Raw genomic sequence first — 72,089 nt, forward strand, 5'->3', positions numbered from 1 at the left:
GCAATTTTTCAGCCACATCTGGGGATTCTAACCAGGGTATCCTGTCCCAGTTGGGAACAGTATTGCACCATGTTGGGTCTCCATTGGTATGTATGATGCTTAAAATTTCTGTGACCCAGGTAGTACCTAGAAATCCATTTTGTATAATTAGTATATGATTATACATACATTTAAAATAATGTAAATGTGTGAAAGACTGTCATCCTTCATTAATATATCTTTCAAACCTACTAACTGAACACTCAAGATACTTTAAAATGGCCACTGAAATGCCTTTGACAGTAATTTCGATAAAATATTAACTGCACTGCCTGTCTTGGTAAAAGTAGACAGAACCAGAGGAATATATCATGATTTCCACATGTAAAATTGTAATAATCAAGTTTAGTTACCTGATTTAGGATAAGTAACATTGAATATATCGTCATCCCGAATCTGGAATTCATTTTCCAGAAAGTTGAGGTCCTTCAGGGTAGTGGAGAGTTGTGGGAAAAGTGTTCCTTTGTACTTGATGTATTCAGACATCTCAACGAAAAAAGATTAAAAAGAAAAAATATACATCTATATATCAAAAAAACATTCTGTTATCTTAAAATAACTATGTAATAATATAGTTAGGTGTTATATATATATATATATATATATATATAGGATTGTGCTCTCTTGCAGCAACTCAGCAGCCATATTTGTGGTTTGTAAGCTCTAAGAGTTCTCTCTGTGCCATTAATTAGAGTGATAAACATACCTGGGAACTTGTGGGCTCCGGCTACCTGGATACAAAAACAAAAACTGTCTGCACTTCTCGCCCTAATAAAGTTGGCAACAAATATATAAACATAATATAAATCAGAGGTTTTGGTTATATGAATTGGCCAAAGCATAATTAAGCTCACCTGCCACGTCAAGGCACACACTCAATAGGGTGAGACCCTACCCTCACCTCCTACATAGTGGGCACACAAAGCAGTTTATACTGCTACCAAAACCTTATTAATGTGTTGGGGGAGGTTTTCATGTTTAAAATTGGTAACGCTCCAGCTTGTTCCGTGTAATGTCCAGAAAACCAAATAAACCTATGCATGTGAGGAATTTCTGTAATCTGAAGATGTGGCTGAACACGTTTGGTTGGATTTTTCTGCCATAACATACCTTGTGCAAAATACCCTAAGCAACAGAGAGAGCAGAAAATTATTTATATGGCCAACCTTGGCAGTGATTGGTGGCCAAGGAGCTGCATAAAAATTGCCCAAATGCGCATGATGAGATATTAATGGTTCTTTACAGGAATATATACTTTTGTGGGTATTCTTTGTTCAAAATTAAAGTTGCAATCTCATCATACCAAATGTAAAAATCCAACGGTTTTTAAGCCATAATGTACAACATATGCCTTATAACTGCTGAAAAAGTATAGGAATTCTATATAAATGAGGTATTTTTGAAGTCAAGACACCTGAATTGATACATTTTGAGGGTATTTTCTATCAGTTTAACTAATTTTGGAGGCTTCAGAAGGTAAAATATATGAAACATTTTTTTTTCTCTTTTTATATAGTTTTTGGTAAATTTCTTCTTTTTTTCTAATCATGTAACAATGGTATTAAAATAAAGCTCTGTCTCTTCCTTCACATGAAAGGAGAATAAGGGCTTGATTCTACAATATCATAGTATACAGTTGAAGAATGCAATTAAGGCAGATTTTGGTAAAAAAAGCTAATTCTCACATATAGCCACAAGATGGCAGCAGTACATATAGAGCAAGGGTGTCCAACTTGCGGCCCTCCAGCTGCAGGACTACATATCCCATAATGGTCTTTCAGCTAAGGGGCTGGCAGAAAAGTATGGGAGATGTAGTCCTGCAGCAGCTGGAGGGCCGCTTAATACAATACATTCATTCAAGGGGTATGACAAGACAAGAATTGACAGACTAAGACAAACCGATACATTAGGTGGAGAGGGCCCTGCTTGCAAGCTTACAATCTTGAGGGAATGGGGTGACAAACATAAGGCATAGAGAAAGGGTGAGAGGTAGTGTGGTGGTTGTATCGATGACAAGGAAGTTCTAGCAGCTAAGATGGTATGCTTCTCTGAAGAAGTGGGTTTTTAGATGTTTCTTAAATGTCGTGAGGGAGGGTGAATGCTGAAGGTTCCTTGGGAGTAGATTCCAGAGATATGGGGCAGCCCGAGTGAAATCTTGTAGACGGGAAAAGGAAGAGGTGATGAGTGAGGAGGAGAGCCTTAGCCCATGGGAAGAACGTAGGGATCGAGTAGGAGAGTATTTGCTAATGATGTCAGAAATGTACGGAGGAGCAGTATTATGGATAGCCTTATATGTCAGTACCAGGATCTTAAATTTAATTCTAAAGGTAATTGGGAGCCAGTGGAGGGTTTCCCAGAGGGGGGAAGCAGAAGAGGAGCGACATGCAAGGAAGATGAGCCTAGCGGCGGCATTTAGGATAGACTGTAGAGGAGAGAGTCGAGACAGTGGAGTGCAAACCAGAAGAGTGTTGCAGTAGTCAAGACGGGAAATGATAAGTGAATGAACCAGAGTTTTTGTGGATTCTTGGATGAGGAATGTGCGGATACGAGAGATGTTTTTTAGGTGCAAGCAGCAGGATCTGGCGAGGGACTGAATGTGAGGGATGAAGGAGAGGTTTGAGTCAAGGATGACCCCAAGGCATCAGGCCTGGTTACTAGGAGAGATAGTCTTGTTGTTAATGGTGATAGAGAATTCAGGTAGTGGAGTGGAGATGGAGGGAGGGAAGATAATGAGTTCAGTTTTAGAAAGATTAAGTTTCAGGTAGCGTTGTGACATCCATGAAGAAATAGCAGACAAGCAATTGGTAATACGGGACATGAGAGATGGAGAGAGATCAGGAGAAGACAGGTAGATTTGGGTATCATCTGCATATAGATGATACTGGAGGCCAAATGAGTTGATTAGTTTGCCAAGAGAGGAAGTATAAAGAGAGAACAGCAGAGGGCCAAGGAACCTTGGGGACACCAACCGAAAGTGGAAGGGGCGATGATGTCTTGCCAGAGAAGTTGACAGAGAAGGAACGGTTAGACAGATAACAAAAGTTTGCAACATCTGCCATGCTACAGAGACAACTCTGTGTCAGAATTTTAGGAAATCTTTTAAAGCTCTCTCCCTTAGTCATTCTGTTCTCCACCACCTAGTCACTATTAGTTGAACAAATAGTGAAAATTGTGTTTACTGGTGTTTGAATTGTTCGGAAGCCGTCACTTTTTGTCTGCTGACATGATGGCGTACCCAACACATTGCATGTGTTGTGATGTCACAAGAGGTTATATGGCATATATCCTCAGGCTTTAGACATATATGACATGGGAACAAGGTTATCCCAGGGTAGAACTACTTTTTTAACACTCATTTCCTTGCAGCCATTCCAGTCTATCTGAATGGGAGTGCCAAATGTGTCCTGGAAATCCTGCTCGAGCCAGTGGTAGAGCTGGTTGGAGGTCATTGCCTTGTGCCATTAATCAGGTAAATAATAGTTGGCTAGCTCAGAGAGGTAAAAGCAACAAATTACCCTAATCCCCTCTGAATGATCCTTTATTCTTCCTACTGGTTGTGCTAGCCCAGCACAACATTTTTGGGTTTCATAGCAGTCCCCTACTTCCATCTTCTCACTTATCTCAGGATCCCATAAAGCATAAACTGAAGGCAGGAGATTTGAAGGAGACAAGCCGGGTCAGAACCAAAGGACAATATCATGGCCGAATTAGAATCCAGAAACCAGGTCAGAACAAGCCAGGTCAACAGTGACAGAAATTGAGCCAAAGAAGCGTTGTCAAAGGGCAAGCTGGGTCACAACTGGGTTAATCAGCATCAAGCAGGAGCAATAACATGGACTACACCAACCAAGGTACTGAAAGAATGAAAGTCCTGAGATAATATAGGCAGCCTGGAGTGAAAACGAGGTAACTGGGGTCATCATAAGTCATCTATGCATGTCATATATGTGCGTCATTCATGCAGACGCAAGTAGTAGGGATCACTTCCCTGGTGCATCTGAAAGGCTGCAGGGTAGCGGGTTTGGAGCTGGCGCACTCTACCTCAGCGGGCAGAGGAGGTTTCTGGAGCAGGTCCCGCTGCAGTTATCATCGGAGGGGGGCCGGACTGGCGTGGGATGGGTATGCCAGTAAGTCCTTTTGCTCATCTGATGATCTTCACCTGTCCTCTGCTCTGATTTCTAGCTCTCAACCACACATACAAAGTTTTTTTATATTTACTCCTGTACATATGCCCAGTATTTGATATTAAATATTTTTTTTCTTACATTGGACTTTACCATAAAGATATGTTGATGCTACAAACATTAAAGCTAAAATGGCATACTTAGGTGGAGTAAGGCTCAACGGGGTCCACAGCTGCTTTCCCTCGTTAAATTAGGACGCCAATCTAAAAGAAGAAAAATGGCAAGGTTTTGTGGTATAAATTTGTAACATTACGAATTGCATAGTCAAAGTGTGTGTGTGTAAAGAAACCATACAGAGTACAACCAAAACATCATGTATACTATTAAGTTGTACAGAAGTAATGAGGTTTTGATTGATACATCATACTTAAATTATAATGTAATAACTTTAGAAATACCCCTACAATCTCAGATGCCATAGTTTTCAACAAATGTTGCAAGAAAATCTGAGATATAGGCGGTTATTTGGAACAGCTTAAATTCTCACCCATTGTAGAAGTGCATTAAAATAGAGATTTTTCATTTCAAATAACTACGGTATTTGTACCTTTAGCAGACCTGAATGGTACTGGCTACCGAGAAGATTTTTCCCATTTTCCACAATACCCTTTCTTTGCAAAAAGTTGCTTCATTTTAGAAATGGTTAAAAAAAAATGTCTCCAGCTCCTGGTTTCCCAATGGTCATAACCTTTTCCCTTGCATGTACTGTGACGTAAGGGCCAGCCATGTGATTGTATGTCACAGTACTCATGTTAAAGATTTGTAACGTGTTTTATAAAATATATATATATATATATATATATATATATTAGACTTGGGCACCAGGGGGCTCTTCGTGTTCGTCTTCGTGCTCGTCTTCGGGGGGGAAAAAACCTTCGTATTCCGCGAATATTCGCCCGTTCCTGTCTTCTCTTCGGGCGAATATTCGCGGACATTCTTCGTGCTCGTTTAATCTTCGTTTCCTTCCCGGTTGCCTTGCAGGGGTTAATACGGGGTTAACAACACATCGGAGCAGCAGCAGCTGCCGTGAAGGAACGTGTGTGCAACTCTATTGGTCGTTTCGGCAGGGGGCTGGTCTGGCATCAACTAGTGAATTGCAGAACGCACTTCATTCGTTGATGGCAGGCCAGCCCCCTGCCGAAACGACCAATAGAGTTGCACACACGTACTGAGGTGTACTGTACACAAAATGACCTAGAGACAAATGCTCCAAGGAACTTGGCCTCCGTTTATCATACACAATCACACATCCATAGATGTTTAATAAAAGAATAGGGATTATTTTACATTTTTAAATTGATTTTGGACCACTTGTAATACATGCCTAACATTTGCTACCTATTTACAATGGCATACTTTGCAACAACCCAACTTTTACTGGACAGGACTGGAAAAAAGCAGGACTGTCCACCAAAATCTTGGGTGTGTTGGCAGGTATGCGGATGGAAAAATGTTGGACAAGAACTAAAAAATAGCTTAGGGTTAATGTACGGTTATGTTTAAGATTAGTAGCAGTGCACTGCTTTGGTTAAAGATGTATTATGTCTAAATAATAATTTAATTTTAATGGGTTTTAAAAAAAAATTAGGGGTTTATTTAAATGTATTTTAAGATTATTAGATTTATTATTTAGTACTTTATTATATTTATTTAATGTTTATACTAGTGCTACCTACCGAGCTATAACTACCAACGTGTATTTGCATACCTAGTTTAGCTAAATTAGATGGGACAGGACTGGAAAAAAGCAGGACTGTCCCTGAAAAAGTTGGGTCTGTTGGCAGGTATGTGGATGGAAAAATGTTATAGTATGAAGTGTGAGTTATAGCGTTAATGCTAGTGAGTGTAGAAATGAAGGCCAGGACAAATAACAAGAGGAAAGGTCCTTGTGATTTTTGCATTGTACGTGTATGTGTTATGTGTGTTATGTGTGTTGTCACTTGTCACTGTGTTATGTGTGTTATGTGTTATGTCACTGTTATTTGTGTTATTGTGTGTGTTATGTTTGGTTGGTTGTGTATCAGAAGGAAAATAATGAAATGGAAAAGGAAATGGGAAAGGCGAATGAGTGGGCAATTGGCGACCCACTCACCTGTTTCACCCCAGAGCAAAGCATCCAAACACTGTCAGTCCTAGACGTTTGGCAGCGGACTTCCAGAGCTCAGACACAAGGCCCTAGCGTAAGCTGGCCACTCCGGCGGAGGTAGCAGGCGTTGCCACACCGCAAACAGACGCAGCCAGGGGGGAGAAACTGCCCTTACCATTAGGGACATTTGAGGCATGACACTAGCCAGGAAGTGAACTGGCATCGAAGAGACGCTGGCACCACCACCACCAGCAGCAGCAGCAGCAGAATTGGGAAAGGCGAATGAGTGGGCAATTGGCGACCCACTCACCTGTTTCACCCCAGGGCAAAGCACCCAAACACTGTCAGTCCTAGACGTTTGGCAGCGGACTTCCAGAGCTCAGACACAAGGCCCTAGCGTAAGCTGGCCACTCCGGCGGAGGTAGCAGGCGTTGCCACACCGCAAACAGACGCAGCCAGAGGGGAGAAACTGCCCTTACCACTAGGGACATTTTGGGCATGACTCTAGCCAGGAAGCGAACTGGCAGAGAAGAGATGCTGGCACCACCACCACCAGCAGCAGCATTGAAAAATGGGAAAGGCGAATGAGTGGGCAATTGGCGACCCACTCACCTGTTTCACCCCAGGGCAAAGCACCCAAACACTGTCAGTCCTAGACGTTTGGCAGCGGACTTCCAGAGCTCAGACACAAGGCCCTAGCGTAAGCTGGCCACTCCGGCGGAGGTAGCAGGCGTTGCCACACCGCAAACAGACGCAGCCAGAGGGGAGAAACTGCCCTTACCATTAGGGACATTTGAGGCATGACACTAGCCAGGAAGCGAACTGGCATCGAAGAGACGCTGGCACCACCACCAGCAGCAGCAGCAGCAGCAGAATTGGGAAAGGCGAATGAGTGGGCAATTGGCGACCCACTCACCTGTTTCACCCCAGGGCAAAGCACCCAAACACTGTCAGTCCTAGACGTTTGGCAGCGGACTTCCAGAGCTCAGACACAAGGCCCTAGCGTAAGCTGGCCACTACGGCGGAGGTAGCAGGCGTTGCCACACCGCAAACAGACGCAGCCAGAGGGGAGAAACTGCCCTTACCACTAGGGACATTTTGGGCATGACTCTAGCCAGGAAGCGAACTGGCAGAGAAGAGATGCTGGCACCACCACCACCAGCAGCAGCATTGAAAAATGGGAAAGGCGAATGAGTGGGCAATTGGCGACCCACTCACCTGTTTCACCCCAGGGCAAAGCACCCAAACACTGTCAGTCCTAGACGTTTGGCAGCGGACTTCCAGAGCTCAGACACAAGGCCCTAGCGTAAGCTGGCCACTCCGGCGGAGGTAGCAGGCGTTGCCACACCGCAAACAGACGCAGCCAGGGGGGAGAAACTGCCCTTACCATTAGGGACATTTAAGGCATGACACTAGCCAGGAAGCGAACTGGCAGAGAAGAGACGCTGGCACCACCACCAGCAGCAGCAGCAGAATTGGGTAAGGCGAATGAGTGGGCAATTGGCGACCCGCTCACCTGTTCCACCCCAGAGCAAAGCATCCAAACACTGTCAGTCCTAGACGTTTGGCAGCAGACTTCCAGAGCTCAGACACTAGGCCCTAGCGTAAGCTGGCTACATTGGCGGAGGTAGCAGGCGTTGCCACACCGCAGCAAGTGCAACCAGGGGGGGAGAAACTACCCTCTCCATTAGGGACATTTAAGGCATGACACTAGCCAGGAAGCGAACTGGCAGAGAAGAGACGCTGGCACCACCACCAGCAGCAGCAGCAGCAGCAGCATTGGAAAAGGCGAATGAGTGGGCAATTGACGACCCGCTCACCTGTTTCACCCCAGGGCAAAGCATCCAAAGACTGTCAGTCCTTGGCGTTTGGGAGCAGACTTCCAGAACTCAGACACTAGGCCCTAGCGTAAATTGGCTACACCGGCGGAGGTAGCAGGCATTGCCACACCGCAGCAAGTGCAACCAGGGGGAGAAACTACCCTCTCCATTAGGGACATTTGAGGCATGATTTCAGCCAGGAAGCGAACTGGCAAAAGATGCTGGCACCACCACCAGCAGCACCGTTGGAAAAGGAAAAAGGTGAATGAGTGGGCAATTGACGACCCGCTCACCTGTTTCACCCCAGGGCAAAGCATGAAAGTCTGTCAGTCCATGGCGTTTGGGAGCGGACTTCCAGAACTCAGACACTAGGCCCTAGCGTAAATTGGCTACACCGGCGGAGGTAGCAGGCGTTGCCACACCGCAAACAGACGCAGCCAGAGGGGAGAAACTGCCCTTACCATTAGGGACATTTGAGGCATGACACTAGCCAGGAAGCGAACTGGCATCGAAGAGACGCTGGCACCACCACCAGCAGCAGCAGCAGAATTGGGAAAGGCAAATGAGTGGGCAATTGGCGACCCACTCACCTGTTTCACCCCAGGGCAAAGCACCCAAACACTGTCAGTCCTAGACGTTTGGCAGCGGACTTCCAGAGCTCAGACACAAGGCCCTAGCGTAAGCTGGCCACTCCGGCGGAGGTAGCAGGCGTTGCCACACCGCAAACAGACGCAGCCAGAGGGGAGAAACTGCCCTTACCACTAGGGACATTTTGGGCATGACTCTAGCCAGGAAGCGAACTGGCAGAGAAGAGATGCTGGCACCACCACCACCAGCAGCAGCATTGAAAAATGGGAAAGGCGAATGAGTGGGCAATTGGCGACCCACTCACCTGTTTCACCCCAGGGCAAAGCACCCAAACACTGTCAGTCCTAGACGTTTGGCAGCGGACTTCCAGAGCTCAGACACAAGGCCCTAGCGTAAGCTGGCCACTCCGGCGGAGGTAGCAGGCGTTGCCACACCGCAAACAGACGCAGCCAGGGGGGAGAAACTGCCCTTACCATTAGGGACATTTAAGGCATGACACTAGCCAGGAAGCGAACTGGCAGAGAAGAGACGCTGGCACCACCACCAGCAGCAGCAGCAGAATTGGGTAAGGCGAATGAGTGGGCAATTGGCGACCCGCTCACCTGTTCCACCCCAGAGCAAAGCATCCAAACACTGTCAGTCCTAGACGTTTGGCAGCAGACTTCCAGAGCTCAGACACTAGGCCCTAGCGTAAGCTGGCTACATTGGCGGAGGTAGCAGGCGTTGCCACACCGCAGCAAGTGCAACCAGGGGGGGAGAAACTACCCTCTCCATTAGGGACATTTAAGGCATGACACTAGCCAGGAAGCGAACTGGCAGAGAAGAGACGCTGGCACCACCACCAGCAGCAGCAGCAGCATTGGAAAAGGCGAATGAGTGGGCAATTGACGACCCGCTCACCTGTTTCACCCCAGGGCAAAGCATCCAAAGACTGTCAGTCCTTGGCGTTTGGGAGCAGACTTCCAGAACTCAGACACTAGGCCCTAGCGTAAATTGGCTACACCGGCGGAGGTAGCAGGCATTGCCACACCGCAGCAAGTGCAACCAGGGGGAGAAACTACCCTCTCCATTAGGGACATTTGAGGCATGATTTCAGCCAGGAAGCGAACTGGCAAAAGATGCTGGCACCACCACCAGCAGCACCGTTGGAAAAGGAAAAAGGTGAATGAGTGGGCAATTGACGACCCGCTCACCTGTTTCACCCCAGGGCAAAGCATGAAAGTCTGTCAGTCCATGGCGTTTGGGAGCGGACTTCCAGAACTCAGACACTAGGCCCTAGCGTAAATTGGCTACACCGGCGGAGGTAGCAGACGTTGCCACACCGCAAACACGTGCAACCAGGGGGAGAAACTACCTTAAACATTACAGATAAAAAAAATTAACTTTCCAAGCTAAGAGCTGGGTAACCCAACTTGGGCAGATTGAATTTAAGGAAGGCAATCTGCTCCATCAGATGAGGTGCCATGCGTGAGCGCTGTGGACTCAGTATGTTTCCAGTCATAGAAAACACGCGCTCACTTTGAACAGTGGTTGGCGGACATGATAGTAGCTGCTGCGCAACCCATGAGAGTGCAGGCCACACACTCTTCTTTTCATCCCAGTAGCTAAGAGGATCAACATTAGGCGCAGAAGGAACTTCACAGAGGTAAAGTTTGACCATTTCAGCAGCACTACTCTCCTTTCTGCTGCTAGCTCTGTCAGATGGTCCAACTATACTCCCAAGTGCCTCTTCCCAAAACGCAGCTGCTCCACTCAGCTGTGTTGTGCTGCTTGTGGCACTGCTGCTGATGCTGCTGCTAGGAGTAGCAGACCACATCATCTCTTCCTCCTCCTGCACCTCTCCCTCCTCGGACAGCATTCCCATTTTACGCTGCCAGTCACGCACCTTGTTGACCAATTGCTCCCGGTAGCTACTGAGAACATTAAATTTCAAAGCTAGCTTTCCCTTAATTCTTGGATCGCAAAGGCACGCTAGCATCATTTCGGGACTCTCTTCCATTCGTTTGCGAAGGTGTACTTTTAGCAGATCCTTCAGCTTCCTGACTATGGCTGCTATGTCAGGATGTAGAGTGCCACCTTGAACAGCCTCACGGTTTCCAAGGAACACATCCATCTTGCTGCCTAGATGGGAGAACACTGGGATTACCTGGGCCAGACTGGCAGTGTTTGAGCTTAAATTTTCTGTGGCATCCCTGAATGGTTTAAGGACTGCCACTAGCTGGGCGATCACTGTCCAATCCTCCCTATTCAATGGAGAGGTAATCCCAATATTGTGCTCTGAGGCAAGATTATGGATTGCCCTCTGCTGCTCCAAAATCCTCTCGAGCATGTCTAACGTGGAGTTCCACCGTGTACTGACATCCTGACGTAGGCAGTGTACGGGAAGACCTGACCTCTCTTGCTCTTCCCTCAAAAGTTGGCTAGCCTTAACACTATGGTGAAAGTGCCCAGCGATCTTTCTGCAGCGGGACAGAACTACTGCTGCCACATTAGTTCCTTCTGACATTGCTGCCTTCACTACAAGATGGATGATGTGGGCTGCACAGCGCACACCAACAATATGACCATCTCGCAGCGCTTTCACCATATTGGCACCTCCGTCAGTTACCACAAAACCAACTTCAACATTGGTGCCCGCCTCTGCTCCCACCCAAAGGCTAAACATTTTCCTCATCGCATGCAGAATGTTTTGGGAAGTGTGCTTTTCATCCATCACTTCTGCATGGAGAAGGAAAGATCGGTAGCCTGCTGCAGCAGCTTCCTTAGACACACCGGGCTGCCACCAGTGTGCTGTCAAAGAAAGAAAGGCATGCTGGCCGCTAGGTGCACTCCACAAATCTGTAGTGAAATGAACAGACTGACCAGCAGCCTTGGAAAGCTCCTCTTTCACTGCTGCAACACAGGACCGATACAATGAGGGGACAATGTTCCTGCTGAAAGTGGAACGTGATGGAACTGTATATTGTGGAGCCACAGCCGCCATCAATTGTTTGAAAGGCTCCCCTTCGATCATAGAGAAGGATGCCCCTCCAACAGCAATGAACTGACCAATCAGTCGCGTTACTTTATTGGCCTGCTGTTTGGGCATTGACCTTTTGGATTGGAATGCCACAAATTGTTCCAGGGTGGGCTGGACATGCAGTGCTCCAACCTGCCTTGGTCTCTGGCTGCCAGCACTAGTTGCTGCTGCTGCTGCTGCTGCTGCCGCTGCTATTGGCTCAGAAGAAGAAGCTGTTGGGGTTTTTCCACGGCCACCAGCTATGCTGCCTGCACTAAGTTTTCCCTCTGCATCTTTCCCCAATAGCACAGCGTTGTGTTGAGTGCTGAGGTGATGCTTCATGCTAGCACTGGTAAAATGGCCAGACACTTTCCCTCTGCTTATTAGCTTCCCACAATGTTTGCACTTTCCATAGCGCCCTTCTTCAACATTTTCAAAGTGCTCCCAAATTGGGGCGCGCATAGCCTTGGAGTGTGCCTTGGGTGCTGCTCCTACTGCTCGGGGTGGATGAACAGAGGCAGAACTAGTGGTGGTGGGACTGGTGGTAACAGTACTGGCCATAGTGGGACTGCTAATTGCTTTAGATTTGCTAGGTTTTGCTGCTGCTGCTGGTGGTGGTGGTGGTGATGATCGTAGCGGAGAAGGTGGAGGCTCAGGGGAAAATTGTGCACTAGTCATTTGGACACTGCTCCCTGAGGAATCTGATTCCTGACCACTCATCTCCTCTACTTCCTCTGGCTCATAGTCTAGCTCTTCATTAGCCAGATCGAATGGAATTCCTGCTAGGCTGGAGCTAAGACTGATATCGTCGTGAGACTCGTGACTAGTAGTAGTGCGAGCAGGAAGAATAGACTCTGCACTTGGCCTCTCAGTCTCAGGCTCCTCTGCTACCTCGCTAGGTGGAGTTCCACTATGTGTAGCCCTCTCTCTAACTGTCTTTACAAAAATTTTGTAAGGACTTGGTGGCTTGCTAGAGGTACTAGGAGGACATGGCGTGGCGGTACCAGTGGGAACAGTAGGCGCAGCACTAGTGGTAGAGGCGGTAGAGGTGGGGGTGGTGGTGGTGGTGGTGGTTTTCCCTACAAAGGAATGAGATCACTTTGGTTTGGGACCCCTCTGAGTCTTGCTGCTAATTTGGCTCTGCTTGGTACCTTGCATGCTGCTGGTGGATGGGGAAGATGCTGCTTGGGGCAAAAGGCACTTCTTTTTAGTCACTGGGCTGGTACTACTTGTGCTACCCTTTAACTTTGAACGTGCTTCTGGTGCTTTAGGCTTTCCGTAAAAAACCATAGAGCTTGTGGGCCTAGCCGCACTACTACTGCCTGCTTTTGGTGCCTTTCCTTTACTTGATGATCCTTCAAGCAATGCTTCCCCAAATGATAAGCGAGAGCTTGGCCTACTTGGCCGACTAGACTGACGCAAAGGCTGCATCTTAGAACTGGTGGTGGTGCTGGTGGTGGCGGTGGTAGATGGAGCTTGTCCCTCCTTAGTCCCAAAAGGAGGATCCATTTCAAATTTTGTGTTGTGTGTGTAGTGTAGTGTAGTGTTTAAAAAACTATAAAAAAAATAAAAAAAAATAAAAATAAAAAAAAAGGAAAAACGAATTAAAGACAAAAAATTAGAGGAAGTTCTCTTCAGTGCTACTGCTTAAAAAGTAAAACTATGCACTACTGCACTGTGCTGTGTGCAATCTGCCAAAGTGCTAAAGTTATTTAAATTATTAACTCAAGATTAACTATTTAATAACTAGCAGTATTTTATTTTTAATTTAAATTTACACGGGCCTAAGAGCTTAGCCTACTACTATGCTAGCCTAAAGCTATATTTCCTTACTATAAGTCTACCTCTAGGCAGACGCTCTCAAACCCACTAAGCTAAAGTGAGGTTAAATCAGATTCAGTATATGATTTATTAATTAATATTAAGTTATATAATATTAATAGATTAGAAATAATTTACTTATATATTATGTATTATAGATAGAAGAATATAGATTATGAATTAGAATTTAGAATTAGAATTACTTATATTATAGATTATGAATTAGAATTTATATTGTTATATATTATTTATAATATATTATAGATTAAGATTAAAGAAGATTAGAATTATTTTAGTACTACAGCTAGTAGCTTGAAGCTTTGCTTAGTACAGCTCGTCACAGTCAATTTTTCTTGAAAAGAATTAGAAATAAAATAAAATGTCACAGCAAAACAGTTAGCTTCACTGCTGGCTGCACTCACTAGCCCAACAAGTTCACTTCACTGATGGACTGAGGTGAGCAAAACACTAAGGGTACTTTTAATAAAATTGAAATAAAATGTAAAATAAATGAGAAAATCTTTGCAAAACAGTTAACGTCAATGCTTGCTGATCAAAAAAAAACACAGCACTTATGCGGCTGCACTCACTAGCCCAACAAGTTCACTTCACTGATGGACTGAGGTGAGCAAAACAAATGAAATAAAATGAAAGATTAATTAAGAAAAATTGACTTGGTCTCTTGCTGTTGCTAAAACAAAGCACAAACTATAGAGCTGCAGCACCAGTACTAATAAGATTAGCTGAACTATACGCTAGTAGTAATTATTTAATATTATTACTTTTATTTATAGCTAATTTAATTAACTATTAAGACAAGAAAGAATTATAGAATTATTGATATTACTGATTTTAGATTAGACACTAGTAGATGTCTTGAATGTCTACAGTACACTCTACACTAGTATACTATTACTAACTATAACTGACAAATATATATATATAATTTTATAATGAATTCAATTATTAATTATATTAATTAATATTACTGATTTTAAATTAGACACTAGTAGATGAATGTCTACAGTACACTCTACACTAGTATACTATAGAATATATATATATATATATATATATGACTGACAAATATATATATATATATAATAATGAACTATTAAATTATAGATTCTATTAAATTATTATTTATAAATTCTATTTAATTTATTTAAGCAGGACAGGCAATAGGCACTAGTGCCAGCCCAGGGCAAGGGCACCCCAGTGCACTGTCAACTCAACAGCGCTTACACTACAGTTGATGACAAATTAAATAAAAAAAATTAATCAAATTATTATTATTAATTATATTAAGTAGCACTGAAGTGAGGATGAAGTACACTGTGAGAAATGGCAGGCTAAGGCTTACCAGTCTCACACAGAACAGAACAATCTCTCTCTGTAACGCTCGGATGCAGCACAGCAGTGTTGCCAAAGCAGTCACAGCGAAAAATGAATAGATCTCTCAGGCAAGCTCTGGTCTTATAAAGGCGCCTTCAGAATTCAAAAAACAGCAGCACAGGCATTGGACGAGACCCTTAGCGTGACGTCACAAGAGTGAGCTGATTGGACAGACGAGATCAGCTCACTCCTGTTTGAAATTTTGGTGGCTGCGCGGCAAAAACGAAGACGATCACGAAGAATCTTCGATTCTTCGTGGTTGTGAGTCTTCGTCTTCTCCTACGTTTTGCCGGCACTGTATTCTCTTCGGCGTGTCTTCGGAACGAACAAAAAAACGGCCTCTTCGTGCTCGTTTTCATGTTCACCCGAAGACGAATGCGCAAGTCTAATATATATATATATATATATATATATATATATATATATATATATATAGAGTTTAGAAAGTTTGTTAAGATAAAGCCCTGAATGCTCTAAACATAGTACATATCACAAAAAAATGTTTAAATACTCCTTTACTGTTTTATAAATTTAATATTAAGATATAGACACATTTTGCTCTACTAATAAATATGTCAAGAGTATTCCTTTAAGGAGACCTAATTCAGTCATTCATAGGAATCGTTTGTGTAGTATATGTTGGTGGTGTGGGTTATATTTAATGTTTCTTTTTGTTTATTGGTTCATTGTTATATTTAGTAATCAGCCAATTGTCAGGGTCCACTTTTTCGCTGTCTGAACCATGGCTTTTTTATACATGTGGTATATCAATCTGCTACCACTAGTGGCCACCCTCCGCCCTCTAGAGCACTCAGAACTCAATTACCAGGATCGGATGTACCTTATTACTTGAGTTGAGCCCTAATCATTACATCCAGCTCCCTGCCAAAAGACTTATTACCGGTATTTCTTTATCCTGCCACACCTCCGGTTTCTTGCTAACAGACTGTATAACCCTTATTTGCTTGTCCTGTCATAATACAATACATTGCATTACCTAGATTTCTGCTTGTGGTGTCTTTGTTTGCATAATCATGCATCGTGGGTTACAGACCGAACCCCAAGTATCCCCTGCACATGGGCTCCTACCCGACCTGATCACCCGAGTCCTGACACCAATGTTATTTTTTTTCTAAATTGAATAGGAGAATCTAAATAGCCATTCATTTTCATATGTTTTTCTCAAGTGATAAGAGGAAGCAATTCTCAGGAATAACAAGAACAGTTAGAAAAAGGTTTGAAAAATGTGCAAAAATGGGACTGGTTACGTGAAAAGGGGTATTAAGAGGCAAAGCAACTACAGAGATATTTAGCACACATACATTCAAACATGTATAGTGTTATAGTTGGCATACATAAAGATCTGGATAAGTGGGAATAAGATAATTTCCGTGGAAATGAAAACAAATGGGAAGACAAACATGGAGAAACATAGAATGGAGGGATAGCTTCTTAAAAAAAGTACTTGGTGACAAAGAGAAAAGAACTGGAGGAAGAGCAGGATACTTAACAACAGTAAGATATAAGGAATATGTTTTTAGTAAAACATGCTTTAGGAAAACTTATACACACTTTTACTGTATACATTTTATGATGATATAAAATCATATAATGAAACAACATGATAGGTGTCATAGTTCATATAAAATAAGAAGCCATTAACAAAACATTCTATAATTGCAGCACAAACAATGTAGTGGTTACTAGTTCTAGGCAATCTCTTTTCTATAGCCTTACAGAATTCACATTCACAAAATGCTTCCGTAAATACTCTATGAGCTGACAAGCAGCACTGCTATACCTGAAAGTTGATGAATAACTTGTGGTTTTATGAGTTACAAAATGATTTACATTTCTTTAGCACGTACCAGTTTTATAGATGTCCTTAAATGCCTTTATGTGATCTTTGCTTCCAACTCCCTGCCTGGATCTTGCTTGAATGCCCAGGGAAAGGGAAGTACAGTGGTTTTGTTGTATTGCATGTTAAGCCACCGCGTAGTAAACAAGAATCTCGGTTAACATTTCAAGCTTTCATTAACTTTTGTGTTTTCCCAAGCTTCCAAAATAGCAGACTGCAAGCATGTGTGGAAAATAATATTTTCTGCCTCGCCCAACCAGTGGTTACATACACATATTTTAAAGCTTTTGACCTAGTGTACAAAAGAGCCAGAATTTTTTTTTAAGCAAATCAATAAGTTGTGGTGACATGCAATAGTCACTTTATTAGGTACACCTGTTAAATTACTTGTTAACACAAATAGCTAACATGGCAGCAACTCAATGCATTTAGGGATGTAGACGTGGTCAAGACAACTTGCTGAAGTTCATACCGAGCATCAGAATGGTGAAGAGATGGGGATTTAAGGGACTTTGAACGTAGCATGGTTGTTGGTGCCAGACGAGCTCGTCTGAGTATTTCAGAAAGTGCTGATCTACTGGGATTTTCACGCACAACCATCTATAGGGTTTACAGAGAATGCCTGTATGAAAATGCCTTGTTGATGTAAGAAGTCAGAGGAGAATGGGCAAACTGATTCTAGATGACAGAAAGGCAACAGTAACTCAAATAACCACTAGGTATGCAGAATACCATCTCTGAACGGCGTCATTCAGATGGCAGAGTCAGACTTTGGTGTTAACAACATGAAAGCATGGATCCATCCTGCCTCGCATCAATGGTTCAGGACTGGTGATGGTGGTGAAATGGTCAGTTGGTGTATATTAACCCATGTGAGATTTTATTGTGAGAAAAGTTAAGATTATTAATAATGTTTGGTTATATACACTAAAACAGATATGTACAGTTTACAATGACAATAAATATATATGTATAATAAACACACTTCCAGGGAACAATTGTATTAACTTTGTCTTCTCCGGATGTACAATGGCTTTAGTGAAGCAGCTTGATGCGTTTTCAGCCCCTACACTCCTTCCCTGTTGGAGGAAAAATATTACAATTCACCCGAGAGGATATGGGGAAATTGTAATCCGCATGTAAGCTGTGAGGGTTCTTTCCACACGGTAACTGTCTGTATACATGAAAAGAAAGGTAATATGGGAGTAGGAGAGCCTTAGCCAACGGGAAGAGCATAACGATCGAGTAAGAAAGTATTTGGTTATGAGGGCAGAAACGTAAGATGGTGCAGCATCACAAATGACCTTTTATGTTAGCATGACAATTTTGTTACTCAAAACGGTTCTCATATCCGCCCTTTCCTCACCAAAGAAAATGTTTTTCCTGCGTATAGTGGCAGTACGTATGGGTTGTTCTTTCCCCTTAGGACAAGCTTCTGAAAGACCAATCAAAAAGTAAACTCCTCCCCTCTTACCCATAAAAACAAGCAAACCGGAAGAGTCCTCAGTTCTTTCTTGTCCCTCATAGGGTGAACAGCTTCGTGGATTCTTCTGATGGTGCGGCACACGGGTTGTTGCCGGGGGGGGGGGGGGGTGAGTGTTTGGCTGCGGTTTAAACTTCCCGGGTGGAAGTTCCGTGCTGCGCGCCTCATAACTGGTTTATAGAGGCAGCGTTCACTCTATCCTTTTTGGTTACGGAGGAGAAGCATGTGCAGCTGTGTGGAACGCACGCCCGGGTGGCTATTCGTTCCACTGTGATCCTGTAGCGCGATTTGAGCATGCGCAGGTCGGATCGTTTTTATGGCACCAATTCTGATGATTTGGCAGCCTATTTAAAGCTGTGCAAACCTGACTGACCACAAGAGTGTGTGTCAGGTCAGGTTCCCGTGTCACCAAGCCCCCACACGGTTGTCTTGCATTGGATTTAAAAAGTGGTTGCAGTTTAAACTTCCCGGGTGGAAGTTCCGTGCTGCGCGCCTCGTAACTGGCTTACAGAGGCAGCGTTCACTCTATCCTTTTTGGTTACGGAGGAGAAGCATGTGCAGCTGTGTGGAACGCACGCCCGGGTGGCTATTCGTTCCACTGTGATCCTGTAGCGCGATATGATCATGCGCGGGACGGTTTATTTTTATGATGCTTTGGCAGCCTATTTTAAGCTGTGCAAACCTGACTGACCACAAGAGTCCACACGGTGGTCTTGCATTGGTTTTATTTTGGGTTTTATCTAAATGCTAAATAGCTGCTTCTAAAGCTTGATATCTAGCCCGTGCAGAGTGTAATATGCCGCTCCTGGACGGCTACAGAAAAAAGACTTGCCAACAGTGTGCTGCGGACATCTTGGCAAAAGAAAAGCAAAAAGACATGCAGTCATTCTTCTGCTGGTTCCAAGATAATTTATCCCAGACCTTTCAGCATTTAAAGATGCGGCTAAAGATGCGGCTAAATCTCCTGCACATGAGTCACCTGCAAAAGGCATTAAAGGCGGCATCGTTTGACCGTTCTTCGGGGGAATGCTCTCGCTCATCTTATGATTCAGAGGGCGGATTTGGCTTTCCACTTTAAGAAATTGACAAGTTTATTAAAGAAGTTAACTGCGTTCTTCAACCGTTTTTTTTCAACCGAGAGCAACTAAGAAGGGTCTCCCCTATTCCTCCCATATTAGTGGAATTAATGCAGAGGGAGTGAAATAACCCCGGCAATCAAGCTTTTATTTCTAAGCGTTTTAAGCAATTCAAGTTTCAAGAAGATATTAAATGGCAAGAGCTTCCAAAGGTAGAGGTGCAAGTTGCACAGCTATCTAAGTAAACCGTGCTTCCTATAGGTGAGATAGCGGGACTCAGAGACGCTATGGATGAGAGAGCCGAAACAGCCGTTAGGAGAATGTTTCAGGCAGCTGCGTTTTAGAGTAAAGCAGCTTCAGCGGGAGCAGCTGTTATCAAGCCCTGTTGATATAGAAAATGGAAGATTACTTTCTGGCCAGACGGGCAGTATGGTTAAGATCTTGGAAGGAGGATACAGCTTCTAAAGCAGACTTATGCGACCTGCTGTTTGAACAAGGAAGACTTTTTTGGTTCGTCTTTGGAAGGCAAGAGAGCAGGGGTCGCCTGCAACACTTTCAGAAAGCATGGTTTTAGTCTACAGAAAACACACGAATAACGGAGTGGTCTAGACAAATAGTTTTTGTAGGCTACAAGATCAGGGTTTTTCACTCTTCCTCGCGACCACTTCCTGTGTTCCTCTTATCTTACAAAAAGTAAGAACAAAATTTTGTCGGCAGCAGTGTTTAAGTTGTTAGTGAAAGAGGTCATCGAACAAGTGCCCTCGGAACATCAATGGAGAGGAGTGTATTCTCTAATTTTTTTCGATTTAAAGACCATCTGTCATCGTTGTATCGCTTATCAACATTTCAGAATGGAAGCCATTATATCCGTTTCCCACATCATCCGAGAAGAAGATTTCATGGTCACTATAGACCTAAAAGATGCGTATCTACACGTCCCTATGGCAGTAAGTTCCAGGAAGTTCCTGAGATTTGCTATAAGAACAAAGAATGGCCTGAAGCATTTTCATCTCAAATATATTCTTTTCGGTTTGGCTACCGCTCCACTAGTCTTCACAAAGCTTCTCTGTCCCCTGGTGGCGCAGTTGAGACAAACCGTCTCAACTGCGCCACCAGGGGACAGAGAAACCAGCCGTCATCCCGTATGTCAACAACTGGCTTCTCAAGGCATCCTGTCTAAGTCAACTAAATCACCAACTGAAGACTTCAATAGCCTTTTTAGAACAACACGGATGGATCATAAACATAGTAAAATCTTATCTTACTCCATCCAGGAGAATCAATTTTACAGGTTGCATTGTGGACTCTGTATCCCACTTTTTGCACCTTTCTTCTCAGAAGATCACGTGGATCAAACCATCTGCAACGATATCCGATTTGTATAATCAGGAAAGCAATGAGTCTCCTGGGTTTTTAACCTCTAACATCCCAGCAGTAAGATGGGCCCGGTCAAGAATGAGGCCACTTCAGTGGCAGATCCTTTCCAGCTGGTCCAGGTCTCAAGAGGAGTTATATTCTAAGATCCAGGTGTCAAGAGTGGTTCTCCTTCAGCTCAATTGATGGCTTTGTTTTCAACCAGCAGACTGGTCCATTGTCACAACAGAAGCGCCAGAGACAGGTTGGGGTGCTCACCTTTGGTTCCACAGAGCCCAAAGAAGATTGTCTCCAGAAGAGGCAAGCCAGTCATACAACTAAAGGGAACTGAATGCAGTTTTTCTAGCCCTAAAGGTGTTCAAATCGTGGATTATGTTCCCCCACGTAAGCTTCAGTCAGACAATGCGACTGTAGTAGCTTACCTCAACAGACATGGAGGCACAAGGGCTTGGAAGCTTCAATACACTGGCAGACGACCTGAGCAGGGGAAGATATTCTCAGACAGAGTGGTCTCTGAGCCCAGTAATTTTTCGACAGGTTGGTCGTCAAGTTTGGGCGTACAGAAGTAGATCTCGTGGCTACAAGACAAAACAGAAAACCCCTCTTTTTGCATTTTTCTAAAAATAGACTATTCTCATTTTCTAGACGGACTAACAGCGATATGGAAAATCAACCTAGCCTATGTGTTTCCGCGGTAGCTCTGATCGCGCGTATCCAGAAGATCAAGAAGGACAAAGCCAGGGTGCTTGCAATCCTTCCCTTCTGGCCAAACTGGGGCTGGTTCTCGGACCTGCTCCAGATGACGATTTGTTCTTGGGAACTTCCAGTATCTCCAGATCTACTGGAAAACCGCAATGTCCATATACACACTTCGTGTGATGCTTCGTTTAACGGCATGGATGCTGCAAGGCTAATTCTACAGAAGAAAGAATTCACGGTGCTATGGCCGGTCGGTTGTTAAATTCGGTTAAAAGGTCTACATCAGAAATTTACCTCAGAACTTGGAGCAAAGTTTTGGAATGGTGCCAGGATCAAGAGTTCCATAGCTATCCTCCCTCTATTCCAGTCATCTTGCAGTTTCTCGAGAGGGGGTTCAATGCAGGTCTCCAGGTGGCTACCCTGAAGGGACAAGTGTCCACCCTCAGTCACTTCTTGCTTTGGTCTTGGCCTCGGATCCCTTTTATTAGGCGTTTTTTGCAAGGCATTACTCTACTTAGGCCTCTTTCCAGATCGTCCGTTCCTCCTTGGGGTTTAACTCTAGTTTTTCAAGCTTTGTGTTCTGCGTTATTTGACCCTCTACAGGAGATATTTTTAAAAACTCCTCTCCCTAAAAACTGCATAGAAGAGCGGGTAAATTCTGGCTCTCTCGTCATCCAGTGAGTTCATTGTCTTTCATCAGGATGAAGTAGCTCTGCATCTCCGACCGTTTTTCCTCCCTAAAGTCTTGTCGCGGACTAACATTAACCAGCCTTTAGTGTTACCCACCTTTTTTTCCTAATCCTTCTTCTCCAGAAGAGATCATGTGGCATTATTTTTATGTTTAAAGAGCTCTTCATGTCTATTTACAACGTACTGCAACAGTTCGTGCGTCAGACCACCTGTTTCTTCAGTTTCATGGGAAATCTGCGGGCCAGGAGGTGTCCAAATCTACTCTGGCTAGATGGCTTGATGATGCTATTCGTTTAGCCTATGTATCCTGTAACGTGGATAGCATTGTTTGTCGTGTTAAGTACCCTGAGCCCTTAAAAGGGTCAAAACATTTTGCAATGTGTGTCAGACATGAGCAACACAAGCATTCCCAAAACATCAATTTATTGTGTATCATAGTAAATCGCGTATCCCAATGCTCAGCGACACCCAAATGATCATTGTGTAGTAGTGTATATGATTGGTGTATTTTTTACAGTGTATGACAATCTGTATACTGTAAGTGGATGTATCAACTCATATTAATGCGCACTATACTAGAGCTATGTCCGTTTCCTGGGCAGCTAAGGCCTTAGCTTCCCCAGAAGAAATTTGCAAAGCGGCAACCTGGTCTTCATGGAATACTTATGTTAGCCATTATAGGCTAGACCTTTCTGCAGCTTCGGAAGCTGCCTTTGGCCTTCATGTTCTTCAAGCGGTCAATGCCTCTATCCCACCCATGTAAGGGATCTTTCTATATCCCATACGTACTGCCACTATACGCAGGAAAAAATTTCTTACCGTAAATTTTCTTTTTCCTAGTATAGTGGCAGTACGTATTTACTTTTTGATTGGTTTTTCAGAAGCTTGTCCTAAGGGGAAAGAACAACCCATACGTACTGCCACTATACTAGGAAAAAGAAAATTTACGGTAAGAAATTATTGTTTTTTTTAGGTTCAAGCGGGAGGATCTTGCGGGAAATTGGATGTAAGTAATGAAAGAGAGAGATGTGTCACAGATGTGCTCAAGTCAACAAGCCTAGTTAGTAGAGGAGACAAGGAATCACACAAGAGCCAAACTTTGAAAGAGAGAGCACAATAAAGGAACCAGAATGTCACCTCCAAAGCCGGCTGAGAAGTGCAAATGCCAGCAGAAACTCCAACCTCAACAAACAAGTAAATCAATGAAACGAGGCAACACAATTTCAGTGAGCAGTAGATTTATTGATGTACCATGGCTTTAGTGAAGCAGCTTGATGCATTTTCAGCCTTAATGCTTAATAATAAGTAAAGATGCATGGCAATATTCTGCATATTTCTGAAATGCTTGAGAATGGGTTTATCATGGTAGGAAAATGTAGGTTTATCTCGGTCCTCTGGATCAGCCTGGGATTGAGTCAAAGCCATGCAGTCAACTTCAGAGAATGAAGCTCAGGGTTACCAGTTATAAAGGAACTGGTAGGACACAAAGGCATCTGGTGACTCTTACTACCACTGTGTGTCCAGTTTGCTGGGTGTGATCAACCTGAGTTGCACTATGGTGAGTATGGCCTGGTGATACTTAAACCCTTGGCAGGCTGCCCATTCACCATTACAGTCTGGACATAGTGTCCTCTGTTATCTGTAGTCATAACTTGAAATAGGCTCCACGGCTGGCCCCTACACTCCTTCCCTGTCGGAGGAAAAATATTACAATTCACCCGAGAGGATATGGGGAAATTGTAATCCACATGTAAGCTGTGAGGGTCCTTTGCTGCATCTCCTACTGGGCAGATTAGATGGAATAAGGCTGGGCTGGTAGCTAGGACGGGCCAGAGAGGGGCTTTTCTTTTTGACACATACTTGTCAGCCAAGTTGGCATCTGGGTTATTGAGTAAGAGGAAGAAAGAAGAGTAGCACTTTCTTCATTTGTAGGGGAAAGCATTTAGTGTGAGGTAAGTGAGGAGAGTGGTGGTGGGTGGTGTAGATGGATGTTAGAGAAGTGAAGTACCTTGTGTTGAGGGTGTGGTGAGACAGAATGGTGCTGAAGGTGGAAATAATTGTGATTTAGAAGAAGAGGATATGACAGTGGAGGAGTTGTAGGAGCGTTTATTTGTAGTGAATAAAGTTTTGGATTTTCTAAAGTTGCATTCACCAGTCTGGTAGCACTTCTGAAAGAAGCACCTGTTTTTAGTATGCCATGCTGAGGTTTAAGTTGACAGAACTCTATACTCACCTGATCCACTGTTAAAGCAGGCAGTGTGCATCAAGAGCATACCTGGGAACTTTCTGGCTCCTGCTACCTGGAGCCCCCCTTGTAGGATGTGGGTAGGGGGTCCCCCCTGATGTTGGTGGACACACAACATTGTTGGGGGACAAGGGGGCGGGGAGTGGTGTGTGCTGCAACACCACTTTCACGACCCAGAGTTTCCCCGTAGTGACCCGGAAAAGAGAGTATGGTCAATAACAACCACCGACATTCTTTTGCTTTTCATTATGAAAACAATTACGATAATAGACAGCCGCATGTTTATTTTGGGTATGTGTTCTAGCTTTTTATCCTAGTCAAAACAATAAGAAAACACTGACTCCATTTCACATTGCCTTGTGGTAAACAGTAGAATGTTTTAGTCTTAACTGAGAGGGGGCGAGGACTTTAATGTTTTCATATCTTCTTCCAACAGTTGTTTTCTTCTTTCTCATTTGGAGCACCCACTCAAACTATATATTGGGTTTTTTTTGCTCTTCAAGATTATTAAAGCTTTCTTTTAACCACTTAAATATTTTGAAAATAAATGAAAAGTTAATATAGGCTATTTCGCTAAGGTCTATCTAGTACTTTTTATACAGCCTTTTCCCTGCTAGCCTAAGCATGTGGCAAAAATAAAACTGCATTTTTCACATTTTTCCGTCACTGATCACATGACCTGTTTTTCTTATTATTTTATACTGATAGGCATACATTAAGCATGGGGTCTGCTTTAAACAGTAGTTTTTAGATGGCCCCTTTAAATGTAAGCCCAAAGTATTTCCTGCTGTGATAACCCCCCACCCAACGCATTCATTGCAAATCCGTTTTTTTGCAAAATGGAACACATACCAACACGCCTTAGGCTGTATAATCCAATTTAAAGAATCAGGATTTTATTTTGTTAACACTGTGATGCTGTACAGACCCAGGGAGGTGTTGTGTTTTTATGCAAATTAAATTTTTGGGGCCATGAGATGGAGCATTTGTGGAGCAGGGTGGGGTGAATGTCCAACTCCAGTATTGTAGCAGATGTAGTATTGTAGGATCCAGTCCAGGATACAGCCTGGAGCCCGACAATCAGAAAGACTGTGGAAGGGAGAATAATTTCCACTGTGTGCAGAGGGCAATGAAAAAGATCCCCTAACCAAGTGTGGCAAACCTGCTGTGTACTGGGAGAGGTTTCCAGAGCCTGGTTTAGCTGGTTCTGGTGGGAAGTCAATGAGTAGCTGGGTTGGCCATAGAAGGCAGTTTGAGCTAGGCTTTATTTTTATGATTTTGTTTTGGTGATGTTTTGTGGTTGGTGCACCAGCAAATAAATCACAGTTTGCTACAAATTGGTGTTCTTGAGCTTCGTTGGCCTAGAGGACTGTGCTTTAAGTCCCTAAAACTGACATTTATGGCCGTCATACTCCAGGGCTTGTCGCAATACACAACCTTTACACCTCCCCTACCAATATCATGTTACTTATGGAGAAATTTTAAATCCATACGATTCATGGAATTAAGGAAAACCGTTTAATTGTGTGTTCCTAATTGTCAGGTAGTATGGACAGTTACTTTGTGTGGTTATGCTACTACTGATGACCCTAATGTAGCATATTTGCTTGACCATGGTTACTGAGGTTTGGCTCAGAGACATTATTTCCGAGAAGCAGTAATATTTAATGACATGTTTATTCTGTCTGTGTGTTTTTGCCTATTACGCACATTTTTTAAACAAAGCTAAATATATAACATAATGCTGTACTTTTGTTATTCTGCAATGGGCATTTTATATATCTAACTGAATACTAGTGGTGTGTGCTTTTTGAGGTTGTGTTAGCTTTTAAGATATAGGTTTTCATTTGCCAAGGAAGATTCATAAACAAATCAGTGGCCTTTTAACCCATTCCTGGCAACACCTCATTTTTAGCTTGCTAGTAGCATCCTGTGGAAAATAAATAGCAGCAGAAAGTATATATTTTTATTTTAACAGATCTGACTCTCCCAGTATGGCACACATAACATTACTAAAGTTTGGACAAAGAATATGCAATATTTTAAGACTAAAGAAACAGGTGTGCGTATTGGATTTCCAAACATTATGCTCAATGATTGCCAAAAAATATACTGCTTTAACTGGGAAAGAATACTGGTTTTGGGTGGGCTGTCAACAAAAAAACACAACCAAAGTTATCTGGAAACACGCAAACATTTACCTTGAATCTTGGTGTTTTCTATAAATCACAAGGTTATAGAGGAATGTGTACTGATCAGGAAACAGCAGGAGCCTCTAATTCTGCAATCCCGATTACAGTGAGCGTGATAAGCATGCCTGGTAACGCTCAGGGTTAATGGGCAGATTCTCAGGGTCAAGCTGTCTAGAGCTTTCTCCTCCCTATTCTACACTGCTGTGATTCTCAATTAGTACTTTTGATAGGTGTATATTATGTGTGCTTTAAAGCAGGTGACCCAATTAAGTGTATCTTTAAATAATGTTACAGCCGTTTGGTTAGTAGTAGTAAAGGGTTAATATTTCAAGTGCCTCATGGTCAGCTCATTTAGAAAGTTTCCAAGTATTGACCAAGTTAGGTAATAAGATTGTTTGGATCAGCTCACAGCTGAAATCTCCCCATTCATACAGAACAAGTGAGGGTGTAATATTTCATCCCTTGGTCATAACAATACGTCCTTGGTCCTAAATGGGTTAAATGCAGTGAATAATAATGGCATTCATACAATGCCAGACTGGGTAATTTGGAGCTCTAATCTTCCAGCTGAATTTAGAAGCTGGGAAGGGGTGTTGCCACATGGGGGAGGAATAGTTTGCTTTTCATGTAGTTGTAGCTTTTAGATTTTAAAACAGGCAGGAAGTATGCCAAATACCCCCCCAAAACAAAAACATACACTCACACACTCGAACAAAGCTAAACCTATAGTGTTTCACTTGCCTATCTCTCACTTTGTTGGTTGGGTTAAAAATATATTTTTGATAGCGTTACGCTCGCTCCACAAATGTTTAGTATATGTTTTCACCTATTTACCCTTACTCCAGTGGGAAGGGGGGCATAGATCTCCCTAATGGTTTTTATTCTACCCCCCCCAGCATTGGGTCTGAGGCTTTTTTAAATTTTTGAAATTATATTAACTATAACCTTCTCACATCTCTGAGCAAAGGGTGAGAATGAGAGAGCATTCCATGCTTATTTAATTACCCTCCCCCTTCTCCAGCATACTATAAATGGGGTTAGGGAATAGGGAGGCAATGTTTTAATACTTTTATTCAGTATTAGTGAATATGCAAGTTGTTTTGTATAAAGCAAACAGGATGCTATATTGCAAGAGGCATTAGTACCCGGAAGAGGGAGGCGGAGCTGGTTCTGAAACTCTACAGATCTCTGGCATGACCTCACCTAGAATATTGTGTGCAATTCTTGAGATTTTAATCTCGAGAAGGATGTTGTCGTTTTGGAGAGAATTCAAGGGACGGCTACTAAACTGGTTTATGGTTTGCTGGATGAAAATTATCAGGAAAAAGCAGTTTATTTAAAAGCAGGAGAAATGGTAGAACAGGTGGCTTAGCAGTAAGGACGTTTTAGTTTACTGAAAAGGTGGTACAATGGAATAGTCTTCCAGCAGAAGTGTTAGAGGTTAATACATGCATGGTGTAATCATAAGGCTATCCTGAATCTAAGATAAAGCCAATGACTGATGAAGATCTTAGACTCTAGATCGTGAACCAATGGTCAGATTAGATGGGCTGACCAGGTTTTATCAGCTGTCAAATTCTATGTTGCTACACGTTTGGTTTATTGAGTTAACCCTTTAGTCGACTGACCACTTGACTTTTTAGTGAATAGTCCCCAATATCTTTCAGTTGCAACCTTTCCAAGTCTGTCCTACAATAAAACAGGTTGCTAACTTGACATTAGTTGAAAATTAGCACTGGTAACAGGAGCATTGTAGAGTACATGTTCACCTTCTTTAATTCTTAGTGTAGTACTATTCCCCTTTGTGTCTCGTTTTTACCCATGTAACACAAATACCTTTAAAAAGAATACATTGAAACTACCAAGAATAGAAGAGCTATTACATTTCGTATCACTGAGCTTAGAGCATAATGTGGTCAGATAGACAAAAAGATTCTTCTGTTAATGGAACTTGCATTTCCAGCAACCTTGCAGATCTTAGTTGAAGAAGTTACATAAAATGTATGTGATCTTAAAAAAAAAAAAAAAAAAAAAAAAAAAAGGGGGGTTGTTACAATGCTTTTAACTTTGGGCATGAGTAGGGGATTAGTGTTAACCACATTAAATTACCACTTTGGAGGACATCAGTTAGGACTGTTGGGAGGTATCCTTTTTTTTGATGGTTAAGTTAATCCAACCTGGTAAAACACTTAGTAAAGAAAAGGGAAATGTTAAACAAATGTGAGTGAGGAGGGTGGAGGCTGGAGAAGAAGCAACAGGAGCTTTACAGGTCGAGGCTTCTTGGGATAAAGAGGGAGGTTAAAGCTGCTGAGGTTACAAGATGCAAGAACTGGAAAGAAGTAGAGAGGCTCCTGGGAATAGGGAGAAGGAAAGAAACTGTGGCAGACAAAGTAGGAAGACAATTGTTAATACCTTTTTTTCCTGAAAAAATAGTTTTACTAGGTAAAAAGTAAACTGTTTATTAATCTGTCACTTAAAGCACAAAAAATGTCCTGAACCCCCAGGGGGGAAATGTGCACCAAACCCTGGTCTGTCTTAACTGCCTTGCATAACACACAGCATTAGGTACTTTTAAGAGATGCTATTGTTTATGCTAAAAAATGTACAACTGTTTTTTCTGCATTATTGCAGTTTTCCCCATTTTTTATTTCAAATTGTAATTTACATTAATACTTACAATAGTATAAAAAAAAAAAAAATTAAGGAACATATTGCACGCTTTTAATGACAACTCCAAATAATGGAACTTGTATGTTTTTATTTACAAACAATTGCTTTTCCTAAGGTAGATAACATTTCAAATCAAATGAAAGAAAGTTAAACATTTCAATTTTCTTCCCAAAAATATTTAAAATTTAAATCTTTCATTTTCTCTTGATAAACACTATCAAAATATTCACTTAGTGCTACAGTAACATGATTCTTCCAGTCTCCAGAGACTCCTGCAAACAGAAAAAGAAGCAAAGGGTTATCTATGCTAACACTATAAAACAATGCATAGATCAAATGAGAGCTCTCCTGCTCTTGCCTGAAACTCACAAAATTTTGCAAAAACACACACGGAATAATTAAAGGTGTTAAAAATAACATTAGTTTTTAATTAGTGATAAACATGTGCATTGCATCCTCCGCTGACTTTACGTAACCACTTGGGTTCCTGAGGGATTTAAAAGTGGAGATAGGGCAGTAAAAAGAAATATGTATGTATATATATATTTTTTTTTTTTACAGGAAGCGTGCGAAAAGAAACCTCTGTTGGAGCAGAAAGGCAAACACAACGGGGCATACCCTGACCCGACAATCTGCGGGACCCAGAGATCTGAAGTAATTGCCTGGCAGGCTAGAAGGAAAGAGAGCAGACTCCCTCCCACAGGGCATTTTGCATCATTATGTGGAAAGTTTAGACCTCTCAATCTTGGGATTCGGACGGAATCTTTTGATGGAGCAGAAGTAAGGCACATTGAGTCTGTCTCTTTCTTAAAGGAATTGTTACAAAATCTCAGGAAGCCAACACTTCTTCTACTAGGAAGCCAACACCTGCCTCCAATAGTCTGTTCAAGGAAAACCTCAACTCTTTCCCAAATAGCTGCTTCCCTGTAAAGAGAATGCTGGACAGGTTGCTCTTAGAAACTGTGTCCACCGACCAGCCCTTTAGCCACAGCCCCCTCCTAGCCACCACCGATAAGGCTATAGCTCTGGCAGACACAGATACTGATTCAATGGCTGCATCACAAATAGAATCAACTGCAGCACGGATATTACCTACATTTCTAGTCACCTTCTCCAGCTGGAACTTAGAACCTAAACCAGACCTTGACAGCATGAATCACAGAGGCTGCTGCTATGAACAGTCTAAAGATAGCATCTTTACAGTCTATGGGATCAGAGCCATACATCCTCAAGAAGGAGAGCTGTCCTTCTAATAGCTTTGGCCACAGCTAGGTCAACCTCTCCTGCCTCCGGAAAGGTCTTACACAAGGCATAGGCAGCTTGTTTCTGCCTTTCTGGCCCCATAAAAAAGAGAAGAGTGTGCAAGGCCACAACCTAAAGGCCGTCTCCTACCAGACCGCCGAAAAGCTCCAGCCTCAGAGGACCGAAAATACCTGATGGCCCAGCGAGAGACGACCCAGCTGCACTGTACAACAACCCCTCCTATGGGCTCTGTAGCATGTCAGTCCTCAAAAGGACCTAGAGAGAGCGTCCCAGAACCACTGTTCCCTCTAAGGTGTGCGCTTGTGCGCGCGCACATAAGTTTTGATGAGAGCGCACACGAAGAAAAATTGTGCGCACAACGCTTTTTACCCTGAAAAATAAATAAAAAAATAAATCCTTTACCGTGATTCGTACAGGCAGGCAGTCATCCATCCAACCGCAATCAGTGAGACAGACATGCGACGTCGTGACGTCACACGTCTGTCTTTTTAAAAGCTCGGGGGCAGTCCGTTGCAGAGGTGTGGAGAGAGCTGAAGGACGCAGACGCCGAGTGTTGCAGAGGGGAAGGCGATCCTGCGCTTTCCTCGTGCACCTGGTGAATTTCTGTTTTGCAGGTAAATTCTTGGTGAGTATTCTCTCTCTATTGTGCTCCTCTGGTCTCCTATGCGTGTGATTCCTCTCCCGCGCTCTGCATCACACTTTTATTTATTATATTATTTCTTAAAAAAAATAAATCCTACCTTTCACTATGTTGAAGCAAATACCCATATATGTTCTGGAGCAAATTGTGCTTTCTTTATTATTTACCTCCGATTTCCCGATTTTTATTTATAATTTTTTTTGTTTGGGGGTTTTTTTTTTTTACTTTTTAATTTGTGTATCACATTAGGACAATATTTCACAAAACCAAAGATTGTCTCCTGTTATTTTTGCCTGTAGAATCTATGTAAAAATCAGCAGAAATTTAGTTTTTTATTTTTTATTTTTTACTTGCTGACTGCCCCCCCCAAGTGCGTATGCTGACTGCCCCCCCCAAGTGCGTATGCTGACTGCCCCCCCAAGTGTGTATGCTGACCGTTTGGCGGGAATTCAGGGTGTTCTAGCTCAGGCCTCATTTATTAACACCTAGCAGGTTTTGGCGTCTTAATGATTATTTTTATAGGCAAATGGACGCCTATAAAAATAATCATTAAGACGCCACAATTGTCATTACGTTTGTAGTCGCTGTTCCAGACTTCCAGCCACAGAACAGAAGCCCTAGCCAGCCAGTGCCAGCATCTAAAGGAAATGTGTTTTCATGGGTGAGTCTAGTACTACTATTGGATAATTATATTTGTCTGCAGTGCTGAATCTTACTGTTTGTGCCTCCTGTGTAAAATAAATAAATACAAATAAAAAATAATAATAAATCCCATTAGTAAGCTTTATTTTTAATGTTTGGAAACACTGCTTTTTTATATATCACATTATTGGGTAAATCATTTGCTTTTGCCTCCATTGGACATCATAATTTTTTTAATGTTTAAGAAACATTAATATATAAAAAATACTGTCCTGCAGATTGCCGTTTGATGTTTAATGAAATAGCCCTCAATTGCCTGACCAAGAGACCAACCTGAACATTCAAGCCACACTGTGCAATGCTTCATTTGGCTGGCTGCCTGATCTACTGCAACTCTGCACGGTAAGTAGTAAAGTCACCCAAGACCCTGTACACTTTTTTTCCCCCTTTTTTTTTCTTTATTTTCCTCCTATAGAAATCTTTTTTTTTTTTTTTTTTAATATATAAAAATACTGTCCTGCAGCCTGCCATGTGATGGGAAATGAAATAGCCCTCAATTGCCTGACCAAGAGACCAACCTGAACATTCAAGCCACACTGTCCAATCCTTCATTTGGCTGTCTGCCTGATCTACTGCAACTCTGCACGGTAAGTAGTAAAGTCACCCAAGACCCTGTACACTTTTTTTCCCCCTTTTTTTTTCTTTATTTTCCTCCTATAGAAATCTTTTTTTTTTTTTTTTTTAATATATAAAAATACTGTCCTGCAGCCAGCCAAATGTGCAATGCTTCATTTGGCTGGCTGCCTGATCTACTGCAACTCTGCACGGTAAGTAGTAAAGTCACCCAAGACCCTGTACACTTTTTTTCCCCCTTTTTTTTTCTTTATTTTCCTCCTATAGAAATCTTTTTTTTTTTTTTTTTTAATATATAAAAATACTGTCCTGCAGCCTGCCATGTGATGGGAAATGAAATAGCCCTCAATTGCCTGACCAAGAGACCAACCTGAACATTCAAGCCACACTGTCCAATCCTTCATTTGGCTGTCTGCCTGATCTACTGCAACTCTGCACGGTAAGTAGTAAAGTCACCCAAGACCCTGTACACTTTTTTTCCCCCTTTTTTTTTCTTTATTTTCCTCCTATAGAAATCTTTTTTTTTTTTTTTTTAATATATAAAAATACTGTCCTGCAGCCTGCCATGTGATGGGAAATGAAATAGCCCTCAATTGCCTGACCAAGAGACCAACCTGAACATTCAAGCCACCCTGTCTAGTGCATCATGTGGCTGGCTGCCTGATCTACTGCAACTCTGCACGGTAAGTAGTAAACTCACCCAAGACCCTGTACACTTTTCCCCCTTTTTTTCTTCCTTATTTTCCTCCTATAGAAATCATTATTTTCTTTAATATATAAAAATACTGTTCTCCAGATTCCTGCAGCCTGCCATGTGATGGGAAATGAAATAGCCCTCAATTGCCTGACCAAGAGACCAACCTGAACATTCAAGCCACCCTGTCTAGTGCATCATTTGCCTGTCTGCCTGATCTACTGCAACTTGGACATCTACAGGTTTTTCAGTATCTCCTAAATTGTCATAGGCTGGGTTTTGATATTAGCCTTGCATTGTTCATTCACTATTTCAGTTTACTTTGTCTAGTTCAAAATCTTTTTTTTCATACATTAAAGTGACTCAGTCATGGCAAAGCGCAAAAGAACAGCAAGTTCTTTTAAAGTAGAATGGCTAAATGAAATTGTAGAAACAGCTACCCCAAAAGCCCATGAGGCTATGAACATACCGCTGCGTGAAGTTTTTTTGTATGATTTAGAAAATGGACTTCGATGTCTGTATTGTCATGATGCAAAAGTTTCTGGTGATTTTGCTACTGGTAAGAAATGGGATGATAGTTGGAAGCTTGACTTTTTGAAACGTCATTTAGCAAGTAAATCACATATGGAGGGTGTATTGAAGCTTCGACAACAAAACCAGTCACTACCCGCTACAGGCGTGCTACGCATGCTACGTGAAAGTGCGGAAGACAAAGAGCGAAAACGAACAAACCCAGATAAAATCAAAGTTCTTATAGACAACGTGTTGTTGGCTGTTAAAATGAATAGCTCGTTAAATTCAGTTCAACACATTAATGAACATATGGTAAAGTATGTGCAAATGACAGATAGCTGGCGAAGTAAAAACTATGCGTTTGAATTTCTTGAATCTATCAACTAGGGCTGCAACTAACGATTATTTTCATAATCGATTAGTTGGCCGATTATTTTTTCGATTAATCGATTAATCGGGTAAAAAAAAAATATGCAAATTTTTCGTTTATTTTAAATAAAAACGTATAATTTACAATGGCACTTCACGATTCGCCTTCTTATTTTACTGACATAATAATTAAAGCTATATTTTAACAAGAACTCAAAAAATACCAAAAAAAGCTTTACTAGTAAATATTCATGTAAACTATTTTTGCCCAGTTATGCACATCTCACCCCCAGCTTGCCTCTCTGTCCCAGAAATGCATATCAGGAGGGGTATAAGGCATATCAGGGGACAGAGTGGCATATAGGAGGTATAAGGGGATACCTCCTATATGCCACTCTGTCCCCTGATATGCATTATACCCCTCCTGATATGCCTTATAGCCCCCTATATGCCACTGATATGCCACTTTGTCCCCTAATATGCCACTGTGCCCCCTGATATGCCTTATAGCCCCATATATGCCACAGTGCCCCGATATGCCACTGTGCCCTCCTGATATGCCTTATAGCCCCCTATATACCTTTACCCTTGATATGCCACCATGCCCCGATATGCCTTTTACCCCTATATGCCACTGAGATGCCACTGTGCCCCCTGATATGCCTTATAGTGCCTTCATGCCACTGTCCCCCCTGATACACCTTATAGCGCCTTCATGCCACTGTCCCCCCTGATACACCTTATAGCCCCTTTATGCCACTGTCCCCCCTGATATGCCTTATAGCCCCTTTATGCCACTGTGCCCCCTGATATGTCTTATGCCCCCCCCGATATAAGAAAAACTGACATCACTAAAATTGTTTTTTATATTTATATTTATTAAATATAGACAAAAAAAATACACAATACAATATAAATATATGGACAATAAATCAAATATTATAGACATAAAAAAAAAACACAAATGCACATAATTAATAGATCCCGCAAAAATTCTACCTGCCCCACCAGGGGTTAATATATCAACAGAAGAAACACAGGGCAAATGAGCATAAAAATAAAGATAATACTTACCCAGTGCTGCTTACTTGTCCTGTTTTTCTTCTGTTGATATATTAACCCCTGGTGGGGCTGGTGGAAGTGGCAGCGAGATGAAGTACCGGAGGTTGCGCACATCGCCCACTTAAATCCAAATCCCCTGCAGGCGCTGCAGCGGGACCTGGATCCTCTCCGGCAGCCGGTAGGGGTCTGTGTGATGCGCGCAGACAGCCGCTTCTCCCCTCCACTTCCGTTGGGGCTTCCATGATGGAAGCCGCACCGGAAGGTCACATGACGCCGGGTTCAGTAATAGAAGCCCCGGCGGAAGTGGAGGGGAGAAGCGGAAGGGGAGAAGCGGAGGATGTCTGTGTGTTTTGCACAGACCCTCACCGGGTGGCAGAGAGGATCCAGGTCTCCTGCAGCTTTGCGGGGGGTCTGGATTCTACAGTTATAATCCGATCTCTGTTTGAGATCGGATTATAGAAGGACGGGAGTTTTTCAGAGCGTTTGCTCTGAAAAACATAATTTTATAAATCGATAAAAATCGATTCAACTAATCGATTATGAAAATCGTTGACACCGATTTTCATAATCGATTATTATCGATTTTATCGATTCGTTGTTGCAGCCCTACTATCAACTATGTTGTTCAGAAAGACATGTTAGAAGAAGTAGCATCAGCAGCTTTTCACACGTTAACAGTTGATGAAACCACTGACATATCTGTCACCAAATGTCTTATTCTTTATTTCAAATTCCGATCTAAACATTGTAATGTGTATAAAACTGTATTTGGTGGAATTATTCATTTGCATGCATGCGATGCTCCTTCTATTGTTTTGGCAATTAAGAAGTTTTATAAAGAAAAGAAACTTGACCTTCATAAAATGGTGATGTTTACATCCGATGGTGCCTCAGTAATGTTGGGAAAAGTTAATGGTGTAGCGGCGCGACTAAAAGAGAGCATTCCACACTTAGTTCAGCAACACTGTGTTGCTCATCGTGAAGATCTGGGCATTTGTGATGCATGGAAACAAGTACAATTAATAAGAGATGTTGATACTTTAATGAGAACGATTTATACAGTGTTTTCAAGATCATCTGTTAAAAGATGCAAATTTAAGGAAATCGCAGACGCCACTGAAAATACTGCTGTTGCTTTCAAACCACTCAATGAAGTCAGATGGTTATCTAGACACTTTGCATTGCTGGCAATAATAAAAAATTATGATGGACTTATCAAATACTTTTCAGAAGATAAGTCAAATGACCCGGTCACAAAATACTGTTACAAGAAACTGACAAACATGACATATAAAATAGCTTTACATGTTTTAAGTGATGTCTTTGAAGAACTGGCTGCCCTGTGTAAAATTCTGCAAAAGACCAACCTGACACCAATTGATGCCCTTCATTTTGCACGCGGCAAAATAAACAAGATCAGAAAGCAGTATTTGGGAGATAATGTTTTATGGAGTGAAAAAGTTCAGTTTTTGTTAAGCCAAGTAGAAGAAAAAGTAGATACACGTCCCCTGACAAATTTTATAAATTCTCTTTGTGTTCATTTGGAAGAAAGGTTTCCTGGAGATGAGGTGCAAGAATGGTCAGTTTTTGAGACATCCTTAATTGCAAATTGTGACTTCATGTTTGGGAATGCAGAAGTTAGTGTCCTATGTAAAAAATACCATTCTTTTCTAACAGCTGACAATAAGGTAATAGTTCAACAGTTCACTGATTTCAAGTTTTCCTTGCAAGAGAAAATAAAATCCAAACAGATAACAAATTTCATTCAGATGGTGGACTTTTCACTAAAAAATGACCAGTTTTGTGACCTTGCAATATTGATGGACATTGGGGGAACCTTTCTTGCATCTAGTGCAGACTGTGAGAGAGGTTTTAGTTTAATGAATCGACTTAAAAATAAGATAAGAAATCGTTTAGGTGAATGCCATTTGGATATGCTAATGAGAATCAAAACCTACCAGTTGGATGGAAATTCTATCAGTCTAGATAGAGTGTACAAAGAATGGGTCAATGCCAAAGACAGGAGAGTGAAAAAATTATTCTGTGATTTATACAAGTAGCATTTTAATTTTTATTTTATTTTTTACTTTTACTCATCAACATATAAGTAAAGGATTCTGTCAGACTAGCTTCCTAGTCAAAGACTGGGACTTAACTGCTTCACTTTGACTTCCTTTACTGGGACTGTGCCCTCATTGCTTCAATTTGGCTTCCTTTACAGGGATTGTGCCCTTACTGCTTCAATGTGGCTTCCTTTACAGGGACTGTGCATTTACTGCTTCAATTTGGCTACCTTTACAGGGACTGGGCCTTCACAGCTGCAGAGAGGCATCCGATACAGGGACTGGGCCTTCACTGGAGCAGACTGGCTTCCTTTACAAAGACTGGCACGTTACTCCTCCAGATCAGTCTTTGTAAAAGAAGCCAGTCTGCAGCAGTGAGGGCCCAGTCCCTGTACAGGAAACCACTCTGCTGCAGTGAGGGCCCAGTCCCTGTAGAGGAAACCACTCTGCTGCAGTGAGGGCCCAGTCCCTGTATAGGAAGCTAATTATATGATTCTACTAAAATAGTGGGCATTTATTGCTGCAGACTAACATTCTATTGAGATACTGGAGATTTTGTGATGCAGTTTGACTTCGTATAGAAAGATTTTGATTTGACTGGTGCAATCCAAGTGGCTTTCAAGTTACAATACAAAGATTGGCTTCATCTGCAAAGATTAAAATTATTAGGAATCCCAACACTGGCTGCATAAATTAAACATATGATTCACTTGCAAATGCAATTCTGCATTAACATCTACAACCAGTCATCTGGCTTCATTGACTGGTTTGAAAGCAACAGCAGTAGACACCTGTGTAGACCATGGCTACATTTAAGGAAATCGCAGAGGCCACTGTAGACCATTATTCTTAAAGTGTACTATTATTATTATTATTTTTTTTTATGCATGGAAGATCTTATAAGAGTCCTCAGAACACCTAGTTTGAAGTTTCCTTGCTGGTTTTCTTAGGAGCTAAAATATATAGATATATATCTCGTCAAATGTTTTGCTACGAGATCTATGTAGTTGAATACCCAGAAATATACAATTATACACTTTAAAACATAATCAGAACAGAAATATTTGTCCAAGAAAAAAAAAATCAGTTAATTTTGTTTTGTCAAAATTCTACAAATGGGATTTTAAACATTTATTTAATTGTGAATTACATTCTATTGTATTCTATTACATTTATTTGTTTAGCGCTCACAGATTCCAGAGCACTATTACAATAGTAGACAGAGAAAAATATACTCCACACAGTATGTTTCTAAGTTCCTGACATTGTAAACCTTGTTGCAAAGAGTACTGTTATTGCAAAGTAAATGCAATTTTGAGGTTAACAGTTTGTCCTCTTTAACCTTAAGTATATCTTTTGAGAACTATGTTTAATAAAAACATATAATGTGCAATGAATGGTCTGCTTTTAGTTTATTTTCACATTGCATTACATAAAAGTAACAAATACACATTCATGTGTGACTTAATGGAACAACAGATTGAACAAAGTACATATGCATAGTTGGTGTATTTACTTATCAATGATACTTTGGCCATAATGATGGCAATTGAACAATTTGACATGATGTACAGTGAGAATTTTACCTTTAAAATAGACCATGGAAGTGGAGTCAAAAGGGGTGGAAATATATAGCTCCATCCCCTTGCAATGTGAATTTTTTCAGCTCCATCAACTTAGCTTTATATGGACTGTGACAGAGCAAAATGGACATTAGGAGAGAGGCTTGTCTGTCAGACAGGATGACATTACAGTAAGTAATACTGTTGTGTAACTTATACTATATTATCACACTATAATGTAGTGTTATTAACCATGAGCGAGCTGTACCAAAAATATAGAATAACAATTTAAATGTAACATTTGCAGAAGCATATTGTGCGCACAAAATTTTGGCTCCGGGAAAATTTTTGCACAAGAGAAATTTTGTGCGCACACCACCTAAGAAAAATTAGAGGGAACATAGCCCAGAACCCGTCTCAAGGATTTATATTTTAATTCTGAAGCTGTTCATGCCAAACTGGCTCAGGTGGCAGCTCTACTTTTGAATACTCACCTTGGTCATGTGAAGTGAAACATGAAGGGAAATCTAGGATAGCTGAACTAAGACAGAAAAACAGGGCTCTTCTCACTATTATATGTATTAAAATATTTGTATACCTTGTATGAAAAGAGTTCTACACAAGCCCTTGTATTAAAATATATTATTTTATTGTAGAAAAAAGAATATTAATAAAAACATATAAAATATTTCATAATATAGACAACAAAGGTTTCTTGAAAAAGGAGAACTGAAACGGCGTAGGGGAAGTGGATGACAATATAGGTAAGGAGTATAGGACTCTTAGGATGTCTTTTTGACTATTGGAATTACCTATATACTTATTACCAATGTTAATAGTCATTTACATGTTTACAACATTAATGGGGGCACTCCATAGTGAGTAATATGTAATTATACTTGAATGACCTAGCACTTTATGATCTATTTATTGTTTACATGCACTTGAGACACTTTACATATACATAGCCATAGTTCCTCCATATGCTCTGATTAGTTTCCTAGAAACCTTTGTTGTCTATATTATGAAATATTCTATATGTTTTTATTAATATTCTTTTTTGTACAATAAAATAATATATTTTAATACAAGGGCTTGTGTAGAACTCTTTTCATACAAGGTATACAAGTTTACAGGGTTTCCCTGTTTTTAGGATGGGATCCTTATACATACCACAGTATTTATAACATTATGTTATTTGTGGAAAGTACGGTTGAATTCTTTTGTGTTATTATGTATTAAAATATATTAACATTTATATTTTGAAGCTGTGTTACAGATCTCACAATTTTATCATAGTGTTATAAGATCATAAATACCTTTACGAAGAAAACATCCTTTCGAATGGTCAATTATATCATCAGGCATCATAGTCCAGTTGGACATCTTGTTCTCCTTCATAGATTTGAATGTCGAATGTTTCACAACTAGGTCAATAGCTTCATCATCTAATTCTTGTCCTAAAAACTTAGATATTTTCACCACACAACCTCGGAGGTCCTGATGGTAAAGCAAATATTTTTTGTTATGTTTTAGACTATTTCTGTAATTTTCAAATATAGTTCTACGGTAGTTTTGTATCCAGTTTGGATGTTGCCAGTGGCAAAAGGCGAAACACATGTTAAGTCAGTCAATGGGAATTGGCAGTTTTTGTCCACTTCAGCACTCATTGCTGCTTTAATAAGAACTTCTAATTATTCATAAATAGTAAACTATAGGTATGCATGATCTAAAGATGAAAATGTTCAGCAGGTATTTAAAAAGCAGACCTTAAATAAAATATATGACTGGCATTGTAAATGGAAACTTTAGTTACATATTATTATTATTATTATCCTTTATTTATATAGCGCCAACAGTTTACGCAGCGCTTAATACAATACATAAATTCAAGGGATATGACAAGACAAGAATTGACAGACTAAGACAAACCGATACATTTGGTGGAGAGAGCCCTGCTCGCAAGCTTACAATCTAGAGGTAAATGGGGTGACAAACATAAGGCATAGAGAAAGGGTGAGAGGTAATGTGGTGGTTGTATCGATGACAAGGAAGTTCTAGCAGCTAAGATGGTATGCTTCTCTGAAGAAGTGGGTTTTTAGATGTTTCTTGAAAGTTGGGAGGGAGGGAGAATGCTGAAGGTTCCTTGGGAGTAGATTCCAGAGATATGGGGCAGCTCGAGTGAAATCTTGTAGACGGGAAAAGGAAGAGGTGATGAGTGAGGAGGAGAGCCTTAGCCCATGGGAGGAACGTAGGGATCGAGTAGGAGAGTATTTGCTAATGAGGTCAGAAATGTACGGAGGAGCAGTATTATGGATGGCCTTATATGTCAGTACCAGGATCTTAAATTTAATTCTAAAGGTAATTGGGAGCCAGTGGAGGGTTTCACAGAGGGGGGAAGCAGAAGAGGAGCGACATGCAAGGAAGATGAGCCTAGCAGCGGCATTTAGGATAGACTGTAAAGGAGAGAGTCGAGACAGTGGAGTGCCAACCAGAAGAGTGTTGCAGTAGTCAAGACGGGAAATGATAAGGGAATGAACAAGGGTTTTTGTGGATTCTTGGGTGAGGAATGGGCGGATACGAGAGATGTTTTTTAGGTGCAAGCGGCAGGATTTGGCGAGGGACTGAATGTGAGGGATGAAGGAGAGGTTTGAGTCAAGGATGACCCCAAGGCATCGGGCCTGGTTAGTAGGAGAGATAGTCGTGTTGTTAATGGTGATAGAGAATTCAGGTAGTGGAGTGGAGATGGAGGGAGGGAAGATAATGAGTTCAGTTTTAGAAAGATTAAGTTTCAGGTAGTGTTGTGACATCCATGAAGAAATAGCAGACAAGCAATTGGTAATACGGGACAGGAGAGATGGAGAGAGATCAGGAGAAGACAGGTAGATCATCTAGTAGGGTATCTAGTAGGGTATCATCTGCATATAGGTGATACTGGAGGCCAAATGAGTTGATTAGTTTGCCAAGAGAGGAAGTATAAAGAGAGAACAGCAGAGGGCCAAGGACTGAACCTTGGGGGACACCAACCGAAAGAGGAAGGGGTGATGATGTCTTGCCAGAGAAGTTGACAGAGAAGGAGCGGTTAGACAGATATGAGGAGATCCAGGAGAGAGCTGTATCTCGAATGCCTATAGAAGCAAGTGAGTCTAGAAGAAGGTGGTGATCAACAGTATCGAAAGCAGCAGAGAGATCCAGTAGAATTAGAATAGAGTAGTGACCTTTTGCTTTGGCAGAGAGCAAGTCATTGGAGACTTGAAGGGAGACATATGAAGGGAGCCAACAAAACAGACAGAAGTATAAGGTGTTGACTTACTAAAGTAAGTGAGTGGGTTATCCTTGGACTTGAACAAACTAGATATTACTAGTTTATGATAACATTACCCAAAATGCTCAGTCTGAAGGAAAGTAAATTCTGTTTTTGTGGTAACCTTATTTTTCAGATTTTACACATGCACATTTCAACAGGACTAGAAATAGAGTTAGAATGTTTGGGTCATTTTTGTTTAATCAAACACCTGGTTTTTTTATACCTGAAGAAGTTCCTCATATGTGATAAAGAAGAAGCGATCATCATCTTTCATTTGCAACCATCCTTTAACATGATCGAACCAAGAGCCATATACACCTGTCAGGAGAGTAAAAACCAAGCCAAACTGAACGACTGTAGCTCTGTTTTACTATACTGCACACTGACCCAAGTTTTACAATATGAATCTACCATTGCATACCCTCCAAGTATCACTCGTTAGGGATAGTCCCTCCTTTGGCTATATATATACCCCTGCTCCTCTTCCGTCTCCTAATGTCCTTATTTTTTATTATCTCAAAATGTTTGGTGGATACGAGCTGGTGTTCTACAGCTCTAAAACTCAACAATAATATCTTTAGAAACAGAAAATGTGTTTATAAATGAAATTGTGTAGGTAAACTGTCTACTCACTCCCTACTACTACTACTACTACTACTACTACTACTACTACTACTACTACTACTACTTAGATTGTAAGCTCTATGGAGTTCTTAATATATTTATGTAACTGTACCTCAATCTAAATGTCTGTATTACTACTGTACTTTCTATATGACTGAACTTGTTGAACCAGTAAATTTGTAAAGGACATTATATATAACTGACCATTTCCATGCAAAAAGTCTTCTAAATGCTTCTGGAAGCTTTCAGGGTCTTTAAAGGCACGAAGTATCTTGGCAAAGTGATAATTAGACACATATATATCCTTAGGGTTTCTCATTGTGTAGATGACCTGAATAAATGTAAACACATACTATTAGAGAAATAATTATATAGTACTACTATTAATAATATTTTTATTGAATAAAGGATTAATATATTCTGGAGTTATGGACAAAGTGGAGACATACAGAAACAGCTGATGTGTGGAATACAATTTGCACATATCACTCTTCTCCTACACCCTGGTCTATATGTCACAAATATACACTATATGGATAAGTATTGGGAACCTGACCATTACACCAACAGTTACTTTTATGACATTCCATTCTAAATATATAGAAATAATTATGAAGTTGGTCCGTCACAGCTTCCACTCTTCTGGGAAGGCTTTCCGCATTCATCCAGTAGACAGGTCAGGCAGTGATGTTAGACGAGAAGGCCTGGATCGCAATCGCCGCTCCAGTTCATCCCAAAGGTGTTTGATGGGGTTGAGGTCAGGGCTCTGTGCGGCTGGTCAAGTTCTTCCACACCAAACTTATCCAACCATGTCTTTATGGGCCTTGCTTTCTGCACTGGGGAACAGTCATGCTGGCATAGAAAAGGGTTTTCCCCAAACTGCAAAGTTGGAAGTATAGCATTGTCCACAATGTCTGGATATGCTGAAGGAGACCTACCGAGACATTTTAGAAAATCCTCTGCCTTCCATGTTTGGGAAAGCATTGTCACTACTGTAATATGATGCATACTGTGTATACAGAACTATTATTGCACATATCTATGTAACTTTAATATCTAGTGAACTTTGAGAACAATGCCTATATTGTGAGTGCAAGGTATGACACTCCATGATATGGGGTGAGGTACCTGGAAGAGCATGTGGGCCAGCTCTTCAACTACATTTTTTGGGAGAATTTCTATATAGAGGGGAGCCGAGTGGTTTTACTTATCAAGTTGTCAGTACCCGCTCAGCGCCCCTCTCTCTCTGCGAGCCCTCTAGCTTGGTCTCGGTGCCGGCTTTTAATGCTGAGTGCCGGAAGATGGCGTAATTTCTGGCACTCAGCAGTAAAGCAGCGCGCACCGTGGCAGAGCAGGGAGACTCGCCGCAGGACTGCTGAAAGGCAAGTGAAGTAAAACGGGGGGTAGGGTAGATAATAGGGAGGGAAGGAGAGGAAGGGTAGATAATGACCCCTGGCGTCGGCAGGGGGGGGCATTTTAAACTTTACCCCAGGCGGCATTATGTTTTGGGCTGGCCCAGCTTACCTGTGACTATTTACTAGGGAGCTATTTCTAGGGAGACTGTGCTTCAGCCCTTAGCATGTGTATGAATGTTTTAATAAGGTGTTTTGGAGAATCTTTGTCATCTGTTACATGCCGGAAGTTACAGCTTGTGCAGCTGGAAAACTCATCTAAGTTTCCGGTGATTACTTTGTTTCCCTGAATGACTGTGCAGTGCCAGATATCACAGATAAACATATATCAGCTGGGACAATACTTTTAGGATGAATTAAGACCACAGAAAACAATAACGTTTTGCATGAAGACATAGGCATGTATTATCTGTTGAAATGTTTAAAATATACAACACTATATGACCAAAAGTATGTGGACACCTGTCCATCATACCAATGTGAGCTTGTTGGACATCCCAATTAAAAACCATGGGCATCAATATAGAGTTGGTCTCTCAACCAGTCTGCATTCCTATGCATCTCGAAAGTGTCCAGTGGGGTTAAGAACGGGGCTTTGTGTGGACCACTTGAGTTCCTCTATACCAAACTTGTAAAGCCATATATTTATGGACCTTGCTTTGTGCTAAGGTGCACAGCCATTCTGGAACAGGAAAGGTCATTCCCCAAATTAAGTTAGAAACATATGAATGTCACTAAAATGTCTTTATATGCCCAAACCCTGAAAAGCATCCCCAGACCATTATCACTCCAACACCATACTCCTGGCGACTCTAGCGGACGTGTGTGCAGTTGCTCGGCCATGGACACCTATTTCATGAAGCTCCCAACGCACAGGGCTTGTGCTGATGTTGCTTTCAGAGGCATAGTGAGTGATGATACAGAGGACAGGTGATTTTTACGTGCTACGGGCATTCTGTCCTTTGCGACTCCTTTCTGTGAATGTCGTTGATATACTGATTCACTTCCGCTGCACAACAATAGCACATGCAGTGGACCAGGGCACATTTGGCAGGGCAGAAATATAACTGACTTATGGCAATAGTAGCATTCTATGACAATGTCACATTTAAAGTCACTGAGCTCTTCAGTATGACCTATTCTACTGCCAGTGCTTGTCTATGGAGACAGTTGCCTATGTGCTTGATTTTATACAGTTGTTAGCAATGAATGTGGCTGAAACACCTAAACTAATTAATTAGGAGGGGTGTCCACATACTATGGTCATATAATGTATTTATGTATGTATGGATCCCCCAAAACAAAGGTTTACCAAAGTACTCATTAGCATTAAAGACAAAACTGTTCAATGCTGCTTGTATATCATCAAAAACATTAACTTTCTGTTCTTGGGGGATAAATGAGGGAACATATAAAAATAAAGTAAACGCATACAGTAACTTGAGTATAAACTCAACTCTTCTCCCTTGCTGATCTGTTAATTTTCATTTACTGCTTTTCCCAATACTTACTTTTGCTTTTGAATTGAAGAAGGACTTTGCAAACATATGAAAAGGTAGATGTGAGGTGATTATCCTCGGACGCGTTAAGGCATCAGTTTGTTCTTTACTGTTTACTGTTTCATACCATGGTGATCTCATATAAACTGGCACTTGGTTACTCAAAGAAATGTCTCCTTTGTACCTGATCAAATTTAAAATCTCTATCATCCAGTTAGTACCTGTAGGAGAGAGAAAGTTGTTTGTTAAGGCATTAGTTACAGGTCTAAATCATCTATAGATTAAAGGCAGGGGTTGCTGGTGAGCTGAAGTTTACTGATTTTATGCACTATAAAAGTTTGTCCCTGGTCCCTACTTCAAATTTGACCCTACAGAAAAAGTAAAAGATTTTGTGCATTTTGTGCATTGTTGAAGGCTAAGGATATAAAAAAGCTGTTCTAGTGAATAAACCCCTTGCAGAATATTCACACTGAAGCCAGTTAGGAAAATTTAACCTTATCCATGTTACACTGTATTACCTATAGATATGTAAGAGTATTCCCTGATTTTGGATAGGCTACATTAAAAATATCATCATCAAATACTGTGAATCCATTTTCAGCATAGTCGAGAGATTCTTCAGAGTGTATACCTTTTGCGAATTGTATTCCTTTATATGTAAATAGATCTGATGCCATTATCTAGAGAGAAATTTAAGACCTCAATATAAATAGTGATATACAGACTATGCATTGACTTCCTTAGAACCTTTCGTGTTTATTACCAAAAAAATAAGAAAGAAATTACCTAAACTTTATAAGCATGGGATGGCTGGCTACAAAAAATAAATAGCCTGTGTGCCATTTTTTACCTGCTTTTACAAAAAATCTGAACAGTTTGAAATTACTTCTTCTACCCTCCCAGCATGCCCTACAAAAGCACACATTGTAAGCATTAAGCTAGGGTGGCTAGTAGGGCTACAACAACTAATCGATAATAATCGATAATGAAAACAGTTGCCAACGAATTTCATTATCGTTTAGTTGAATCGATTTTATCGAATATAAGAGCAAATGCAAAGGTCGGATATTAACACTAAGTGTGATTGCTGTTAACAATAATATATATATATGCCAATGTGCCCCATGATATGCCTTTTGACCCCCCTATGTGCCACTCTGCTTCCAGAAATGCCTTATACCCCTATATGCCACTCTGGCATTTAGGGGTTTAACAGGCATATTATGGGACAGAGAGGCGTATAGGGAGGTATAAGGCATTTCAGAAAGCAGAGTGGTGTATAGAGGGTTAAAAGGCATTTCTGGAGGCAGAGTGGCATAAAGGGGGTTAAAACACATATCTGGAGACAGAGTGGCATTAAGGGGGTTAAAAGGCATATCATAGAGCACTCTGCGTGATGGACGGAGACAACCGCCGCTGCTAACGGCACCTCCTTCCGACTGCAGCAGAAGTTGCCTACGCGAATCGCGTAGAGGTCTGCCCGCTGCCCCTACAAAGGAAGTCAGACGCACTGCAGCGCTGCGGGCGATCTTGATCTTAGTCTCATAGTTAGACCTAGTTGAGGTCTGATTATAAGACAGCCCCGATTATAAAACGAGGGTTATTTTTCAGAGCATTTGCTTTTGCTGAAAAACACCTTGTCTTATAATCGAGCAAATACGGTAATATTGTTATTTAATTTTTCTGCCAATTTTGGTGTGTTACTTTTAATTAAACTGTGGTTAACACACCAAAATTGGACTAACAGCAATCACACTCCTATCATGCCCAGGCAGCCAAATACATATTATGGCATATATATGTGTTCATATATATATATATATGATTGCTAGAACCTGAGCATGATAGGAGTGTGATTACAGGCTCCCTATGCAATGCTATTTCCCCCCCACACACTTGCACTCCCATGCTATCACACACAGATACTCATCCATTCAGGGGAGGGCTGGCAGCCTAAGGCCTGGGGGGCAAGTCTAGTCAACTGGCCCGTTGCACCATCAAAGCGGCTGCGAGCGACATTGAAAGCGGCCGTCGTGCGGCAGTCACTCCACCAGCGCCTAATGAAATTAAAGTGGCCGGCGTGCACGCACCGCATGCCTCAGCTCTTCATCGCACCACTTTTAAGACGTGGGAAGAGGAGCTGAGGCATGGCCATTGGGTCTGACAGCCGCATGATGCAGGGGGGTACCGAGAGTATTTGGCACCTGTGGCAGACCCTGTATGTGGCACCCCCCCCACACACACACACTTTAAAACTGCATAGTTTCTATGGTTAGGCAAACATTGACAGGGGTACAGCATATTTGTTATCATTATATGCTTAGGGATTATGCGGTACCACCGTCAATGTGTGCCTATACATTGAGCCAGACACTGACAACCCCTATCACTATATACTAAGCCAAACATTGATGTGGTGTAGGCTTACCACTTTAGTGACTGGCATAGTATATAGTAGGGATGCACCGAAATGAAAATTCTGGACTGAAACTAAAAATTCAGCATTCACTTGGCCAAAACTGAAAAAAAAAAACAAAAAAAAACTTTAAAATACTTTATTAAAAGTAACACCAAAATTAGACAAAAAAATCAACAACAATATTAACATATATATACACACAAACACACATATATATAACAACAATCACAATCCTATCATGCCCAGGTTCTAGCATGTGCTGGCTGACTTAGCATGATAGGAGTGTGATTGCTGTTTGCAATTATATATATATATTAATACTGTCATTGAATTATTCTGTCCAATAAAAGTGTTAACACACCGAAGTTGGACCAAAAAATAATTTATAACAGCAATCACACTCCTATCATGCCTAGGCAGCCACTACATGCTGGAATCTGGGCATGAAAGGAATGTGATTACGGACTCCCTATGCCAAGCTATCCCCCAACACTTACACATCCATGCTATCTGAAACCCTCATTCACAAACATTCAGCATAACACCCATCACTCTCACACACTTACATTCAGCATAACACCCATCACTCTCACACACTTACATTCAGCATAACACCCATCACTCTCACACACTTACATTCAGCATAACACCCATAACTCTCACACACTTACATTCAGCATAACACCCATCACTCTCACACACTTACATTCAGCATAACACCCATCACTCTCACACACTTACTAATCCACTCTTTCCTACCTTTTCTTCTTTCACTCTCACTTTTCCTCCTACTCCTCTTCTTCTTCTTCCTGTCCTTCCGGTGCACTGAGCGCGGAAGACGGTGGGCGTGGCTTCAATGTTGTGCCGCGCGCATCGTTTCTGAAGGCGTGCCGGCATGGTGGCACCCCTCAGATGAGCGGCAGCCGGGGCGGACCGCCCCCCTCCCCCCCACGCCAGGTACGCATGACGGCCGCATTCAATCCTGCTCGCGGCCGCTTAGTTTTTAACTTTGCGGCCGCAGCCGCATTGAATGCTCGTCCGTCCGGCCCACCGGCCCGGATTTAGGGCGGCCTGGGGGGCAGTTGCCCCCCTGCCCCCCGGCCCAGTGCGCCCCTGCATCCATTCCCTTAATCACGTGTACTTGCTCATAGCAATGGTGCTAGCACTACTAGCCGAGGCATTTATATCAGAAAACGGAACAGAACTACAATACATAAAACTTCCAGACATATGTTGCAAACTGCTTATAATAGTTACTAAACCTCAGATATATACATACCTGGGAATGCTGCAAGTTTGCCCTCGATTATCCAGGTGAATAAAAATGTTTGCCTTGCTCTAGCTAAGACTCTGCTCAAAGTATTAAAATCCTGTAATTTATTAGCTTGAGAACTGGTTTGAACTATTCTTGCTGGATTTGTGAGCTGGCATTGCCCAGGATTGCACAAATCAGCATAGAATATGACCTGTCATCTACTTCTGATCGTAGTTATTACAGCTTTAATGATTTAATTAATACTATAGATCTCAATTAACATGAATCTACTAAGTGTATTTGGGAAAGTAATATATAAAGAAGACTTCTTCTAGACCAAATATCTCTTAAACACTACATGAAAAATATAATACACCTATGCCATCGTTATTCAATGTCAGTCAGCAGCTGCAAAAGGGCCTGTTGAGATATAATCTGAAAGTGCTCTCACAGTGCTATAGCCTCTGTCAGGGGTGTCAAAGTTTTTTCTGCAGTGGGCCACTTCATCAGAATTGTATATGTGCGAGGGCCGCACTCATTTTTCACTGTGAGAAAATATGGCCTTTAATAAAATATGCAGATTAAAATAAAGTAAATGACACAAAACCTTTACTTTTCCTCTCACTGATTTCTGGGCCTAGAAAGTTTTGTGACTACAAATTCAGGATTCTGGATAAGTAAAAATGAAATAGTTCTATTTATCCTAGGGATACACCGAAATGAAAATTCTGGACCAAAACCAAAAATTCAGGGTTCACTTAGCCGAAACTGAAAATGACCCCCCCCACCTTTAAAAATAATAAAAAATCCCACACTTTTAATAAAAGTAAGTTACACACCAAAATTGTATAAAAAAAAGAATAACAATGTTAATTATATATATATATATATATATATATATATATATATATATATTATGATTGTTAACAGCAATCTCAGGCATACCCAGATTCCAGCCATGTACTGGTTGGCTGGGCATGATAGGAGTGTGATTGCTGTCAACAATCATATATAAATTAATATTGTTACTGTATTTTTTTGTCCAATTTTGGTGTGTTAAACACACTTTTATTAAAAGTAAGTAACACACCACAATTGGACAAAAAAATTCAACAATATGACTTGGCATGATATGAGTGTGATTGCTAACATCAATCACACTCCTTTTATACCCAGGCAACCAGTACATGCTGGAACCTAGGCATGATGGGACTGTGATTGCTACTAGCAATCACACTCCTAGCATGCCAAGTCAGCCAGTACATGCCACAGGGTGGCTGTATGTGCAGACCCCATACTGCTGGCAGCATCAATGCACAAGGGGGGCAGCTAGCCAGGTTCAGCATGTCCTGGCTGACTTGGCATGATAGGAGTGTGATTGCTAACAGCACTAACACATCCATGCTATCACATCACACACACACATTAATTCATTCATTCATTCACAAATTCATTCCCTCAATCACGTATACTCATTCAAACACCTTCCCCCACCCCCTTACCTGCACTGCAGCTCTCTCGATGCCGCTCACAGACTTCAGTAGGGGGCGCGGCCTCCCTCTGCGTTCTCTTGTACTGCACACAGGAAGCAGGACTGGAGCAGAGTCATGTGATGTCACGTGAACTCTGCTGAGTTCCGCTTCCTCTATGGAGTACAAAAGACCCTCCCACAGGTAAGCAGCAGGGCTCTTATAATCCCTGTTGCCCTGGTTGCCGATCTCACGCGGACCGCACCTCGAGGCGCCGCAGGCCGCTTTTGGCCTATGTGATACAATTGTATGGTTAAGATAAGTATAAATAAAGTTTTTGTTGTTATCTCCTCCTTCCTCCTGAACAGGAAGAGAAGTAGTTAACCCCTTAATGAGAATGGGCGGTCCCTAAACCCATTGAAAACAATGCATTTTGAGCCAGTACATGTACGGGCTTTGTCATTAAGGGGTTAATATGTGATGGAAAGGTAACTTTTGCAGAGTTTAAAACACAATTGAGAAGTTTTGAGGATACTGAAAAATACAGCAGCAGTGCAATTAATAATAATAAAATATAAAAAGTGAGTAGCACAACTCCAAGATTTAAAGAGAGAGATAATCCTAGCATTGTTTGTTACAATTGCTGCCAAAAGGGACACAGGGCCAGAGCGTGTTCAAACAATAAAAATAAAGGTCAATCGCTGTAATGTAGCTATTGCAAAAGCTCAACACACAAGAATGCAAATTGCAGGCGCAAAAAGAAAGACAATGTCAGACAAGCAACAGATGATGCCGACAACAGACAATCGTTTGCTTATAAAATTAGAGATGACCCACTAGATGAGTTAAAACTAAAGGGACTAATGGTTGATACAGGAGCAACGTCCCATATAATTACTGACATCAGAAAATTTAAGAGCTTTGATGACACTTTTAAACCGGAGAAACATTCAATGGAACTTGCAGATGGAAAAAGGACAAATGATGTGGCGCTGAGAAGAGGCGATGCAGAGGTTTGTTTGCTTGACATCGAGGGAAAGCGAAAGATGATAACACTGAACACATACCTTCATACCCCCAAGACATCTTCTCTGTAGATACAGCAGCAAACAGTGGAGCATTAGTCAGCTTCCAGCAAGGCAGGAATGAACTCGTGCATAAAAATGGTACCAAATTCACAATCCAGAAGTACAATAGATTTTACTATCTCAATCTGTCACTGTAATTATGATGATATTGCAAAACTACAAAATGTGGTAGAAGGAATGAAAATTAAGGTTAAGATTGATAAATCTATTCTAAATTGTGAAGTTTGCATTAAGAGCAGGAACAGAGAATCTGATACAAGAGCCACAGCTATATTAGAGCTAGTACACACTGATTTAGCAGGTCCTATAGAACCACCAGCTAAAGAAAGTTTCAGATATACAATAGCATTCACTGATGATTACTCTGGTGCAATATTTCTATATTTCCCAAAAAACAAGAGTGATGCAGTGTTAGCCACTGAAAGCTTTATTGATGACACAGCCTTGTATGGAGTCATAAAATGTATAAGATCTGATAATGGTACAGCGTTTATGGCAAACAGCATTAAGTCACTGCTAAATAAGAGAGGCATAAGACATGAAACCTCAGCACCAGAATGGGACTGCTAAGGGAAATTGGAGAATGCTATTTAAAATGGCAAGATGTCTGGTAGTTGAGAGTAAATTACCAAAAGAATTATGGACATATGCAGTAATGACTGCCGCTCATATCCGAAACAGGTATTTTAACAACCGTTTAGCACAAACTCCATATTACCTTTTAACAGGCAGAAAACCTAATCTTTCTAAGATGAGAGTTTTTGGGTCAGAGTGTTTTGCATACAGGTATGACAGAAAGAAACTAGACTCAAATGTGAGAGAGGAATTTTCATTGGCTATGACAAGAACAGTCCTTCTTACCTAGTGTTTTACCCAGACACTAGAAAGGTCCTTAAACACAGACTTGTGAAGTTTATCACAAAGAGAGTTTTTGAAAGAGAGACTCAAACTGACCTGTTACATGATGATGAGGAATGCTATAGGGAGAACTATGTACCCTCTATACCAGGGGTGGGCAATTAATTTTCCCATGGGGCCACATGAGAAATTGGAATGGTTTTAGAGGGCCAGACCTCTACAAACTACAAACTCCGAAGCCTTGTCCATTTTGTTAACTTATGTGCTGTTTAATAAAGTTATTCAAGCCTACGTCATTGGTAGAGGTGCTTGAATAAGTAAGGCCTGAATAACTATTAGCACAGCACAGAAGTGAACAAAATGAACAAGGCTTCGGAGTGCATACCGTATTTTTCGCTCTATAAGACGCACCTGCTGATAAGACGCACCTAGATTTTAGAGGAGAAAAAAAAGGAAAAAATATTTTGAGCTAAAAAATGGGCTAAAATATTTATTACAATAACTGAATAAGCTATGAACACAGTAAGACACACGCAGTAAGACACACACAGACACAGTAAGACACACACAGACACAGTAAGACACACACAGACACAGTGAGACACACACAGACACAGTAAGACACACACAGACACAGTGAGACACACACAGACACAGTAAGACACACACAGACACAGTGAGACACACACAGACACAGTGAGACACACACAGACACAGTAAGATACACACAGACACAGTGAGACACACACAGACACAGTAAGACACACACAGACACAGTAAGACACACAGACACAGTGAGACACACACAGACACAGTAAGACACACACAGACACAGTAAGACACACACAGACACAGTAAGACACACAGACACAGTGAGACACACACAGACACAGTAAGACACACACAGACACAGTAAGACACACACAGACACAGTGAGACACACACAGACACAGTAAGACACACACAGACACAGTAAGACACACACAGACACAGTGAGACACACACAGACACAGTAAGATACACACACACACAGTAAGACACACACACACAAACACAGTAAGACACACACACACAGTAAGACCTCCCTCCCTAACCCCCCTTCTCAGTATCTCCCCTCTAACTCCCTAACCCCCCCTTCTCAGTATCTCCCCTCTAACTCCCTAACCCCCCCTTCTCAGTATCTCCCCTCTAACTCCCTAACCCCCCCTTCTCAGGATCTCCCCCCCCCGCCCCGGTCACTTACCTTAAACTCCTGTGTTGGAAGCGTGAGGCGTTTGTCTCGGGTGCCGGCGCTTCACTGCTGATCGCCGGCGTCTGACGTCATATGCCGGCGCCCAGCGTAAAGCGCCGGCACCCGAGACAAACGCTTCCAACACAGGAGTTTAAGGTAAGTGACCGGGGCGGGGGGGGACACCGGACTCATTGGTGAGTCACCAGGACACTCTTTGCGGGCCGGTCCGAGCTATTCAGCGGGCCGGATGTGGCCCGCGGGCCGTGCTTTGCCCAGGTCTGCTCTATACCAAAGATTAATCAAACTGAAACTGTGTGTCCAAACTCAGTTCAAATTTCTGAAAAGGACAATGGTCAAGCAGGGAATGACCATAGTACACGGTATCCAAAAAGAGACAGAAAAACTCCTCAGTATTTGGAGGACTATGTTTCAGAAGTGGAATGCGATGATCAAATACTAACAAACATTGATTATTGCTACAAGGTGTTTGATGTACCACAAAACTTCAAAGAAGCTATAAGCCCACCTCAGTCACAGAATAGGCTTAAGGCTATGACAGAGGAAATTGATTAATTGAAAGAAAATGGCACCTTCACCTTGACAACTTTACCAGTAGGTAAATGTTCAGTGGGGGGACGATGGGTGTATGCAGTGAAAAACAATGTTGACGGATTAGAAACATACAAAGCCAGATATGTTGCTAAAGGTTATTGTCAAGTAAAGGGAATTGATTGCAAGAAAGAGAAAAAAAAAAGGATTAAACACTTGAGAGCAAGTGGGGGTGTTGAGATATAATCTGAAAGTGCTCTCACAGTGCTATAGCCTATGTCAGGGGTGTCCAAGTTGTTTCTGCAGTGGGCCACTTCATCAGAATTGTATACGTGCAAGGGCCGCACTCATTTTTCACTGAGAGAAAATATGGCCTTTAATAAAATATGCAGATTAAAATAAAGTAAATGACACAAAACCTTTACTTTTCCTCTCACTGATTTCTGGGATTTCTGGGCCTACAAATTCAGGATTCTGGATAAGTAAAAATAAAATAGTTCTATTTATTTTAGGGATGCACTAAAATGAAAATTCTGGACCAAAACCGAAAATTCAGGGTTCACTTAGCCGAAACTGAAAGTGACCCCCCCACACACTTTTAATAAAAGTAAGTTACACACCAAAATTGTACAAAAAAATTATATATTATGATTGTTAACAGCAATCTCAGGCATACCCAGATTCCAGCATGTACTGGTTGGCTGGGCATTGTATTTTTTGTCCAATTTTAGTGTGTAACCACACTTTTATTAAAAGTAACACAACAGTATGACTTGGCATGATAGGAGTGTGATTGCTAACAGCAAACACACTCTTTTTATACCCAGGCAACCAGTGAATGCTGGAACCTAGGCATGATGGGACTGTGATTGCTGTTAGCAGATTGCTGTTAGCTGTTAGCAATCACACTCCTATCATCCCAAGTCAGCCAATACGTGCTGGTACAGGGTGGCTGTAAGTGCAGACCCCATACTGCTGGCAGCATCAATACACAAGGGGGGCAGCTAGCCAGGTTTCAGCATGTACTGGCTGACTTGGCATGATAGGAGTGTGATTGCTAATAGCAATCACAGTCCCATCATGCCTAGGTTCCAGCACTTACACATCCATGCTATCACACACACACAAATTCATTCATTCACAGATTCATTCCCTCAGTCAGACATACTCATTCACACAACCTTCCCCACCCCCTTCCCTGCTCTACAGCTCTCGATGCCGCTCACAGACTTCAGCAGGGGGGCGCGGCCTCCCTCGTTCTCCCCACAGAGGAAGCAGGACTGGAGCAGAGAATGGCCCCTCCCACAAGTAAGCAGCAGGGCTCTTGTGATCCTGGCTGCCGATCTCACGCGGGCCGCACCTCGAGGTTCCGCGGGCCGCATGTTGGACGTCCCTGGCCTATGTGATACAATTGTATGGTTTAGATAAGTATAAATAAAGTTTTTGTTGTTATCTCCTCCTTCCTCCTGAACAGGAAGAGAAGCAGTTAATATGTTTTCAGTAAAAGAGACAGAAGCAAGAGGTACCTGTGTGTTTTGCCTCCATCTTTTATATATATAAATTTCTTATATACCCGGTTATCCTATCCTAATAATTCAAATGGCAACAGGGTCAGTTAGATTTTGTTTTGTATAAAAGGGTTATCTGTCCATGGTTAGTGCAAGTCTGGGCACGGCTCTCTGATTACCTGTTCTTTATAGGACTATACAAAGAAAGTAGGTCATCCATTCAGACTTGAATAAAGGAAGTTTTAGCTAAATGGGTTCTTTACAGTAAGAACAATATAGATGTGGATTTACTACCCACAGATTTTAGCAAAAATGAATATAAAGGATATAATTGGTTATAAAGACAGGATTGGTTACAGCTTGTTGAGCCAATTCAAAAACAGATTGCAATGTTGTAGACACAATGGAATGTTTTCAACTTTTTAAAATGGAAATGTCTTCAATGTGGGAGTTTGTGGGGATAAACAGCAAGGTTAAACTTAAATTGTTACATCCACATACAGCATAGCAATGGGTATAGGGCTAGTAAATGAGCATTGTTAAGTGCAAAAAAATCAGCCATGGAAAGGTCTGTGTAAGATCTTAGTAAGACTTTTGAAAAACAGATCATTTGCCTACTAATGTCAGCTAGAAAAGTACAGGTAGCCCCACTGCATAAACATAACCTCAAAGAATAACCAGCACACAGTGAATTAAGTTAAATTGTAAAACAGTGAACCGCACATGTGTGTGTAAATTATTACATCAACAATGGTCTGTAAAAACTGAAACAAAAACCCCAAACAGGCAACTAGTGCAATATATCCCAATGTTCTGTGTAATCACAATACATAAGCAAGTATACCACTCACTTATAGTATAGCTCCTGTAAATTAGGTGCAAGGTTTTGTAGCCCAAGATAAATCTTCAATTCTTGTAGGGATTGATTGACCGTAAAAACATCTGCCTCCAACCCTCCAGTCTCTCATAAAAATACTTTCAGTCCCCTGCACATTAGATATTGACGTCACAAAGTTGAGTACAGTGGCTGAAAAAGTCCAAAAAGGGAGTGTCATTTTATATAGCAATCTTACAGACAATAAATGAGTCCAATCCACCGTAACATCAAAAAAGTAGTTAAGGCATAATTGACATTATTGCCTTAAACTCAAAATTAATATTCAACCCAAGGGGGGGTCAAGGTCTTCAAATGATATATCTAGAAAGCCTCCTTTGCTGAAGCCTTCTGGATTTACCCTCCCACCCTCACCCCAAGAGGTTGGGATCGCTTCAATTCCCATATATATAATTTTATTGTCCGCACCAACTGGACAATTCTTACATTTTCAAAAATGAAAAGAAAGAAAAGCACTTGCATGAGCTAGAATTTGTTGCAGAAATTGCCCTCTTCTGCCGCTTGGGTTGAAGAAGCCAATCAGTGCTATCATTGTCATCTTGCCACACATATGTATGGCAGTCTGAACATTGCTGGAGCTGATTGGCGGTAAATATATCACAGTCATGGAGGCTGGGCTCAGTCCTCCATGGTGTAACTAGGCAAGTTTCAAGGGAGATCTCCCTTTCTCCTCTGTTTCTAACAATATAACTTGGAATATGTTTGCCAAGGTACATAGGAGATAAAATTAAGAAGCACTTTAGATTTGGAAATGGCAATTGGAATTGGGTTTTTATTGACTGTATGTCATTACTGTGGATAATATATATCAAATAAAAACAGTAGCAAATGTCAGAACATGGAAAGAAAAGATACATGTACAGACTCTGCAAATCCTTGCATACCAGTCAGATTTGCTTAATATTTATGCTTTTCAAAGATGTGTCCTGGAAAACTATTTCTACAGGATTGGACACAAGCATTGTCAAGTGACAATATGTAAGTCCCATGATCCTTCTGCTACTAAGACAGTGTTGGTTCAAGACCACTGGCCTGTCTATCTAATTTAAGTCTTATGGGTTCTTCTAGTTGGGTTATCCCAATCCCATACCCTGTGTCACTTATAAAAGTTCCCAAGAACACTGCCATCACTGTTGGGAAATGTGACCATTGTGACCATTCACTGTAATTATTTGACATTTGCTATTTTCGACTCAATGTAAAATGAGGGTTTTTTAGATAAAATACTAGAACGCCCATAAAAACGCCAAGTCAGCCACACGGCGTTTTTTTAGTGAAAAAACGCTGCGTCCAGATGTTAGCTGTTCTTCAATAGGAAATCGCAGAATGCCATATCCCCTTGGCGTTTTTCTGTTTGGCGTTTTTTCAGTCCTCTTTGGCGTTTTTCTGCTTTTTTGGGTTTTTCAAAATCGCAGCATGTTCACGCTCTTTTTTCACGGCGTTTTTTGCAAGGAAATCATGGCGTTTTTCTCCAATAAAAGTCTATGGGAGAGAAAAAACGCCATGAAAAAGCCATGTGGGTTTTGCCTTGGCGTTTTTTATGGCGTTTTTACCACAGTTACATAAAAGGGGCAGGACCCAGAAAGAGGAGGAGCTGCCATTTTCCCAGTACTGTGGTAAAACATTTATCTGCTTGTACACTGTGTGCTGTCTCTGTGTAATTTATTAGCAGCATGGCACCCAGAATTGTCTTTGATGTGTCCAAGCTTATTCAACTAGTGAGTATCCCTTGCTGTGTATGTATGTTTAATTTTATTTGTAGGGGGAGGGTAATTGGGGGGGTTCATCCAAATCAAAGTGGCACCTTCATTATTGTCTTTTTAGGGTATAATTTGGTTAACATTAGCACATGAAATGTTGCTGGGGCAGCAAAGCACATTTGTTGTCACACCCAGGAGATTTGGCCAAGCAAAGCCCCAGAGGAGAGTACATTTCTGTCCATTTGTTTTGTCTGTGTTTTATGTTACATGCCTCTAATAATTAAACCTCCCTGCGATACCTATCACAATATGTTGCACGTAATGAAACCCAAAGGCCATATCACTGATTTCAAACCACAATTGATATAGACTGTTACCCTACATATGAATAGTGGGGTTTTTTTTCCTTTACGTAACATCAGCAAATGTCGATTTATCTTTATGAATGTGTCACAACCTAACGTTGTTGTCAAGGTGTTTTTCCCTTCACATTTTTATTTGACTGTGGTTTTACTCATCAATACCCTGCCTTCAAAATGATAGGTAGAAGCACGTCCTTTATTATGGGACCAGTCTCTGGAGGCAAATAAGGACCGCATGGCGAAGGAGGAGGCCTGGACGGAGATCTTCAGGTCCCTGTTTCTCAATTGGGATAGCAAGAATGCCCAGGAGCAGGGGGCAATACTCTGTGTTTTTCAGGTTTCTTTGTTAGATTTATGTCACATAAAGGGGGCAATTTTTTATTCACCTGTGCAGAGGAAAGGTTGCGCAGTTGCCCGTGGCAACCAATCAGATTACCTATTCATATGTTCCCAGGCTTCTTTATATATTAAATAAGTGATCTTCTTGGTTGCTATGGGCAACTGGTCAATATATCCTACACAGAGGTATTCATAATTCTCCCCCAAAGTGTTTTACATATAGTTTAGTCCCCATAGGGGAGTATTAAATGTAATCAGGAATCTTCTTACTGCATATAGGCATGATTTAGGAACCTGTGTGAGAGAAAATGTGGAGGGATTATCCCACAGAAACCAATCACAGCTCAGCTAACTAGCTCTGGTAGAGTAAAAGCTGAGCTGCGATTGGTTGCTGTGGGAAATCCCTCAACATTTCCTCTCACACAGTTTGATAAATCAGGGCCAAATGTGTGTTTGGAGAAACAACTAATGTATTATTTTAATATTTGTTAGAGGCGGCAGTTACGAAACGCTGGAGGTCACTGCGAGACAGTGACAAGTGGGAGCGCTGCTACTTCTAGCAAGAAGTATAAATACTTCGACCAGTTACTGTTTCTAGCACCAGAAAGACAACTGAGAGAGTACGTTTCACCAACACTTTAATTCGGAATCCATGCTAACCAGAGCTTTTTAATGGAACAGTTTGATGCATAAAAACGTTTCAGACAGCAAAAACTAATATGTTGACGCTAATTGTTGTTATTCCTTTCATTTGTAGAACAGAGAGTAACCTTGACTTACTGTCAGATGAAGAGGGGTTGGAACCCACACAGCACACCCCAGAGGAACAAGCTACACAGACAACCACTGATGATGCATTGTTCAGTGGGGATGAAGAACCAGGTTTAGTTTTTGGTCAGGTAGCTTCGGCTCCCCAACTATCTATGGGGGAATCTAGCAACATGGTGGAAGATGTTGAGGTCCCAGGGCCAAGTTGCCTACAAGCCATGAGGTCACCTCCCGCTCAGGGTAGAGGCATGTCGGCCTCAGCCAGGAGGCCATACTCAAGGCCATCAATCTGCCGCAGGTTGAGACCGGAGCAGGAATTAAACCAAGAAATTATTTCGCTGGTTCACAGGCAAAGAGCAGAGGATGAGAGTGATGCATTTGGGAGGACCCTAGCACAGTGATGGCAAACCTTTTTGAGCCCAAGTGCCCAAACTGCAAACCAAAACGACTTATTTTTTTCAAAGTGCCAACACTGCATTTAAACCTGAATAACGAGGTTTTAGTTTAGAAAAAACAATTCGTACAGTTTTTCAAACTAATTAACAGCTTTTGTTTAAAAAGAAAAACACAATAACAGAGCTTTCAATTAAACATTTTTTTTATTGAAAAAACAAAAAAAACAAACAACAACTGTACACGTGCATGTATTTTTTTAAAGACGCCTTTTGTGGGCACAATTGATGTGATTTTTGCTGTTGTATGCATGCTAATAACTTGTCAAACCTTGGCTCATACTCTGAGATTAAGAGCAACACATTCAGCACTGAGTTCATCTGTTAGTCTATTTCTGGCATCACATTTGATATAATTCAATTCTGAAAACAGCTGCTCACAAGCATAGGATGACCCAAACAAAGAAAGAAAAGCATTCCCAAGTGTTTTCATTGACTTAAAATTATTTGGCAGAGAATTCCACACTTTAAGGATTTCATTTTCCGAACTAGCAACTGTGCTGTCCTCTGTTATCCCTTCACACTCCATCTTCTCAAGTGTTGCACGCAGGTCATAGAATTTATTTTTCCAGATAGAGCTTTCTTGAAATTCCAGTAGCTCCATTTCAAGATTTTCTAAATCAGGAAAGATCAAGTTCTTCACATTTGGCTTTATCTGGAGACGTAAGAAAACACAGGGTTGTCTCCATCTTACGGAACTGTAAAAATCTGTTACTAAAATTCTCCTTTGCAACTGCTATAAAGCTAGAAAATTCCTTGTAGATTCCATGATGGTTTGGATTGTCTGTAAATGTTGTAGAATTTTCCAAATACATTTTTAGATTTGGAAAATATTTCAGCTGCCCACTTTCAAGGTCTCTTTCAAAAACCTGCAGTTTTCTCTCAAATGTTCTGATATCAGAAAACATCCTTTCTACTGTTTTCCCTAAACCTTGCAGTTTTTTGTTCAGTACGTTGAAGTGTATTGTAAAATCAGTAAAAAACATGAGGTTGGTGAGCCAGGTCATATCAGTGAGCTGTGGATATTCCTGCCCCTTTTCATTCATAAACAGCCTAATTTCATCCAAGCAGGCTACAAATCTCGCCAAGACCCTTCCTCTGCTTAGCCACCGTACATTATTGTACATAAGTAAAGTATTATACTGTGCCTGTACCTCATCAAGAAGTGCTTGAAACTGTCGACAATTAAGAGCACGAGCCATGATGTAATTCACCATTTTTGTGACATCCTTGAGAATATCGTCTAATTTTTTGCTGCTTTCCTTGGCACAAAGAGCTTCTTGATGTATAATACAATGAAATTGAATGACTGGATGCTTTGCTTCTTTAACAAAAAAACTGTATGAAACCAGATGTTACCCCCACCATGGAAGGTGCCCCATCACTAGTAACTGAAACCACTTTTTCTGGCCTTATGTCTTGTGACAAAAAAGCCTCCATCACAGCATTGTAGATATCTATCCCTTGTGTTCTTCCAGGCAAAGACACCAGTTTCATGAGCTCTTCTCTCATGGTGTCACCAACAGCATAACGCAAAATTACTGCTAGCCTTGCATGATTATTTATATCTGTGCTTTCATCCAAGCACATGGAGTAACAGACTGCCTTTTGTAAGTCAGTGGTGAGCTGCTGACTAACATCACTTGCCATACGCAGGACTCTATCTTTAACAGTATTTCTGCTAAGTGGCATTTCAGGAAGTGGCATTAAAGGGAATTACTCACAGCCAACATGGCCATTTTGATAAAATCGCCATCAGAGAGGGGCTTCCCATGTTTTGCTATGCACAGTGAAATTTCAAAGCTGGCAGTTGCCAGATAATTTGTTTTAGAAAGATAGTTGCAAAAACTACTATACTGGCAGTGATATTTCCTTAATTTCCCATCAAGAAACTCTTTTCTTTCAGCTTTACCAAGTTCCGCAACACTTTTATGGTTGGTATCAAAATGACGTCTGACACTTGATGTGCGAGATACAACACTTTCACTACACAGAACACATAACGTTTTCCCATTGCGTTCAATGTGTCCAGGCCTCTTGGAATGATCTTCCGCTATCTGTTTTTAATTTTGCCTTCTTTGATGTACTCATTTTTGGGTGTTCAAGTCTACAAAAAACACAACATTTTTAAAATAAAGACGGATGAAGCACCCAATACAAATCTATCCCTACCTACCTATACCAAAAATATTATTGCAACATTTCACAAAAAAGGTACATAATAAACACAGAATTGTAGAAGAGCAACTCACAGTTTTGTAGACAGATACACATCGGCCAATGTCCTGTGAAACCGCTGACACCGCTCTGCTGGGTCTGAAAGCCGCTGTAGATACAAAGGGCTGGAATGAAAAAAAAAAATGTTGTCCATAGGCCAGGACACGGGTTCAAATAACTACCATATGTTATATATAGCGCCACCTTAAGGTGAATTGGACTTCAAACTGTGGCCCGGGAGCCAGATGTGGCCCTCTGCTTGATTTTATTAGGCCCATGGGGCACTGATTTATCCACTGATACTAACAATAGGTTATAATTCCCCCCACTCACACCAATGAAGGGGCACACATTCCTCCCAATGACACCAAAGATAGGGCCACAATTCCCCCCCAATGATGTTTCCCAATGACACCTATAATGAGGCACATATACACGAATGAGGGGGGAAAATGTTTCACAATGTCACTAATAATGAGCCCTTTTTTTTAGATAGAGCAGCGCCGCTCTAAGAGTAGTAAGTTAGTTAAAAAAGGCTTTATTCAGTTTATGGCAGAATACTGCAGAGTATGGGCAGAATACTGCAGAGTATTGCATAGTATGGGCAGAGTATTGCACAGCATGGACAGAGTATTGCACAGCACTGCATAGTATGGGCAGAGTATGCATCTCTCTCTCTTCCCCTCTCCCCTCGCACTGTAGGGCGCGCGGGAGCCATCTTTTGGCTATGGCCCGGTCGGCAATTGGTTATAAAACTTACATGATTTGCTGGAATCGGTGTGGGGTCAGTCCCCAGTCGCTCCTGTGATGTCCGTGTGTCAGGTGATATCCCACGCAGGTGCGTCAGATGTTTGAGAGCGGAGGGCGTGGCTTCAGTGTTCTCTGGTGAGGGTTCTCCCCAGAGAACTGTGGGAGATGTAGTGTAGTGTATGACTGTAGTCACGGCGTGCCCACAGAGACGGCTCGGCGTGCCAACAGCGGCACGCGTGCCACGCGTTCGCCATCACTGCCCTAGCACAGCGGCTAAGGTCAATGGAAATAGGTACACGCAATCGTTGTATGCAGAGGCGTATCTACTGAAAATAGCGCCTATGGCAAGCACTGAAATTGCGCCCCTGTCCAAATAAAAACCCATTTACTAGCCCCTGCTGCCTATATATATATATATATATATATATATATTAGTCCCTGCTGCCGATAGCGGGTATAGATCAACACGCAAACCCAGATCAATTGAAATTCACTTGTGATCTCAGCACTGAAGGTATATATCAAATAAACAGAATCAGACATACAAGTCCTGTATTTGCAGGTATACAATAATAATATATGAAACGTAGCATCGCAGGTATAGATCAACTGAATAAGACATATTAACCCTGTATTTGCAGGTACACATAAATAATGTATGGAAACATAGCATAGCAGATATGGATCTACAGAATAACACAAAAACCCAGCTTTGCAGGTAAAGATCAATTGGAATTCACATAAAAACACGGCATTAAAGGTATATTTAAAACCCCCTAAATTACAGGCATAGATCACAGGTTGCACACCGCAAAGCCAGCCCTGGCGTCCACACTGCCCACATAGAACCTGGCCAGCACCCAGATTACACACATAAGATTTGCCATCTTTGTCCCCAAATAGCCCACCACAAGTCAACTTTGTCCCCAAACAGTCCGGCCAGTGCCATCTTCGTCCCATATACACCCTGCCTGTGTCATCTCGGTCCCCAAGCCTCAAACCTCCTGCTAGTGCCATCTTTGCCCTTCCACAATTATACATCTATGATACACAAACACTTTTACAGTCACTCACTAATTCACACTTTAATTCAGAGAACTCATCCACACATTAACTCATGCACTCCCTCATTCACTCAATGCATCCACACATTAACTCATGCTCTCCCTCATTCAGACAATTCATCCACACATTAACTCATGCTCTCCCTCATTCAGACAATACATTCACATATTAACTCATGCTCGCCCTCATTCAGACAACTCATGCACACATTAACTCATGCTCTCTCTCATTCACTCAATGCATCCACACATTAATGCACACTCTTTACTTATATCTACCCCCTCTGCCTCCCCTATCACTTTCTACACCCCTCCCTTATCACTTTTTAACCCCCTCCCTCCCTCATCACTTTTTAACCCACCCCCTCCCTTCCTTATCACTTTTTAACTCCCTCCCTCCCTTATCACTTTTTAACCCCCTCCCTTCCTTATCACTTTTTAACCCCCTCCCTTCCTTATCACTTTTTAACCCCCTCCCTCCCTTCCTTCCTTCCTTATCACTTTTTAACCCCCCCCTCTCTCACCTTGAAGTCCAGCGACGGGAGCACGATGTTGCTGTCTTCCTGCACCGCTCGCTGGTGCCCGCTGCTTCACTGCTGAGCGCCGTAATATGACGTCATATTTCGGCGCCCAGCAGTGAAGCAGCGGGCACCAGCGAGCGGCTTTTAAACGCTGTCTTCTTTTTTTTGATGCGGGGGAGAACGAGGGGCGCCGAGCGGTTGCTAGGCGCCCCTCTATCTCCTCCGCATCAGTGTATAAAAGCCGCTCGCTGGTGCCGGCATTTCATGCAGAGCACCGCAATATGCCGGTATATTGTGGCGCTCTGCATGAAATGCCGGCACCGGGATGGGGGTAGAGGGCTCGTGGAGGAGAATGAGGGGCGCCGAGCGGTTTCTAGGCGCCCCTCTCTCTCCTCCGCATCAAAAAAAAATAAAAAATGCCGGTGAGCGGCATTTAAAAGCCGCTCACCGGCGCCCCCCTTGAGATGGCGCCCATGGCACGTGCCATGGCTGCCATACCCTATATTCGCCTCTGGTTGTATGACATTTATGCATAGATTGTTTTGAGCCACCATTCCAGACACCTCCAGTACACACATTAATAGGGCATATTGTTGAATGCTGTACTCCATCAAATGCACCCACCAGTAGGACTCCTGCTCCCCAAATGTTTGAGACCAGCACTCAAACAGAGTGGCAGCTGTTTGAGCCCAGTCTTTATCACACTAGTAGGCCCCCTACTTCTTATGGTCCTGAGCCCACACAATATGGGAGCAGAGATCTGTCTACATATTATGGTGCATATTCACATATGCATAACCAACCCCAGCATTATCATCCAAACCCTCCAATTGCTTCTCACCAGTTTCACACTGAAGTGTATTCAGATTTTACTGCTTCCCTCCGTTCCCCACCATATTGATTTATTACGTGTATGCTGTCTTAATGTTATTTATGTAAAGTTATATTGTGTGTGAATGTAACACACTTAATGTTCTGTTTGTGGTTTATGTTAGTTTTACTAATGACCACAACAATGGCTTTTGGTATTGTTGCTTAACAATATATTGTGGAATACTGATCATTGTGGGCATTCGTTTCTTTGTACAAACATTGTAAAACATACAACTGTCTAGTATTTATTCAGTATACCAAAACATGATTGTTTAATGTCCACAAATCCTTACAAGTCAACATTATTCATACATGAATTACAAATATTACACATAGTGTTACATTGACATTATGCACAAAATCCTTGCTTCTCAACATAAATCTAGGTAAATAACAGGTCGTTAGTGTACATTATGATCATAAAGTACAAGTCCGCTAGCCACGTTACGGTCACCTGTATACAGCGGGTCCCTAACATCCCTAACTAAAGTCAGTATTCTGTCATAGCAAACAATGTTTAACATGAAAACAAACTACACATTAAGTTGAACTCCCAGAAATACACGCCAGTTGCCAGAGCACCGAACCTTCAGGAGACAGGAAATAATCTGCAAAACGATCTCGCACACGTATCCCACTTAAATAGGGCCTAGATGTATTCCAGCTGATCGAGGTAGGAAAGGATGCAAGGTGTTGCTCAAAATCTACCTCCAAGCCATCACGGTCTCGGACATAATTATGAAGAACACAGCATGCTTTCACTACTTGATCAACGGTCTCAACATTTAAGTGGATTACAGTGTGAAGAACTCTCCACTTGTTTGCCATTATGCCAAAGGCACATTCTACTACCTTTCGGGCTCTGCTTAGACGGTAATTAAAGATCCTCTTCCGTGAATCCAGGTCTTGATGGAAATGGTCTCAAGAGGTTGGTGGAGAGCGGAAAAGCCTCATCTGACACCATTACAAAAGGAGCTGCATCAGAGGTTCCAGGAAGAGGTCTGGGAGGGGGCAAAGAAATCTGGTTCAGGAGAAGTTGATGCCCAAGCTTTGAGGCCTGCAACACTCTTGAATCTGATGAACTCCCATATCCACCTACATCCACCGCCACAAATTTAAAATTAATGTCAGCAACCAGCCATAAGAATAATGGAAAAATATCGTTTATAATTAAAATATAAAGATCCAGAATGTGGCGGCTTCTTTACGCGGATTTGTTTCCCATCAACTGCACCTAGACAGTTGGGGAAATTCGCTACCTGGCCAAAACCACCAGCTACTTGGAGCCAGGTTTCAACAGTAGGAGCAGGCATCACAGATGGGCCCAACTGCTCCCAAATCAGAGTACATGTCTCCTTCACTATATTGGCTATAGTAGTTTTGCCCACTGTGACCGTGTGAACCCCAGGGAGATGATTAGCATGGCATCTGAGTACAGCTGCTATGCAGATTATACATATGGGTCCCTGGGGTGGAGCAATTGGAGAGCAGGGTGGGCCAATGCTCCATTCCCCCATTCTGTGGAAACTCCATGCCGGGTTTTCCAGGAGGCAAGAAATCTGCAGGATCCGGTCCGGGATTTCTATGAGGCCGGCGTCAGGCACAGGTGCTGGGCATTAAAAACCCCTGGAGCCTGATACTCAGGGAGACTGTTGGGGGAAGAGGAAGTTCCCTGTGCTCCCAGGGCAAAGAGAGGCCCTGAAGAAGACTATCCCTGAGCCAAGTGAGGCAATACCTGCCTGGACATTTTGTGTGCTGTCTGGGGGAGGTTTTCCAGAGCCTGGCGTAGCTGGGTCTGGTTGGGAGGTTGAGGTAGTGGGTGATTAGGCTGGTCAGTTTAGACCAGCATAGTTAAGTTAGAGAGGGCTCCAATTGGCTAGGTTTTCTTTTTATGATTTGGTTTTTGGGGTTTAAGTGGTTAAAATAAAGCGCTGTTTTGTTTAAAGCTGCTGTTCCTGACTCTGATTGCCCTAGAGGACTGTGCTTAGGACCCCTAAAAGTGACATGTATGGCCCTCATGCTATAGGGTTTGTCACACCACATAAAACTGGAACTGCAGAGAAGAAAATGATTCTCCAGTTGCCAGGAATCTGAATGAGAAAGGAGAAAAGAAAAACAATTATCAAAATCGCTTCATCTAACATTGAGGCAAGACACTAAAGGGGTTTAAATATCATGTACCTTAATGTGATCAGAAGCCTAACCACAGGTTGAATAGGTTTCCTCATGTGGGTCTCCTGAAGAGTCAACGAGGGCCTCAAGAGGTGCAGCAAATAGTCAAAGGAAGACATAGACATACTGTCACGCACAGCGTAAGGTAGAACCTGTAATCAGGTAGAACAGCGTGTGCAAGTCCAATAGACAGAACACCAGAGTCCCGTATAGAATAGCCAATGAGCAAGCCAGGGTCAGGAAGCCAGAAGTCAGGATCGTTGCAGGGTAAGCCGAGGTCAGGAAGCCAGAAGTCAGGATCGTTGCAGGGTAAGCCGAGGTCAGGAAGCCAGAAGTCAGGATAGTCGTGAGGTAAGCCGGAGTCAGATGCCAGGAATCGGTAACAGGAACGCGTACTGAGATGACACTATACAAGATAGGTACAACCATCAGAAGGCAAGGCTGGAAGGTTTCAGAGGCTCTTAAATAGAAAGAGGAAGTGCAGACTTCAATTAGCATTTTCCCGCCATGAATTCAAAATGCCGTTACGTCACTTCCGGTCCGCGGCCATCTTGGGGTTGGCGAGATCTCAAATTTCTAAAAGGACCGGTAGTACCGGCTGGCGCCACTAGGTGGCGTGCAGAAGAGCGTGTACGCTCGGCAGGACCGGACCAGTCTCCAGAAGGCGGCGGCTGCCGTGTGGAGTTGCGGGGTCTTCCCCGTCCTCGCGGCGGCAGAAGCTGTCCTGCGGAGGAGGGGGGTCTTCCTCTCCTCCGCGGCGGTTGAAGCTGCTGTGGTAGGGCGGGGGGTCTACCCCTTCTCCGCTGCGGCTGTGGCGGTTGCGGTAAGGTGGGGGGTCTCCCCCTCTTCCGTGGCGGCTGAGGCTGCTGCGGCAAGGTGGGGGGTCTCCCCCTCTTCCGTGGCGGCTGATGCCGCTGTGATGAAGCCGGCGGTCTCCCTCTTCTCCGCGGCGGCTGAAGATCCGCGGACCCGGAGGAACCAGCAGTCAGGTACGTTACAGTACCCCCCCTCGAAGGGGCGACCACCGGGCGACCCCTGGCAAGACCCACACGTCTCCTAGCGAGGAAGGCACGTACCAGACGGGGAGCGTTGAGACGAGCAGCGGGAACCCAGGAACGACTCTCCGGACCAAGTCCTCTCCAGTGAATCAAATATTGCACACTCCCTTGTTGTCTGCGCGTAGCCAAAATCATTTGAGGACAACGTCGAAGGGAATCTGCGACAGAGGCGCCCGCCGGTGGTGGTCTTCTGGTAGTAAAACGATTGCACACCAAAGGCTTCAGAAGAGAGACGTGGAAAACTCGAGGAATTCGGAGTGTTCGGGGTAACAGGAGTTCATAGGCCACCGGATTGATCCGGCGGATTATAGGAAAGGGACCAATGAAACGTGGAGCCAACTTCATAGATGGCACCCTCAGCTTGAGATATCTGGTGGATAACCACACCCTTTCACCGGGCAAATACGCAGGGGCGTGAGAACGTTTCCTATTAGCCTGACGTTCCTGTCGCCTGCCCGCGAGTCGCAGCGTCTCCTGTACAGACGACCAAGTAGCCCGGATGGCAACCAGCCTTTCTTGTAGGGCCGGAACCGTAGAGACGGGAAATGCCCCAGGGAAAGGTTGAGGGTGTAAACCGTATAGGCAGTAGAAGGAAGATACCCCTGTGGACTCCTGCACGGAGTTGTTACGGGCAAATTCAGCAAAGGGTAGCAGATCAACCCAGTTGTCTTGGTGGTTGTTAATGAACAGGCGTAGATACTGTTCCAGATGCTGGTTAGCCCTTTCAGCTGCCCCGTTAGATTGGGGATGATACGCAGACGAGAAGGCCAGAGTAATGCCCAAGGCTTTGGTGAATTCACGCCAGAAGCGTGCTATGAACTGTGAGCCTCGGTCGGAAACAATCTCGGTAGGTAGTCCATGGAGCCGGACGATCTCGCGTATGAAGACATCAGCCAATGTAGCAGCAGAAGGTAACTTCCTCAACGGAATCATGTGAGCCATTTTGGAAAAACGATCCACCACCATGAGTATGACTGTATGCCCTCTGGAGTTAGGTAAGTCGACAATGAAATCCATAGAAATGTGTGTCCATGGTGCTGAGGGGAGTGGCAAAGGGTGGAGCAACCCGGCAGGCGCCCTCCTGGAGGACTTGTTAGCTGCGCACTTGGTACAGGATCGGACAAACAATACCACGTCCTTGGCCCAACCTGGCCACCAAAAAGTTCTGGAAACGAGATCCCTCGTGCGTGTAACCCCCGGGTGTCCTGCCGTTCTGGAGCCATGGGACAAACGGAGAACACGGGACCTGAAACGAACCGGAACGAACAGCTTGCCCGTAGGTAGAGATCCCGGAGCTTGAGACTGCAACCTGGCAATACGATCCACAAGAGGAGTGAGACAGGTGAGGTGAGTAGCGGCTAAGACCTTCGTTGTAGGTACAATCCTCTCGGGTTCGTGATTCTCCTCATCAGGAAAGGTGTGCATCCGCGAGAGAGCGTCGGCCTTGGCATTTTTGGATCCCGGACGGTAGGTTAATACGAAGGGAAACCGGGACAGGAACAGGGACCATCTGGCTTGTCGAGGGTTCAGACATTTTGCGGACTCAATATATTGCAAGTTCTTATGGTCCGTCAGGATCAAGGTTGGAACCTGTGCGCCCTCCAGAAGGTGTCGCCACTCCTCTAAGGCCAAAATGACAGCCAGAAGTTCTTTGTTGCCGATATCATAATTTCTTTCCACTGGAGAAAATCTTCTAGAAAAATAACCGCAAGGGTGCAGTGGACCGCTGTAGGAGGCTCGTTGAGAGAGGATAGCCCCCACCCCAGTCTCAGACGCATCTACCTCCAGGACAAAAGGTAGTAGGGGATCCGGATGTCGGAGTACAGGAGCTGTGGTAAACCTCTCCCTCAATAGATTGAACGCGGAAACAGCGGCCATCGGCCATACCATCGTGTCGGCCCCTCTCTTAGTGAGAGCCGTTAGGGGCGCCGCGATCTTAGAATAGTCTCTGATAAAACGTCTGTAGTAGTTGGCAAACCCCAAAAAGCGTTGTAGTGGTCTCAGACCCACAGGTTGCGGCCAATCCCTGATAGCACGTACTTTAGCAGGGTCCATCTCAAACCCCTCCGGGGTAATGACGTACCCTAAGAATAGCACCTTGCAAACCTCGAACTCGCACTTCTCCAGCTTGGCGTAGAGCCCGTGTTGTCGTAACCGGTCTAATACTTGAGCCACTTGTGTGCGATGGGTGGAAAGGTCTGAGGAGTAAATCAAGATGTCCTCGAGATATACTACGACGAACTGTTGCAGAAAATCCCTGAGGCAATCGTTAATGAACTCCTGGAAGACAGCTGGGGCATTGCATAGCCCGAACGGCATAACCGTATATTCATAATGTCCTGAGCGTGTGTTAAATGCCGTCTTCCATTCATCGTTCTCGCGGATTCGAACAAGATTATAAGCACCCCGCAGATCCAGCTTAGTATAGATTGTAGCTCCGCGGAGTCTGTCGAAGAGCTCGGAAATTAACGGAATGGGGTACGTGTTGCGTCTGGTGATTCTGTTCAATCCTCTGTAATCGATGCCCCATCCTTCTTCTTAACAAAAAAAAATCCCGCTCCAGCGGGTGACGTGGAGCGGCGAATAAATCCCCGACAAAGATTCTCCTCAATATACTCCTCCATAGCTTTGGTCTCTGGGACCGAAAGCGGATAGGTCCGACCCCTGGGTGGCATGGTACCAGGGAGCAGATCAATGGGACAGTCATACGGTCGGTGTGGTGGTAGCTTCTCCGCCTCTCTCTTGTCGAACACGTCTGCGAAGCAACGATAGGGCTCAGGCAGCCGAGAGGTCCCGATGGAGTTCAGCGTCACTGAAGCCTTCCTTATGGGTAAGAGGCAATGATCCTTACAGGCGCGGCTCCAAGACGTGATCTGGTTGGTAAACCAATCGACTTTAGGGTTGTGCTTACGTAGCCATGGGAATCCCAATATGACCGGAATCGAGGGAGAGCGGATAACCAACAATTGAACTGACTCGCTGTGAACCACCCCCACGGAAAGGGTAAGTGGTGACGTGTGAAGGGTTATGTGCTCCTGAA

The 72,089-nt window shown here is 42.5% G+C and overlaps 3 protein-coding genes and 2 pseudogenes across 3 annotated transcripts in view; 2 read left to right on the forward strand and 3 right to left on the reverse strand.

The window, feature by feature from the left end:
- The window catches only part of LOC149286322 (sulfotransferase 2B1-like), a 2,825-nt gene extending 2,300 nt beyond the window's left edge, over positions 1-525 (reverse strand). The window contains exons 1-2 of the mRNA XM_089494231.1: positions 393-525; positions 1-126 (exon numbers count right to left, since the gene is read on the reverse strand). The exon at positions 1-126 is cut by the window's left edge and continues 86 nt beyond it. Coding sequence (XP_089350357.1) covers positions 1-126; positions 393-525 — 259 coding nt within the window. The remainder of the gene's footprint in view (positions 127-392) is intronic.
- Positions 526-20,396: 19,871 nt separating this feature from the next.
- On the reverse strand, positions 20,397-20,472 carry LOC149286323 (small nucleolar RNA SNORA17; annotated as a pseudogene).
- On the forward strand, positions 20,414-20,488 carry LOC149286324 (small nucleolar RNA SNORA17; annotated as a pseudogene).
- Positions 20,489-29,374: 8,886 nt separating this feature from the next.
- On the reverse strand, positions 29,375-46,178 carry LOC149286325 (sulfotransferase 2B1-like). The gene is made up of 6 exons (XM_089494232.1): positions 46,046-46,178; positions 45,514-45,725; positions 42,795-42,921; positions 42,190-42,284; positions 39,979-40,159; positions 29,375-29,490 (listed from the first exon to the last, which is right to left on the reverse strand). The coding sequence occupies exons 1-6, from the start codon at positions 46,176-46,178 to the stop codon at positions 29,375-29,377; spliced, it is 864 nt and encodes a 287-aa protein (XP_089350358.1).
- LOC149286326 (E3 SUMO-protein ligase KIAA1586-like) lies at positions 33,550-37,475 on the forward strand. Its single transcript, XM_089494202.1, has 3 exons — positions 33,550-33,979; positions 35,644-37,061; positions 37,296-37,475. Exons 1-3 carry the CDS (start codon positions 33,550-33,552, stop codon positions 37,473-37,475), a joined length of 2,028 nt encoding a protein of 675 aa, XP_089350328.1.
- Positions 46,179-72,089: the final 25,911 nt, after the last annotated feature.

This window comes from Sceloporus occidentalis, unplaced genomic scaffold (assembly GCF_023333645.1).
Source record: "Sceloporus occidentalis isolate IW3139 unplaced genomic scaffold, rSceOcc1.0.p SCAF_70, whole genome shotgun sequence".
In the NCBI taxonomy this organism is placed as follows: Eukaryota; Metazoa; Chordata; class Lepidosauria; order Squamata; family Phrynosomatidae; genus Sceloporus; species Sceloporus occidentalis.

Bases quoted from the DNA above. Each gene is read 5' to 3' on its own strand.
- LOC149286325 (XM_089494232.1), bottom strand. From the start codon at position 46,178: ATGGCATCAGATCTATTTACATATAAAGGAATACAATTCGCAAAAGGT. The intron at 42,922-45,513 runs GTAAGTATTGGG...ACATTTATTCAG, and splicing joins TCTTCAATTCAAAAGCAAAA to GTCATCTACACAATGAGAAA. The intron at 40,160-42,189 runs GTATAAAAAAAC...CTTTACCATCAG, and splicing joins CATATGAGGAACTTCTTCAG to GACCTCCGAGGTTGTGTGGT.
- LOC149286326 (XM_089494202.1), top strand. From the start codon at position 33,550: ATGAACATACCGCTGCGTGAAGTTTTTTTGTATGATTTAGAAAATGGA. The intron at 33,980-35,643 runs CTATCAACTAGG...GTTGCAGCCCTA, and splicing joins TGCGTTTGAATTTCTTGAAT to CTATCAACTATGTTGTTCAG. The intron at 37,062-37,295 runs GTGAAAAAATTA...CTTCCTTTACAG, and splicing joins TCAATGCCAAAGACAGGAGA to GGACTGTGCATTTACTGCTT.